This window comes from Bufo bufo, chromosome 6 (genome assembly GCF_905171765.1).
Source record: "Bufo bufo chromosome 6, aBufBuf1.1, whole genome shotgun sequence".
In the NCBI taxonomy this organism is placed as follows: domain Eukaryota; kingdom Metazoa; phylum Chordata; class Amphibia; order Anura; family Bufonidae; genus Bufo; species Bufo bufo.
The window spans coordinates 166,277,865-166,338,812 of NC_053394.1; the positions used below are offsets into that span (position 1 = coordinate 166,277,865).

The 60,948-nt window shown below is 45.6% G+C and overlaps 1 protein-coding gene across 1 annotated transcript; it reads left to right on the forward strand.

Annotated features, from left to right (window-relative positions):
* The first annotated feature begins 43,614 nt into the window (after nt 1–43,614).
* On the forward strand, nt 43,615–60,714 carry LOC121004118 (oocyte zinc finger protein XlCOF7.1-like). The gene is made up of 5 exons (XM_040436246.1): nt 43,615–43,663; nt 48,757–48,881; nt 48,971–49,153; nt 49,232–49,355; nt 58,009–60,714. Exons 2-5 carry the CDS (start codon nt 48,804–48,806, stop codon nt 58,989–58,991), a joined length of 1,368 nt encoding a protein of 455 aa, XP_040292180.1. The 5' UTR covers nt 43,615–43,663; nt 48,757–48,803; the 3' UTR covers nt 58,992–60,714.
* The last annotated feature ends 234 nt before the right edge of the window (nt 60,715–60,948 follow it).

Consider the following 60,948-nt stretch of genomic DNA (forward strand, 5'->3'; position numbering starts at 1 on the left):
GGATTGGAGAAAACTCCGATCCTATGGTATATTAACTCCTGACTTTACTTTGAAAGTCAATGGGGGACGGTTCCGTTTAAAATTGCACCATATTGTGTCAACGTCAAAAGGATCCGTCCCCATTGACCTGCATTGTAATTCAGGACGGATCCGTTTGGCTTAAGGCCTCTTTCACACTTGCGTTGTTGGGATCCGGCATGCACTTCTGTTGAAAAACGCAAGTGTACTGAAAGCATTTGAAGACGGAACCGTCTTCCAAATGCTTTCAGTGTTACTATGGCACCCAGGACGCTATTAAAGTCCTGGTTGCCATAGTAGGAGCGGGGGAGCGGTATGCTTACAGTCCGTGCGGCTCCCGGGGCACTCCAGAATGACGTCAGAGCGCCCCATGCGCATGGATGACGTGATCCATGCGATCACGTGATCCATGCGCTTGGGGCGCCCTGACGTCACTCTGGAGCGCCCGGGGAGCCGCACGGACGGTAAGTATACTGCTCCCCACTGCACTTTACCATGGCTGCCAGGACTTTAGCGTCCCGGCAGCCATGGTAACCATTCAGAAAAAGCTAAATGTCGGCTCCGGTAATGCGCCGAAACGACGTTTAGCTTAAGGCCGGATCCGGATCAATGCCTTCCAATGGGCATTAATTCCGGATCCGGCCTTGCGGCAAGTGTTCCGGATTTTTGGCCGGAGCAAAAAGCGCAGCATGCTGCGGTATTTTCTCCGGCCAACAAACGTTCCGTTCCGGAACTGAAGACATCCTGATGCATCCTGAACGGATTTCTCTCCATTCAGAATGCATTAGGATAATCCTGATCAGGATTCTTCCGGCATAGAGCCCCGACGACGGAACTCTATGCCGGAAGACAATAACGCAGGTGTGAAAGAGCCCTAAGTCGGATCTTTCGATTCTTTTAACTTGTAGACTCATTCGATTCTTAGACTCCCTCCTGTACAGTGTGTGACTCAGAGCTGCTTGCCTGAGCTCTGATTGGTTGCAGCCCGGGGTGGGCGGGGAGGAGCTGGCTTCCACTCTAGGATCAGATTACACTCCTCCCTCCCTGCTGCCAGCGTCTCTGCTCTGCTATCTGACTGAGCGGCTTTACACGGATCAGCTCAGTCAGAGGAATCGACTCCTCCGGTTCGGTGAACTGAATCCATTCAAAAGAACGATTCGTTCATGAACCGGACATCAATTGCCCCCCCCCCCCCTTGCCCCCCTGTAGCGACGCCACTGCCCAACCCTACTGTGAAACAGATATGTGGATGGACATTATTATATACAGGGGAATACAGCACCATACCTGATTTTACGCCCACATAGCACCTAGCGGCTCATTAGCATATTATAAAAGTGCTTATTTTATCAGAACGGCTGCAGGGAGAAATGTAAAAATCATACTGTTATGTAGTGCTGACATTAGCGCATCGCTATGTAATTACTGTATACTGTATATGCCATATGGAAAAACGGAGCAGAAACGGAAACAGAAAACGGAACAACGGATCCGTGAAAAACAGACCGCGAAACACTGAAAAAGCCATACGGTCGTGTGAAAGAGGCCTAAGGTTGAACGCTGGAGTTATTTTTTGTGACACTGGAAAACTCTTTAGAAGAATCTTAGAACTATTATACTTTTCTGACTACATAAGCATGCCTGCATATATTCACTAAAGTTGTCACTGCTCCTTCAGTTCTTATTATGTGTTGGCAATAAAAGAGATTATTATAAGTGATTATTATTATTGTCAGCGCAATTCATGCGCTTCTCATCTTGTTTGTGTGGTGTCAAATCAATTAGAAGTATGTACGTATCATACTGCTTTCATAATGAGACCAGACACTAGGTGGTTTCATGAAAGCATCTTCTCATCCTCTTTGAGCCATGGTAGAAGAGAGCAGGCCAGAGACTTTTATTCACAGTACATTCACTTAAATAGCAGACATGACATCACAAAAGGGGTGTTCCTTAAGAAGAGACTATTGGCTCCTTAACCTGATAGGAGTGGTTTCAGCATCTTCAACTGAGTTCATAGGTATATTTGAAAACTGTAATGTAATTGTATGATTTTCCTAGTCTATGACGTAAAGTCATGATTTTATGAAAGACACGAAGGCGAGTATTGCATAATCTCTCTTTACTGACAACCACAGCAGCTAAGAAAAACATACAGAAAAATTAACATATCACCATGGCAACAGGCCCACCCCTCCTGAGCCCCTATATAGTGTCCATGGGCCAGGAGAACCTCCTTTTTCTTGATGGATGCCACACCAAAAACTGCTTCAATGAGAAAAAAAACACTTGAACCGTATGAACCGGAACCGAACACTGGAACCGAACACTGGAAGTGAACAAGATAACCGCCTGGATCCACTTCAGGTACAGCAGACTAGATATTCATCCTGCGAAAATATAAAGTGCATGAAGAGTGTGTTAACACCCGCTGAGGTAGGTGAGTATGCAGAAAGAAAAATACAATCACAATAATCTGGAATTACTAACATATGCAGAGTAACAGACAACGACAATCCAACTATTCCCAAGAGGGGGAAACAAGAGCGGTGGGCAATACTAGCCTCCGTGTCTTTCATAAAATCATGACTTTACGTCATAGACTAGGAAAATCATAAAATTTTAGTCAAATCTGTTTTTATTGATATATAAAAGTTCAGCATACATATAATCAGTGTAGGTCAAATACAGTCATCATAAATCAAATGACAGATTACAAATGTTCACATTAACATATTCTAGATAATTTTAAGCTTCCAGGTTATCAACCCCACAATACAAGTAGGTGAACCAATGCAATCATGTAGACCATACTTGCTATTCACTAGGTGAAAACCTAGGTGCTTGTAGAACATGTAAATAAGAAAATAAAAGACAACATAAAAAACACATAATAACAATAATAGACCTGTCCTCTGTGACTTTCCCGATTTCACATCTATTCGTCACCTATCTGGTTAAAGAAGGTATACAATGGACTAAGCTAACATAGTATATCTTGTCAAGCATATATTTGCTGATCCCTCAGGATATCCAACTTTTTAATTGCGCCCCCAATATGTTCCAGCTCACTCGACATTTCTGTTTTTATCTAAGTTGACCCTCTCCCTCTCTTTTATATATTTTATCCATGGTTCCCATACTCGCAAGTATCTTTCCCTATTATGGTATGTCCATCCCACTAATTCCTCCATTCTGCATATGTCTGCCATTTTTTCATGCCACATCTTTAGTGACGGTGGCTCTTTATCCCTCCATTTTACCGGGACCAGTAACTTAGCTGCCGCTATCATGTGTGAAAATCATAAATTTTTATTTCAAGACACGGAGGCTCCTATTGCAGGTTCAAAGCTGTGCAATAATAGAGGAAAAAGCGTGTTGTTGAGGACGAAAGTAAAACTCTCTATAAGTAGAAACCCTGGACCAATCAGCAATCTTCATGATATCCTCCAAACGAGCGCCAGCAACAAGCATAGAAGTGGAGGAAGCGCCTCGCGTAGAGTGGGCGGTAAAAACGGAAGTGTCCACTCCCGCCAAGGTCATGATCCATTTGACCCAGCGCGCCAGCGTGGAGGTAGTGACTGGAGCGAAAGGTCAACGATAGGAGAGAAATAACTGCGGGGAGTCGGCGGAATGATGTCGGGAAGTTCTCGCCTCGTATTCTTGAAGACAAGCAACCGGGCAAAGAGCCAGAACAGTTGGGAAACTCGGATACACGACGGAACGGATTTGTGTCTTGGTCCGACGAGTGATATTAAAAACAACACCCTCGGGATAGAAGGATCTGGCGTCATAGTCCAGAGCACAGACGTCCGACACTCTCTTGCAAGATATGAGACAGAATAGGGTGACGAGCTTAGCCGACAACTGACGTAGGGAAAGCTCTGAATTGGTCGGCCAAGAGGAGAAAAGAGACAAAACCAATAAGACGTCCCACGAAGAGGAAAATCGGGGTCTGGGAGGACGGGATAACCTAGAACCCTTCAGCAAACGACATGCCAATGGGTGTTGGCCCGCCGGACGACCCTCGAAACCCTGGTGGAGCGAGGAAATTGCGGATCTGAAGAGGTTGATGGTACGATAGGCTTTACCCTCCTCAAACAAGGACGTCAGGAAATGAAGAATGTCCGTTACAGGGGCTGAAACGGGATCCACACCTCGAGCCAAGCCCCAGCTAGCCCAAGATCTCCAGGCTGCTCTATAGGCTCGTCTCGTGCTGGGGGCCCATGAATTTTCCAGAAGTCTTCTAGTTGCTTCCGAAAACTCCCCGCCGTCTCTGGAACACCCGAGATTCTGCAGGCCAGAAGTCGCAGGGAGCCGTCCACGATGAGTGGATGCTGAAGACCCCCTGGGCCTAGGAGGAGATATGGGGACGACGGAAGAAGTAAGGGAGGAAGGATCAGTAGTTCCAACAGTTGAGGGAACCACGACTGGGAACTCCAAAAGGGAATGATGAGGACCAGATCGGCCAGCTGACAGCGAACTTGATTGAGGACCTGAGGGATCATGGAGAAGGGGGGAAAAGCATAATGTAGAGGACCGGACCAATCCTGAAGGAAAGCGTCCACCGCCTCTGCGTCCGGATCTGGACACCAACTGAAGAAGCGGGGAAGTTGCGTGTTCAGGCGGGAATCAAAGAGGTCGATAGAAAATGGACCACAGAGTGATGAGATGTTGGAGAATACAACGAATCTATAATGCCAAGTTACTGCACTTGACCAATTACTCCCAATAATAAGTGACAAAATGTACTGATCCCCTATGGGACAAAGGGGTAAAACTTAACATTTATTCCTATGTCTAAAAAAGTGAAGCACTAACATAAAACATCGGCCTGAGGGGCCTCTGAACAGACTAACATGAAGACAGCCCAATGGGGCCAGGACAAACAAACACGAATAGGTAACACTGATGGAAAGCAGGCAAAAAAAGAACGTTCTCACCCATCAGATGCTGTAGGCATAGATGGTGGAGTCACTTGAATGCATACGGCCTCCCATACGATGGATTGCATGGATGTGTTAGCAATGGAGATGATTCCAACATAGAAACCTCAGCAAGGCAGGAAACAGGAGCAAAGAATCCCTAATCAACCCTGATAGAGGGGTAGGGGCTAAATCACCCTGCCTACCTATACGAGGTACTTGCCCCGCAAGGAGCGTCCCCGTCCGGATACCTTTCCCTAGTAGCTGGCGGAATCCCTAGTACACCCTATAAAGGTAGACTCCCGACGTGTCACGTTTCATTCAAGACAAACTCATCAGGGGAGATGTACAAATGCAATGCCAGGCTGATGGTAAAGCCTGCATTGAAAAAAACAAAAAGTGGGGAAAAAGGAATGAGCATACGTGGTTAGAGCTGGTATACAGATATTCCAGCAGAGTCCTAACCTATCACATAAAGAGAGACAGGCCCTTAAGGCATTGACTTCCAACAGAGACATCACTATCAAACCAGCCGACAAGGGGGAAGCTGTGGTGATCATGGACACGGAGGGTTATGTTCGAGAGATACATAGACAGCTGAGTGATGGGGAGGTTTACATGAAATTACAACATGATCCTAAATGGGAGATCGCCGGAGAGGTGACGAATATTGTTGACACGGCCCTAGCACGGTGTATTATTGACTCAGATCTGTGTCAGTTCCCCAAGATACCTTTTCCAATCACTCCGCTGATCTATGTTCTCCCTAAAATACATAAACGGCTGGTAGATCCCCCGGACAGACCTATAGTGTCGGGCAGGGGATCTATTTTCAGCAACATTGCCATATTTTTGGATAGACTACTCCGTGTCAATGCGACCTCAGCTCCCTCCTATGTCAGGGATACCGGACATTTTTTAACCAAACTTAGTGTGATCATTTTACCCACCCATTTCTATCTGGTAAGTTTTGACGTGGTGTCTCTGTATACATCTATTATGCATGATTATGGACTAAATGTCGTCGATTTGGTCCTGGTCGGCACGGGACTCACCTGTGATGCGCGCCTCTTTGTCCTCGATCTCCTAGAGTTGGTCCTCAAGAGGAATTATTTTCTCTTCGGCAACACCTTTTACCAACAGTCATGCGGTGTGGCCATGGGGTCCAACATGGCACCTACTTATGCCAACATGTTCATGGCGGAGGTCGAGGACAAACTGGTATACGCGTCTGAATATCACCGGTGGGTCCTGTGCTGGTGGCGCTACATCGACGACATTTTTATGATTTAGAGTGGTTCGATGGACGATTTGAATGAATTTCATCAACATCTCAACAATGGGATACCCGGGCTGCAATTTACTGTGACTTCCTCTTCTGAGGAGTTATAGTTTCTTGATGTCAGGGTATACCTAGAGGGAGGCCAATTGAAAACAGATTTATATAAGAAGCCTACAGATAGGAACAATCTTTTAAGATATGACAGTAATCATCCACGCCATATGCTTGACTCCTTACCTTGGAGTCAGATGCTGTGTGTGAGACGAGGGGTGTCAGACGATGATGTATTTACGAACCGTATTGATGAGATGTGCAATAAATTTGGCAAGAGAAAATATCCAAGCAGGCTGTTAAATAGATCGAGGGCCCGTATCTCCTTGGCTGACAGGGTGTCCACCGTTCAGGCTTCCTCTAGGAATAAGAATATGGGACGAATCCCGTTTGTATCTACCTATGGCCACCACAGTGTAGATATTGCACAGATCCTGAGAAAGGACTGGCATATTTTACACAGTGGTCTTCCTTCAGTATGTGAATTTGATAAACTGCCATTGATGGCATACAAACGTGGGATTAACTTACATGACAAGCCCATTAAGACCGACATAGGTGAAGTTAGTAAAGGAGGTCAGACATATTTGAAACCTAGAAAGACAGGCAATTTCCCTTGTTTGGGTTGTTGCAACTGTGGAAACATGTTGAAAGGGAATACCTTTGTTCACCCATATAGTGGTAAAAAAAAATTATATCAGCGAGTACTACACATGTCGATCTAAGTTTGTCATCTACATGATCGTCTGTCCCTGTAGTTTAATCTATGTGGGGGAGACGACCATGGAGGTTAGAGAACGTATCAACAAACACAAAAGTACTATAAGGAAAAAAATGCTGGACAAGCCAGTGGCTAAACATTTCGCTGACTGTGGACACTCTGTCAGCCAATTGAGATTCCGGGTCATCGACTCGGTGCAGATTCCCAAGAGAGGAGGGGACAGGGAACGTATGCTAAAGAAAAAAGAGCTAAAATGGATTTTTACTTTACAAGCTCTACAACCCCATGGATTGAATATTGAGTTTAATGCAAACAATGTAGACAGGTAGAGTACCTTTTTAGATATTGAGGTCCAATTCAGTATATTATGTTTTTACTGGGTATTTTAAGGTGTATATATATACATATTTGTTTTACACCTCTTTATTCACAAAAATAAATATTTGTAAGCACATCACTTGTATGATCTGCTCCCTAATGTACATGATTACTCATGGTTATATATATACTTTTTCTGGCATCCAAATTATGGTAATACCTGTGGATAATGGCAGCGCTATTTTTTTTCCATACATGGATCTAGTGGCCGATTATATAGACTTTTTGCTTAATAATCTACTTTGTGTATAAACTACAGAAAGACACACATGGGATATATGATGGCTCTTTTTCTTGATGCATTAAACATAATATATTATTGTGGATTACACAGTAGATTTATCATTGTCCTTTCACGGCGCTCCAGGACCTTTTGCGGGTTAGGTGATAGTCACATGACTTATGATGCGCCTGACATGTGACCGTGAATAGCGGTGTCTATTGGTTCACATGCATCGCTTGTATATGGATGGGTGCGGCCTTTTGGCTGATAATGGTGGCGGCGCCCCGCCCATGCATCAACGCGATGACATCACGGACATGCGCAGTGGGCCCATGGAGACGCCGACATGTATGGCCAATATGGGGATGCAGCTGGAGTTTGCTCAATGAGTATCAGGTACATTTGACTTTGGAGCAACATTTTCATTGGTAGCAGTGATCGTTTTAAAGAACACACAGGTGATATTAAGTAGTATGTTTTGCTTATTGGCTATATCATGTCACATGGGGGGCTTAGCAGGGTATTTATATGTTTAATGAATTTTGTACCAGTATACTTGAGAAAGGCTACTGTGTAGCCGAAACGTCGTGTATTTGTGTGTGCACTCTTGGTCCCCAATAAAAGTCACACTGGATATGCTGCTGTGAAATCTTCTGTTATCTGGTCCCCTACGGGGATTCCACCCTGATTTAGATAAAAATTGGGCCATTTTGGGGTCCACTATGGGGGTGTCGCAAACCTTATTGGCCACAAGGGGCCGCGGGCATTCGGCCCGTAATTTGTTGCGCGCCTCCTTGTTTAGAGGGCAGCGAACCCGTGCCTCTAAATATTGAGCCACATGGTCCATTGGGATCCACTCCGCAGACCTGGGGTGGTGTAGGGCGTCAGGGTCGAAAAGCGGCTCACCCGAAGGGTCGGTTAAAGAGAGCGCTGGGGTTGGCGTGGGCACGGGAACCAGAGATTCCCGCGGACGGACCTGACAGAATTGGGGTAGGGAAATTAGAATGCGATCCGGATAGGGACTCATCCGGTGCCTCGAGGTCCTCGAACCAGGCCTCCTCATCAGAGCCGATATCAGAATCGGTCTCAGCCATAGTCTGTGCTCTGGCACATTTCCAGTTCCGCGCCTTTTCTGCCTGGCGGGATAAGGCTGGTTTGCGCGGATTCAGCGCATTCTCATGGGTGGCTAGTGACACACCAATCGCATTGTTTCTGGAGGCATGAGGGACCGTAGAAGGGAGTGAGGTTGGTTCCCTGGGAGGAAGAGCCCTAAGGGCCTCAGAGATAGATTGGGAGAGGGTCTGGGACATGGATCCCATAGCAGCAAATATGGCTTCAGAAACGGATCGCTGCAAGGCGTCCGCACGGGACATTTGAACAGAGGGGGTAACAGAAACCTCCAGGGGATGATGAGGTGGGAGAGCCTCTGTGTCAGAGTCATCAGCCAGAGGGTTGGGGGGCATATGCAGCTGAGACATGGCAATGAGATGTGATCTGACCACTGTAATAGAATGCCAGGCTGGAAGCCGAACTAGGAACACTGCAAACTAGACAGATCTGACAGTAATGAACGGAATTACTGCCTTATAAATAGTAGTGCTGAAGTTGGGGATGTACTGACCAGGGGAGAGGAAGAGGGTAAACTAGGGAGAGTTTCCCAGTAACCCTGACCGAAGCACGCCAGAGGAGCCGCTGTCCGCCGTTAGGGAAAAGGTCCAGAGCGGATGCGAAAGAACAGTGGAGGGGAAGGAGAGAGCCCGGGAAGAAGCCGTAAACATGGCCGTCCGAAATCGAGTAGGCGGCCGAGATCCCGCGAGATCTCGGTAGCGATGAAAGGCGTATGGTGGAGGAAAGTCCGACGGAGGTGAGCAGGAGAGAGCTGACAGACGGGGAAGATGAGAGGAACTGAAGGGCCAGAGAAAAACAGGCAGAGCAGGAGAAGTAAGTGACGGCCGGCGGAAGAAGGGAGGGGGGCACGAGAGCCCGGAAAAAGAGAAGGAGTTATATATATATATATTACAAACCTAAGCCTGAACTGCAGAGGAGAAAAGGAGATGGATATATACATATATAACCGGAGGAACAATAAAGGGGGGACCAAACAATCTCTATAAATATATAAATTAACAATTACTAGACACCATAAAGATAAGAGCTGTACTTATCTGTGGCAGCAGCAAAGAAAGAGGAGGTTCTCCTGGCCCATGGACACTATATAGGGGCTCAGGAGGGGTGGGCCTGTTGCCATGGTGATATGTTAATTTTCTGTATGTTTTTCTTTGCTGCTGTGGTTGTCAGTAAAAAGAGATTATGCAATAGGAGCCTCCGTGTCTTGAAATAAAATCCCCATTTCCCCCCTCCCTTATTGACCTTCTCATACATATGGTTTGCGGCCATCTAGTGGACAAAAATGTGTACTACAGAATGTTCACACCACATTATATAGAGATATAAAGCCCATCTCTCACATTATCATCTGTTAAAAGTGATAGATACCCCTTTTCCCAAAACACACACACCTATGCACAGAGGACACAAGCTTACATTTATTGGCTGGAAAGCATCATGTGATGCCTGTTGGCTATCTTTTCTGCAGAAGGTAATAACCATGAAAAGACAGTAAAACTACAAGTCCCATACTGCAATGCTCCTACCAATTACTTCCTGTGTCACCACTTGCCTGGTAAGTGGAGTCTGAGCTGGGAGGTGATCATGTATATGTAGATTGTATTATAATGTTTATTATTATGTTATGTTGTATGTTTTATGCCATGGTTTATATATAGATTGTATTATAATGTTATGTTAGCTATTATGTCATGACGTGTGTTTAGTACATTATACATTGCAGTGTGTTGTAACAGTGTATTGTATATTATACACTGCGTGCAGAATTATTAGGCAAATGAGTATTTTGACCACATCATCCTCTTTATGCATGTTGTCTTACTCCAAGCTGTATAGGCTCGAAAGCCTACTACCAATTAAGCATATTAGGTGATGTGCATCTCTGTAATGAGAAGGGGTGTGGTCTAATGACATCAACACCCTATATTAGGTGTGCATAATTATTAGGCAACTTCCTTTCCTTTGGCAAAATGGGTCAAAAGAAGGACTTGACAGGCTCAGAAAAGTAAAAAATAGTGAGATATCTTGCAGAGGGATGCAGCACTCTTAAAATTGCAAAGCTTCTGAAGCGTGATCATCGAACAATCAAGCGTTTCATTCAAAATAGTCAACAGGGTCGCAAGAAGCGTGTGGAAAAACCAAGGCGCAAAATAACTGCCCATGAACTGAGAAAAGTCAAGCGTGCAGCTGCCAAGATGCCACTTGCCACCAGTTTGGCCATATTTCAGAGCTGCAACATCACTGGAGTGCCCAAAAGCACAAGGTGTGCAATACTCAGAGACATGGCCAAGGTAAGAAAGGCTGAAAGACGACCACCACTGAACAAGACACACAAGCTGAAACATCAAGACTGGGCCAAGAAATATCTCAAGACTGATTTTTCTAAGGTTTTATGGACTTATGAAATGAGAGTGAGTCTTGATGGGCCAGATGGATGGGCCCGTGGCTGGATTGGTAAAGGGCAGAGAGCTCCAGTCCGACTCAGACGCCAGCAAGGTGGAGGTGGAGTACTGGTTTGGGCTGGTATCATCAAAGATGAGCTTGTGGGGCCTTTTCGGGTTGAGGATGGAGTCAAGCTCAACTCTCAGTCCTACTGCCAGTTTCTGGAAGACACCTTCTTCAAGCAGTGGTACAGGAAAAAGTCTGCATCCTTCAAGAAAAACATGATTTTCATGCAGGACAATGCTCCATCACACGCGTCCAAGTACTCCACAGCGTGGCTGGCAAGAAAGGGTATAAAAGAAGAAAATCATGGCAAATGACATGGCCTCCTTGTTCACCTGATCTGAACCCCGTTGAGAACCTGTGGTCCATCATCAAATGTGAGATTTACAAGGAGGGAAAACAGTACACCTCTCTGAACAGTGTCTGGGAGGCTGTGGTTGCTGCTGCACGCAATGTTGATGGTGAACAGATCAAAACACTGACAGAATCCATGGATGGCAGGCTTTTGAGTGTCCTTGCAAAGAAAGGTGGCTATATTGGTCACTGATTTGTTTTTGTTTTGTTTTTGAATGTCAGAAATGTATATTTGTGAATGTTGAGATGTTATATTGGTTTCACTGGTAAAAATAAATAATTGAAATGGGTATATATTTGTTTTTTGTTAAGTTGCCTAATAATTATGCACAGTAATAGTCACCTGCACACACAGATATCCCCCTAAAATAGCTAAAACTAAAAACAAACTAAAAACTACTTCCAAAAATATTCAGCTTTGATATTAATGAGTTTTTTGGGTTCATTGAGAACATGGTTGTTGTTCAATAATAAAATTAATCCTCAAAAATACAACTTGCCTAATAATTCTGCACTCCCTGTACTAACTGAAGGACCCGGCTTCACTCGGGTATATTTAATCTATTTCATTTAATGTTTATGTGTGTCGTTAAAAGATATCAACACTATCCACTATAACAGTGACATCTACAGCACCCCGCCCCAAAAACAGTGACCCCCCCCCACAGTGCCCCGTCCCTTAAAATTGGACCTCCACAGCAGCCCACCACCTTAACTTTGACCTTTACAGCAGCCTTCCCCTTTAACAGTCACTTTCACAGCATACCACCCCCTTGACAGTGACCTCCACAGGGGCCCACCCCCTTAACAGTGGCCTTTACTGGATTGGGGGCGTGTTTTTTTGAACAGCTCACTCTAAGACAGCAGCACTGTATTGTCTGAATGTGAGCTGCAGGGAGAAAGTCACCCTCCCTCCCACCTCTGCAGCTGACAGAAGTTGATTTTTACCTTCATTTTTTTAATCCCTGTCAGCTGAGAAGTGGAGGGGGCATGGCCTAGCCAGATCAGGGGTGTGGCTTAGCAGGACCTAGAAGTTGATTTTTAACTTCATTTTTTCAATCTCAGTAGCCTGAGTGGGAGGGGGCGTGGCCTAACCGATTCGGGGCTGTGTCCTTTTGAACAGCTCACTCTAAGACAGCAGCACTCTGCTGTCTGAGTAAAGGCTGCAGGGAGAAAGTCACCCTCCCTCCCACCCCTGCAGCTGATAGAAGTTGATTTTTACCTTCATTTTTTCAATCCCCGTTGGCTCAGGAGTGGGAGTGGGCTTGGCCTAACCAGATCATGGGTGTGGCTTAGCGGGACCTGGGGGCGGGGTTTTAAGTTTTTTGAGGGTGGACACATTGTGGCAGGGGGGCATGTCTGGGCTCCTTCCTGCAAGAGTGACGCCCCTCTGGGCACCTTACTGGCTAATTTGCATACCCAATAAACTGGATTTTCAGAGGATAAAAACATCTATTGCTGAAACAAAGGAACATCTGGAAATAAGCTACTAAATGCCATTAGGCCATGGCTTTACTGCAATAGCAATTATCCTTGTGACAGATTTCCAATAGAAGCTTGCAGGTCCTCCAGCCTCCATTTACACAGTTTTACTCCAGGTTTCCATAACAACCCAGCCATTTATCTTCACTGCTGTAGGAGAGCTTTAAAGCTCTCCTACAGCAGTGAAGATAAATGGCTGGGTTGTTATGGAAACCTGGAGTAAAACTGTGTAAATGGAGGCTGGAGGACCTGCAAGCTTCTATTGGCTGATAAGGGTCATGTGACCAAGCTTCTATTGGCTAATGCATTTTTTGGTAATATCTCAGGAATAGTACGTCCTAGAGAGCTGGGATGTACCTGTTTGCCAAATTTCGTGATTGTAAATGCGACGGTGCGGATTCCTTTAGCGGACATACACACACACACACACACACACACACACACACACATACACTCAGCTTTATATATTAGATTGTATTACATTTCGATATGTTTCATGTCATGTTAGGGTACTTTTACACTTGCGGCAGAGGATTCCGGCAGGCAGTTCTGTCGCCGGAACTGCCTGCCAGATCCGGCAATCCGGACGCAAACTGATGGGATGTGGATCCGGCTGACAAATGCATTGAAACACCGGATCCGTCTCTCCAGTGTCATCTGAAAAAACGGATCCGGTATTAATTTTTTTTGCATTTTTTTGTGCTAATCTTTTTAAATTTTATTCATACACTGTATTATTATATCTCCTTCTACCTATGTTGTTTCAATGTATTGTTCTCTGCTGCCCGGAATTCGTATGCTGTACGCCTTGTTCTTGTTATTTAAGTTTTTCTCTGCTGGGCGTGGTTTAGGCAGCCTTGGTCCTTGTCACTTCCTGCAGCCATTTTCAGTGCTGCATTCCTGTGTGACTGGAGATACACACCTTGGCTTGTGAAGGCATCCGTTTTTGACCAGCAGTTAGCCTCAGGAAAGACATCTACGCGACAGCATCTACTCTACTACTGCATTACAGTATTGCATCATCTTATCTCGCTGCTTTGGATCAAATAAACCCACGTTTGATTGCATCCTCGTGTCTATGTTTTGGGTCCATCTAACCTGAGCATCTGCCGGTCTGGTCTGCTCCACTGCTTGGATACGAAGGTAGGAGAGTCACACAGTCATTATCAGTTATACCTTCATTCGCTTTCATGTGGGGACAGAACATTTTTAAAAGGTCTGCCCACCGGAAAGCCGGTTCCGTTTTGCCAGAACACTTAATGCCGGCATGAATACACTTCAATGTAAATTAATGCCAGATCCGGCATTCCGGCAAGTGTTCAGTATTTTTATCCGGAGAGAAAACTGCAGCATGCTGCGGTATTTTCTCAGTCAAAAAAACGTAAGAGGGACTGAACTGATGCATCCTGAACGGAATGCTCTCCATTCAGAATGCATTAGGATAAAACTGATCAGTTTTTTATTGAGCTCCTGTGACGGAACTCAATACCGAAAAACAAAACACTAGTGTGAAAGTACCCTATGCAGTATATTGTTCATATGGTAATATTATCATATTCCACGATTACTCATAGTCCTTAGAAATTATAATAGTATAATTGTAATAGTCATATAATCTCTGGATATATTATGATTATATGGGAGACAGTGGAGTGCCTAGGGGGGGGGGGGGGCAGTCCGCCAAGGGTGTCAGGCTGTCAGCTATACAGGGGGGTGCTGCCTGAGCAGCAGCGCCCGGCCCAATGCAAGGAAGGAAAGCTGTGATTCTCTTAGGGGAAAGGACCTTTGATGACATCATCACCATGTGACCAGTAACATATCGATATTACTGGTCACATGGCTATGAGGTAATCAAAGGTCCTTTCTCTCTATCAGGAGTGTTGGTGCAGGAGACGTTCGTCATAATTGTGGAGCTTTTTTTGTGAAGATTACCGTATTTTTCGCTTTATAAGACACACTTTTTCCCCCCCAAAAGTGGGGGGAAAATGGCCGTGCGTCTTATAAAGCGAATACTTCGCTGGCCACTATGCTGCACAGCGCGGCCAGCGAAGTATCAGTGTGAAGGGAGGAGGCGGGGACACTCATGGCGGGGCCCGTGCAGTGACTCTACTCTAATACACTGGGCCCCGCAACTGTTAAACATTCAATCTGATCTATATAATTTTATACGCGCTGTACGGTACTTACTGTAGTACCGGAAGTATAGCATTAAGATGGCGCAGCACCTGCCGCAGCTCCCTCCTCATGCGCCGCCTGCCCCAGCTCCCTCTGTCATGCGCCGCCTGCCCCAGCTCCCTCTGTCATGCGCCCCCTACCTGTTCATTCATAAGGTGAGATAAGCAGGCAGGCGGCGCATGAGGAGGGAGCTGGGGCAGGCGGCGCATGACCGAGGGAGCTGGGGCAGGCGGCACATGAGGAGGGAGCTGCGGCAGACGGCGCATGACCGAGGGAGATGCCGGTCTGAGCCGTCTTAATGTTATACTTCCGGTACTACAGTAAGTACCGTACAGCACGCATACAATTAGATATAGATCAGATTGAATGTTTAACAGTTGTGGGGCCCGGTGTATTAGAGTAGAGTCACTGCACCGGGCCCCGCCATGAGTGTCCACGCCTCCTCCCTCCACACTGATGCATCTGATGGGAGATCTGTAGATGACACTTATGGGGATCTGTGGATGACATAAGTGTCATCCACAGAGCCCCATAAGTGTCATCCACAGATCCCCCATCAGTGTCATGCACAGATCCCCCCTCAGTGTCATCCACAGATCCCCCCTCAGTGTCATCCACAGAGCCCCCCTCAGTGTCATCCACAGAGCCCCCCTCAGTGTCATCCACAGAGCCCCCCTCAGTGTCATCCACAGAGCCCCCCTCAGTGTCATCCACAGAGCCCCCCTCAGTGTCATCCACAGAGCCCCCCTCAGTGTCATCCACAGAGCCCCCCTCAGTGTCATCCACAGAGCCCCCCTCAGTGTCATCCACAGAGCCCCCCTCAGTGTCATCCACAGAGCCCCCCTCAGTGTCATCCACAGAGCCCCCCTCAGTGTCATCCACAGAGCCCCCCTCAGTGTCATCCACAGAGCCCCCCTCAGTTTCATCCACAGAGCCCCCCTCAGTGTCATCCACAGAGCCCCCCTCAGTGTCATCCACAGAGCCCCCCTCAGTGTCATCCACAGAGCCCCCCTCAGTGTCATCCACAGAGCCCCCCTCAGTGTCATCCACAGAGCCCCCCTCAGTGTCATCCACAGAGCCCCCCTCAGTGTCATCCACAGAGCCCCCCTCAGTGTCATCCACAGAGCCCCCCTCAGTGTCATCCACAGAGCCCCCCTCAGTGTCATCCACAGAGCCCCCCTCAGTGTCATCCACAGAGCCCCCCTCAGTGACATTCACAGATCCCCCCCCATCAGTGTCATCCACAGATCCCCCCCATAACAGTGCGTCATCCACAGATCCCCATAACAGTGCGTCATCCACAGACCACCATTAGTTCAAAACCTACCAAAAGCACACCTTTTGGTTCAAAATATTTTTTTCTTATTTTCCTCCTCAAAAAACTAGGTGTGTCTTATCATCAGGTGCGTCTTATAAAAAATACGGTACATCAGGAAAAGGTGACGGGCTGTTATGCTAATATACTGTAAGCTACTGTATAGTACAGGCCGGAATTAGGGCTACAGGCTTGGATGGAGGCCTCGCATGACAGAGGCTTGGAGGGAGTGGAGTCCAGGATTTAAGGGGTTAAGACGAAGCAATAGTGAGGGGAGGGTGCTAGGGGAGGGGTTAAAAGGGGTAGCAGGGGCGGGAAAGGGGCCATTTTGTAGGGACAGCAGTGTGGCAGCAGCCCTTGCCTGAGCTGCTGCAGTACCTCTTGTTAGCTGTAGTGTCCCTCGATGTCCGAGGTAAAGCAATCCTAGTGCAGCTCCGTGCGGTGGCGGAGAGCAGAGGATGGGGATTGCTGCCAGGGTCCGGGGATGCAGCTCCATCAGCTCCCACCAACAGCCAGCCGCGGAGGTCTAGGCCTCCGGCGCACCTTAGCCCCGAAATGACGCAGAGGGTCCGGCGCCGAGTAAGGAACCCCTCTGTGGACCCTCCGGCACGTGCCGCAGTGAGTATCAGGACGGCTGGCCGGTCGCGTACTGGGAGGAATCCTGTGGTCAGACGGGACCCTAGGAGGGGGCTGCAGGATGCCCCCTCCTCAGATGCAGGCGGCAGGGAATCCGGACCGGGATCGGTGGGGGGATTAGGCCATGCTCCCCCTGCCCAGCGAGGGAGAGAAGCGCGGGTCGCAGTGGAAGGACGGCGGGGTCAAGAAGGCGGCCCTGAGCTGAGTCACTTACCCGGGCAGCGCGGTGCTGGCTCTGTGTCGGCGCAAGTTGGAAGACCGGCGACATCTGGTGGCGAGGCTGCGGATCTGCAGGCCTTGGCGTTGCGGGTGTGGCGGGACGCAAGGAGGTGAGGTGTTCACCTTCTTGTGTCGTGGGCGGTGGTGGGTCCTTGGAGTTGTTGGTTATGGTGGCTCTGGTGTGGTTCGGAGGAAGACAAAGGGGGCTCTGGACTCCCCAAGTATTGGTTTTGTGGTGGGATTTGGCGGGTAGCGGCCCACTTTTGCTACCGTTTTTTCTGCCTCTGAGCTGGCGTTTATCGGCTAGAGGTAAGTTAACTAAGGGCGGGGCAGTTACACGTAATTTTACGGGGCTCCAAGGACCCTCCCCGTGCTGTTGTTTTCCTAGGTTCTTGTTAACATTCTTGGGGCGGGGCCTCTTCGTGTGGGAAGGCCTTGGGTTAGTTATTATTTATGGTATTTATTGTATTTATGTTATTACCAAAAAGGCTGCTGTGGCCAATAAATCCACTTGCTGAGTCTGTCATTATTGGGTTTTGAATGGGGAGGTAAAGGGGGAACAACTCGACAATACGCCAGTCAAGTGGGGTGCTGTACTGCTCTGCTGTATACTGTGGGGTGCTGTATACTGTGGGGTGCTGTATACTGTGAGGTGCTATACTGCTCTACTGCATACTGTGGGGTGCTATACTGTAAAGGGGGAACAACTCGACAATACGCCAGTCAAGTGGGGTGCTGTACTGCTCTGCTGTATACTGTGGAGTACTGTATACTGCAGGGTGCTGTATACTGTGGGGTACTATACTGCTCTACTGTATACTGTGGGGTGCTATACTGTATGCTATACTGCATACTGTGGGGCAGAGGTCACAATAACGCCTGTACAAGCGTCATTGACGCCTGTTCAGGCCATTTTACTCCCTGGAAAAAGTCTAAGGTGTACCAATACGCCTTAGACTTTTCCCTTACATTCAGCACTGTGAATGGCACAGGCAGCGCAGCGATGCTGCCTGTGCGTGCAGTAACCAATAGCAAAGCTCCTTACAGCTTGGAGCTTTGCTATTGGTTAGTTTGAGCGGGCGCCGGAGCAATACAGACCTCTTGCAGCAGGGGAATCTGGCGGGAGATGAAAGGAGGAGGGGCCTGCTCCCGAGGATGGCTGTACCAACGAGAGCAGGGCGTGCTGCTCCAGGAACACAGCATACATGTCCGAGACATCAAGAAGACTATGACTATGTCCGGACATCAAGATGGAGGCACAGAACAAGGTGACAGCAGCAGCCTGTGATGTATGTAGTGCAGTGTGTGTAATGTATGTGGTGCAGTTTGTGATGTATGTAGTGGAGTGTGTGATCATCACACCCTGCCCCACATGCATCACACCCTGCACTCCATACAACTCACACTGATGTATGTGGTGCAGTGTGTGTGATGTATGTAGTGAATGCAGGCAGGCTATTTGTCATTGAAACCCTCATCCGTGTGATCTTAAGGATAAGGAAGCTGCTAGGCCTGGACAACAGAATTAGGGAGCAGTTCACCTCCTAAAGCGTCCCTAACTCTGACCCTGACTCCTAACTGTATGAGCCAACCCAGATGGTAGGAGGGCTCATACTCAGGAACCTCGAGTCCCTACTAGCCCTCAAGAGATCCCTGGACTAGGAGCAGGGTAAGATGACCTGTTCCTCCTAGACACGGAGGAACAGGAGTCTCACTGGCCAAGCTGCAAGGAAAGGGGAACATCAACAGCATATGGATATGGCAGACAAGTGAAACTACTTCCACACCTACCTGCCACAGACACACTGACTGGAACCCGTGCTCAATAGCTGTTATCCACACCAAACACAAAAGGACACAGCACACAACATAAACTCACACAGGAAACCAGATCCATAACTGTAATAAGGTGAGACCCCACACAAAACATAAGCAGAACATCAATACATTAGTTTTATGACCACAAGGGTGGCCCTCATTGAATAGATGGCATCAGGATACCAGGAGGATGACTCCAGCATAACATGCCTGGAGTACCCCTCAGCTACAGGCTTCCAGCAGAGGCTAAATAGCCCAAGTAGCCACACCCACACAGACATACTAGGAAAGGAATTAACCCTTCCAACACCAGAGAAGGTAAGTGTCACTAAAAGGGGAAATGCACACATAACTTAAATCCCGTGCACACCAAACATACAAAGTGCACACCTACAAAGAGAGGTCGCCAGGTGCAACCGCATGCACTTGACAGCAAGCTGCCTAGCAACCAACTCAGGCTGCTATACTGCCAAATAACATCATGTTGCCAGCGGCAACCACACATGAAGCATAATACTAACAGGCCTCATCTGTGATTGACAACAAGACCAGACCGCGGGACACTGCATGCGGCTCAAGGAGTGACGACCATAACCATGGTCGTGACACTATTGTAGCCAACTGATAACGTACAGGGAAGATCCAGTATATTGGACTGTACTTTATCCCATAGCTATAACTGCCTGCTGTTATTTAGATTAGTAATGGTTCCCCTACATAAACACCCACCTCTTAGACCACGTTCACACCACCACTATATATTTCTGTTGTTCTGCTCCGTTAGATGAGCAAAACAATAAATATAATGGAAGTGCTGGATCGGGCATGTAAGGCTGGGTTTTTGTCATAGGTTCAACATACACAAAAAACTTATATGTTAACAGACGCCTCAGACAGATGCCATACTTTCACATCTGTCACCATAGAGTTCCATTGTAAAAATAAAAAAGTATGTATTTTTTATTTTTTTTGCAGGACTCTGCAGGAGGGGAAAGTGTAGTGTACTATGTTTTTCCATCTTGTAAAGTCCAGCAAAAAAAATGTATAGGCTAGCATATACTTTTTTTTTTTTTTTTACAATGGCATTCTATAGTGACAGATGCCACAGTATGGCGGCGTCTGTTAACATATATACGTTTTTTGTGTGTATATTAAATGTATGACAAAAACTTGAGGTGAACCCAGCCTAACTTACAGGGAAGAGGCTGAACAGACCCCCATCCCAACTATGATGGAGTCTGTTCAGTTTCCGTTTGGGATCTGTCTTTTTACCAGACAAAAAAGTGCTGCATATAAGGCTTTTTTCTCTGGTCTTTTTGACAGAATCTGCAACAGAGGTTCCAAACGCAGCCTCCAACACAGATGTGAACAAGTGTAGGCTTATATATTATGTATTTGAATTATTGCAAATTTCATACTCCTCTTCAGGTAAAAATACTCCTCAAAAATGGTAAGAGGAGTATTTTTACTCTTCCGGAAAAAATGTAGTGCGACCTCTGCTGTGGGGTGTTATACTATGTATTGCATACTGTGGGGTACTATATACTGTGGGGCATGGTATACTGTGGGGTTCTGAATACTGTGGGGTGCTATACTATATATTGCATACTGTGGTGTACTGTATACTATAGGGTGCTATACTGCATACTGTGGGGTGCTATACTATATATTGCATACTGTGGGGTACTGTATACTATAGGGTGCTATACTGCATACTGTGGGGTACTGTATACTATAGGGTGCTTTACTGCATATTGTGGGGTGCTGTATACTATAAGGTGCTATACTGCATAATGTGGGGTGCTGTATACTATGTATAGCATACTATGGGGTACTGTATACTGGGCGATGTTATATACTGTATACTGTGGGATATTACACTGTATACTGCAGAGTGTTGTACGCTATACACTATGAGGGGCTGGGGGTGTTATACAATAGACATCAATTCAACAAATCTGACCTAGATAAATGAAGGGTATTGGGTTCTCCTAAATAAAAACTCCCCCCCCCCCCCTACGGTTGATAATCCCCAATTTACATTTATCCTATAATCTGTAATAATAATGTATTATTCTGCGTTCACTCCTGCACTCATCCCTCTATTTCTTCCTTTTCATTGATTAATCGCATTGATTATATGGTTTAGGGTCAGCAGTGACGATAGTCATCTTAAAATCGCTTCATACACTGCCCCCAAAATGTTTGCCAGATCCCTGGGATTCTCAGGGGTAATGGGCAACGACACAATAAACGTGGCATAGCTTTCTTTAATATTTGCCAGAAAAAAATAAACATGGGGCAAAACGCGAAAGGGGGGGACGGCCGGGGCAAATGGACAGAGGAGGACCAAGATGGGTAAACAGCCCCCGGCCTATGATATACCTAATCCCCCCTGCGTGCGCGCTCTCACGCCTATCTCACTTGTATGCTCGCCGCCACTCACCTTCCAGGCGGGAAAACCTCCCATCTTCCTTGTAGCCGCTTGCTCCAGTGCTCCTGAGCAAGAAAACGGCTGTGCTGTGCGGCCTGTGCCTTCTAGTGAAGTGACCACCTCACCAGTGTTGTGTGTGTCAGTGTCTGCAGATACACTGCCGCCGAGCTGAGCCTGCAAAACCACTGTGGTGTGTGGCAGTTAGGAGTGGTGCAGACAGTGGCACTGTGGCAGAACAGTGTGCAGGCAAGAGGCAGCTGACTAGACAGACTAGAGAGCTTTTTTTTCGGTTAAGGGCCTTGCTGCCTTGAATTTTCAATGTGGGGGAGGGGTGTTGAGGAGTCACAAGGCTGCTGCCAGCCAGTGCCAGGGCAGAAATTTACAAGGGGCCCAGATATGGATGGGAAAGGACCAGGCTTATTAACCTGGCTGGCGCTGCAGGACGTGACTTGAGTCCCAGCACTGTACAGGTATGGCGGGCTAATTGGGCAGGTGCAGGAGCTGTGCCCGTCCGATCAGCGGCACGGGTCTGGCTGGCACTGTCAGCTGAGCCCCTGCTATCAGGGCAGGGTGCACCGGCATCAGTGAAAACTCCAGCCCGCTCTATAAAAATATAACATGATCCGTCCTGTCAGGTGAACCTGTAAAAAATATATAAAAGCTGTGCAAAAAGAGCCATTTTTCTTCACCTTCCTTCACAAAATGTGCAATACCAAGCTTACATTGCATTTTCATGGTGACAGATTCCCTTTAAATTTTTATTTACCAGCAGTTTACTAGCGATAAAATTTTTAAAACAAAATAAATATTTCTGTATATTTAAATGTAAAAATAACGTTTGTTATGGTTTTGGCGGGGGGAAGGGGGGTGCCAGAGAAAGTACCCGCCCCGGGTGCCAAATACCCTAGGCACGCCACTGATGGGAGAGGGGCATAAAATTGTCCCTAAAACTGGAGAATGTAATTTTGTCATTCATTAGGATCAGCAGATACTTTTCTCATAAAATTCGCTGGATTTATATTTTAGGAATTTCTGTGAACATCTCAGAACCATTGTCTTATTGTGATGGAGACAGATAAGGACAAGATGAGTGAGAAGATATTAAATCTCACCCTGGAGATCATCTGTCTACTCACTGGAGAGATGAGGGAATCTGGCAATTAATATAGTGATGTTCATTAGTATCTGTTGATGCACAGGATTACACAGTAGTGAAGAGGACATCTGGTAATGTGATCCCCAGCAACTGTTCCTCAGGAGAATGGGGTGGGATTCAGAGACCTATCTTGAAGGCTACACCTCATTCATTGATACATGAGAAAAGAAATAAGCAGAAGGTCCTAGAACTCACCAGTAAGATCATTGAGCTGCTGACTGGAGAGGTGAGCGCTGCTGGGAATGCTGGGGCACTATATAGCAATACCAAGTGATAACATGTCTGGATGATGACTGTATCATTGTGTTAGGTTACTGTAAGGTGTCAGGATGTCACTGTTCACTTTTCCATGGAGGAGTGGGAGTATTTAGAAGGACACAAAGATCTATACAAAGACATCATGATGGAGGACCACCAGAACTCTACTTCAATTTTATGTAGCACCTATTTAGGTTTCTAACCTCCATTTTTTTGTTTTGAACAGTTGGAGTTGGAAGCAAAGATGACAATGAAGAACTGGACACATGTGGACCATCACAGAGCTATCTAAAAGATGAAGATGGAGAGATTAATGGGAATGTACAAGGAATTTCTGAAGAGTCAAATTTATATAGTGTGGAAGAAGTTACAATTAACACGATAATGGGATATCCATCAATCAATATTGAGGAGATACCATCATGTGATGAAAGAAACCTTTCAATGTCCAATGATCCTGTAGATCGTACAATGCGTGGATCTCCTCATTTCATAGACAAACCATGCTCATGTAATGAAGGAAACTTTGCAAACCGAACTATTTATACACTCATGGATCAAACATCACAATACACATCTACTCATATTAAGGAGGAGCCAACCTCCTGTGCTGGAGTAAACCTCACGGACCCCAACATTTATACACCTAATTACAGATCACGGGCAGTACATATTTACTCATACAAAGAAGGAACCAGTCTTAAATGAAAGTGAAACCCTCACAGATCTCAACATTTATACACCCACAGAACATATACAATATCAATCTTCTCATACTAAGGAGGAACCAGACTTCTGTCATGGAGAAAACCTCATAGAACCCAACAGTTTTACATCCACAGATCATACACAACACTATCCAAATACTCATATTAAGGAGGAACAAGCTTTATGTGAGGAAGATCTCACAGACAATAACAGTTCTACAACCACAACTGATACCAAGTATATTTTTCCTCGTATTAAGAAGGAGCCAGTGTCAAGTAACGACGTAAACCTCACAGATTTGACCATTCATGCAACCGCAGATATTATGCAGCAATATGAGTATACTCATGTTACGAATAAACCAGACTTCTATGATGGAGAAAACCTCACAAACCCTGACAGTACTACAGCCACAGAAAAAACACAACAATATCCAACTAAGGAGGAACCTGTGTTAGAAAAAGTGTCAGCATTACAAAAACTGAATTTGTTTTCACCTGGGAAACCACTAGAGAATAAAAAAGAACCAGAACAGAACCACAATGACATTTCAGTAAGCAGCAAGAAATATTTTTGCACAATTCAACAGACATCACACTCTTTGGAGATACTCTATAACTGCCCCGAATGTCCAGAATATTTCACCAGCAACTTGGACCTTGCCAAGCACCAGATCATTCACACGGGGGACAGTCCTTTTATATGTTCCGTATGTGGTCGATGTTTTGGAAGAAAATCAGATCTTATTATACACCAGGTAACGCATGGGGAACATAATGATTTTGGATGCCCACACTGTGACCTTTCTTTTGCCACCATGTTATCTCTTTCTATTCATGAAAAAACACATGTGCAGAAGAAACTATTGCCCTGTCCGGAATGTGGTAAGACATTTCCAACTAAAGAAAGGCTTACTGGGCATCGGCAGGTCCACACTGATGAAAGACCATTTAAATGTCCCAAATGTGGTGATACATTTAAGAGAAAAGGACATCTTCAGAAACATCAGACAATTCATGAGAAAGCAAAGCAACAGCCAACTTGTCATGAGTGTGGACAGCTTTTCAGAAATGAGGTTGAATTAAGTGAACATAAGACAGTCCATATTAACAAGAAAGTCTTTAAATGTTCTGATTGGGGAGTGTGTCTGACTGATAGAGTTGAGCTACTTAAGCATCAGGTAAAACACTCAATGTCAAAACCCTTTTAGTGTTCAGTATATAAGAGATTTTATAATTCCGGCCATCACAGGCTCCATACTTTGCAGTGTCCTGAGTGTCCCAAGTCTTTTAACTCTAAGACTTCGCTTCAAATGCACCAAAGAATTCATGCATCAGGGCAATCTATGGCAGCTCCATATTTGAAACCAGACTTGTCAAAAGACTCTTCTTCTTCTTCCCTTCCGGAAAGTTCCACAGTAGACCAGGGGCAACCACTGTAAGGAAACAGAGAGGAAAAAGCAGTCTTCCCACAAAGGTCTGAAATTGCTTTCATGTCCTGTGTGTGGGAAATGCTTCTCTAGTAAATATAAACTAAAAAGTCATTACAGCATCCACAACCAGGAGAAATCACCGCGATCTAGCTTGACTAATGTCTTAAATTCCCTTGGACCATGAATAGTTTCACATGATGGAAAAACATGATTAGAGGGGTTGTTTGGAATCAAGACAAAGCAGACAACAGTGGAAAATTGTACAAACTAATAACAGATTTTTGGCCCCTTTAGGTGGCCCTACTCCGGCAGTTGTGGCATAACTCTACTGCTAAGAGTAGCTAGGGTGAGTTAGGTTAGGTACTTTCTGATAGACGATCCGAGCACAAGTGTTAAGCAAATTCATTTGCTGGATTTGTGGGAGGGGAGGCTGATTGACGGCCCTATTTATACTCACCTGCGTCTTCAGGCTGACGTCGGCTCGGCGATGTTTCACCCACCCACACCATCTTATAATCATTCATATTAGGGTTGCCCCCTTTAGGCAGTTGTGGCATAACTCTACTGCTAAGAGTAGCTAGGGTGAGTAAGGTTAGGTACTTTCTGATAGACGATCCGAGCACAAGTTCTATTATTGTCCACATTACGGACAAGGATAGTACTGTTCTATTAGGGGCCAGCTTTTCCGTTCTGCAAATTGCGGAATACACACAGAGGTCATCCGTATTTTTTTCCGGATCTCTTTTTTTTACATGTGGAAAAACCGCAGCGTACAGTACCAGCAAAGTGAACCAAATTTGCCAACGTGTGGAAATTAACCTGCCATGCAGATTTTAAAATCCGCAGCATATCAATTGTTTGTGCGATTCCACACTTTATATGTAGTGGTTTTCCCCATAGCCTTCAGTGAGTTTGCTAACATAAAAAGAAAATCCACAACCGAAACCGCGTAAAAGCCACACATAAAATACACCAAAACAGCTGTAAATAGAGTGGATTTTTGTGCATTTTTATTTTTGGTGTGAATTTTTTGCATAAAAATCTCCACTGTGTGCAGGTGGTCTGACAAGGGAGATCATTCATTATCCACAGTAAATCCATTTAGTGGCGGAGAGCGTCTCTGCCTCTGATGGGTCCAGCCAGACCATGCATTACATGGTCAGCTATTGTTTTGTATGGTTGCCATGTTATGCTACGTTGCTCCTGCTGCAGTCATTACATGGGAAATGTGTTGCCATCCGCAGGGTGCACAAGCCTATGTTTAAAGGGGTTGTGTCACTTCAGCATGACATTTATCATGTAGATAAAGTTAATACAAGGCACTTACTAATGTATTGTGATTGTCCATATTGCCTTTTTCCTGGCTGGATTAATTTTTCCATAATATTATACACTGCTCGTTTCCATGGTTATGACCACCCTGCAATCCATCAGCGGTGGCCGTGCTTGTACACTATAAGAAAAAGTACTGGCATCTCTGGTGGCTGGGACCGTGGGAGCGCACATAGGTTGGTGCTTTTTCCTATGGTGTGCAAGCACCGCCACTGCTGCTGGATTACAGGGTGGTTGTAACCATGGAAACGAGCCATGTATAATGTGATGGAAAAAGGAATCCAGTCAGCAAAGGAAGCAATATGGAAAATAATACATTAGTAAGTGCCTTGTATTAACTTTCTCTACATAATAAATGCCATTTGCTGAAGTGAGACAACCCTTTAAGCAGAGGTCCGGAATCCAAGGTGCTTATGTTTGCACATCAAAATGTAAGAAATGTATAACTATTATATTTTCTGGCTATATAAAGAAGTTGTCTGGAAATATTCACTAGGGCTGTCACTGCTTCTTTCTTTCTTCTAAGTAATTCAGTGACCTCTTCCCATTCCCCACACGAGACACAAGATTACATTCATTGTCTGAAAAACAGCATGCTCTGCAGCAGCCAATCACAGTGAACAGACAGCAAAACTACAAGTCCCAGACTGCAATGCTCCTACCAATTACTTCCTGTGTCACCAGTAGCCTGAGAAGTGGAAAGGAAGTCTGTGCTGGGAGGTAATCATGTATGTGTAGATTGTACTATAATGTGATGTTGTGCGTGTTGCAATTTTTTTCCCCACGTTTTTTTTATGTGCTTGTGGTTTTTGGTGGGGATCTGCATCAGAAACCACAGAGAATGTGTACTGAGTGTTTTTTGGCTCTTCCCTTTCATTTATTCATTTCAATGGGATATTCAGTGCGGATTCCGCCCTAAGACAAGACATTCTGCTTTGAAATGGATGGGAGGCTACTTCGGGGTGTTCTTTAGAGTGTGGGAACTGGCCAGCAGCAGCTGCATGTGGTACGGTACCTTCACCAGCTTAGACGTACCGCCTGTTCATGGAGTAGACATCATGCGCTGGAAACGTGTCCGCTGCATCTCCCGGACTAGCGGCGGTTCCTCTGACCTGAACCCGCTGCATTATAGTAGTGAAATAGGGAGTACAGTACAATAGACCAGTGGTCAGAGAGGAACTCCCTGCTGCATGAATCACTATGGTGCTGAGGGCAATGTACTCAGCTATGTATAGTCTGGATGTGACGTCACCACCACCATCCTGATCTGCTGCTCTTAATGGGAGTAACACCTGTCCACCCAGGGTTGCCATCAGGAATTTCAAGGCTCCATACAGGCAAACTTTGTGGGGCCCAGGCTCCACCCCTCGACCTGTGGGAGGGTCACCTCAGGGATTTGGGGGGCAATGCATGTTGTGGAGGTGGTCACCTCATGGATGTAGGGGGCACTGCATGTTGTGGGGGTCACCTCAGCGATGTGGTCGCTGTCTCCCCCTTTCTCTAGTAAACCCATCAGCAGGTCCCAAGTGACAGGAAGCTCTCCTTCCGGCCTCTACTGGCTAGTACTACTACTACATCCCACGCAGTCTCGGCCTAGCCGCCTCACATATCTGTCATTTCCCACCTTCCTCATGACACTCCCACTGACGTCACAGCTCGTCCATTCAGAGCTGCAGCTACTGTTACCATGGAGATAGGGATGCCAATAGCTGTGTGTTGTCCAGCTCCCTCTCCTGGAGACGTGTGGCAGTGCAGCGTCTCATGTATGTGGGGCCCTTCATTTAGTAACATTGATCCGACACCTCCTTCATGCCCCCCTAAAACATCCTGCCCGCTGGGCCCCTGACAGCAGTACCAGCAGTACTGCCCTGATGGCGGCCCTGCCATCACCACTATTCCAAGCTGCTTTCAATGGAAGTAACAGTGGTTTTCATAAGGTATATTACAAAAATGAGTTTATATTGCATTTTATTTTGTGCCATAAAATTTTTTGTAATTACTTAAACAATTATAAAAAAAAAATCCAAAAACATACAGTGTACTGGCATATAGAGATATATCTGTAAATACCAGTACATTATACTTGTGAAAAATACTATTGGAGGTTTTTAGTCAAAGAAAATCTTTCCATTGACAACAGTTGAGCCTGTGGCACTAGAGAGTCTGCCTCTCATACAGCGGGTTTTAGGTTTGAGACCCGAGAATACAATCAAAAGACAAGAGAGAAAAAAGGTTAAGGAGGTTCTATCCTTTGGATAATTCATCAGCATCTGATCGGTAGGGGTCCGACACCCTGGATCCCCACTGATCAGTTGAGACGGTACTCAAAGTATTGCCGCGGCTTTCTCGCTGTTTTATGCAGGTTTAGTGACGTCACGACTATTATCACTGGCCTGGCCGTGGCTCAGCCCCGTTCACTTCAATGAATAGATCCTCAGTAATCAAAAGGTGTAGAGCCCCTTTAAATATACAGGGGCATCCACAAGCACTGTCAGTCTGTGGACAGGCACCTCGCCCCAGGGCATCCCCTTTGTTTTCAGAGTGCCCAGAAATCCATAGAGCAAAGCAAGGACTCCTTACAGCACAGCAGAGAGCAGGTAACCAAACAGAAATAACTGACATGGGCAAGGTTTGACTAAGTGTCCACACATAGTAGTATTATCATATTGATGCATATTATAATATTACATGTATTCCTCGCAATCCTGGTATTTGATAGTAGGAGGCTCATAATTGGTAGTGACAATGTGCTTGTTACAGGGATCTCAAGTCTCCCGGACCTTCAGTCAAGTCTCCCTGACACCCGCATGTGAGACAATATATCCCGGAAAGGTTCACTGATAGCAGAGCAGAGAGATAAGAGAAGTGACAGGACAGAGTTTACATTACAGGTCCAATTAACCCTTTAGGGTCAAATTGGCTTCTCAAGGAGATATATATGTTAAAGGCATCCCTTCTTCTGTCTCATTCAGTAGCTATATAACTATTGAGAGAGATGTATTTTTTTTTTTAAATACATTTACACATTTAACCCTCCATTTTAATTATATTATTTACCCTAGTGTTAAATTCACCCCCCCCCCCCCCCCCGCATTGCGCAACCTAAGCTTCGGTTCACTTGCTTCTTGTCAGCTCAGCGAATTAACCGATTCATGTGAAAGATCCGAACTCCCCATCTCTAGTTTACTCGCAGTAAACCTTTCCGGCAACCTGTAGCAGTGTCCCCTTCTCGGCGCGTGCGCACAGTGCAAGAAGAAGCCGATGCCAGCAGTCCGCAACGGCGCATCAGGCTGAGCCTGTGCGCACGCGCAGGATCTCAAAGCGGGAGGAGGGGGAGGGGGAGGCGGCACTGAGGAGTAGAAGGCGGCGCTGGGCACGAACGGCGATGCGTGCGGCCGGGCACCATGCATCCACAGACCTCCCCTGCTTGGGCACCTTAATTCAGTGATTGACAGGTTAGTAAAACCTGTTTTTCCGCAGAATAAAGCCACAAATAGCTTTTATAAGGCCACCTTAGAAATCAGAATGCTGCCTGGACATGAGCATATGTTTAGCTCACAGGGCTTATAGGTGGTGACAGAATCCCTTTAATCATATACATAAATATAATAATTTGGGGCAGGGTAATGAGCCCAGTCCTCCACACCATAGAGCAAAGTGTGCAGGTACTGCATATGTTTGGAAAATGTAATAAAAATTTAGTGAAAGAAAACCTCCCTGAAATTAGTTTTTGCAAGTTGGGATGTCTGTTGTTAACAGTGATTTGGTTGGGTTCTACAATGAGGGTAAAGGTGCATTTAGACGCACCAATAATCGTCCAGATTATCAGAAATGACAGTTCCTGCGAACGGTCATTCCCGATCATCTGGCCGTCTAAATGTGTCACCCATCACCCAATAAACGAGTGAAGCGCTTGTTTATCAGGTTATCCTGTCGCTTGTGCAGGCATCACCGATCATGGCTTCTGAGCAGCAGATCGTTCTGTCTAAACAGCGATCTGCTGCTCAGAAACCATGATTCTGTATGAGGATGAGCAATCGCAATCGCAATCCCTCGTCCTCATACAGTGAAGGAGATCTCCTTCTCTGAACAAGCAGCCAACTGTTGGGAAGGAACACTTCCTTACCAACAATCGGCTGCTCAGTCGGCCCGTCTAAATCCATCTTAAAGGTAACCTGTCACCTCAAAAATGCATCTACAACCGCCAGCAGTACCTCGTAGTAGTCCGCAGCCTGTTAATAATCATATATTTCATCCTGTTGTCCGATGCTGCGTAAGGTCAAAAAATGCAGTTTTATTCTCCATCAGCGCTATAGTGCCGGCCAGCTTGAAGTCAAGGGGGCAGCGGCCTCCTGAACCACGCCCCCTAACCACACTCTGTAGTAATTAGCTGTCCCATCTCCCGCTGCCGCAGTTAGCCGGGTTTCAGCGGCACAATGCACATGTGTGAGACTTGGGGAATCGCGTCCGCACTGCAGGCTGTCACTCTCAGGCAAGAGGGGACGGTTAGGGTGCGTGGTTACCTTGACTTGAAGCAAGAAGGCCGCTGCCCCCTTGACTTCAAGCTGGCCGGCACTATAGCGCTGATGGAGAATAAAACTGTGTTTTTTGAACTTACGCAGCATCGGACAACAGGATGAAACATATGATTATTACCAGGCTGCGGGCTACTACGAGGTACTGATGGCAGGTGTAGATGCATTTTTGAGGTGACGGGTTCCCTTTAAGTAACCTGCATGTAATAGTCAAATAACAGAGATCTCTGGATATACACTGCTCAAAAAAATAAAGGGAACACTTAAACAACACAATGTAACTCCAAGTCAATCACACTTCTGTGAAATCAAACTGTCCACTTAGGAAGCAACACTGAGTGACAATCAATTTCACATGCTGTTGTGCAAATGGGATAGACAACAGGTGGAAATTATAGGCAATTAGCAAGACACCCCCAATAAAGGAGTGGTTCTGCAGGTGGTAACCACAGACGACTTCTCAGTTCCTATGCTTCCTGGCTGATGTTTTGGTCACTTTTGAATGCTGGCGGTGCTTTCACTCTAGTGGTAGAATGAGACGGAGTCTACAACCCACACAAGTGGCTCGGGTAGTGCAGCTTATCCAGGATGGCACATCAATGCGAGCTGTGGCAAGAAGGTTTGCTGTGTCTGTCAGCGTAGTGTCCAGAGCATGGAGGCGCTACCAGGAGACAGGCCAGTACATCAGGAGACGTGGAGGAGGCCGTAGGAGGGCAACAACCCAACAGCAGGACCGCTACCTCCGCCTTTGTGCAAGGAGGAACAGGAGGAGCACTGCCAGAGCCCTGCAAAATGACCTCCAGCAGGCCACAATTGTGCATGTGTCTGCTCAAACGGTCAGAAACAGACTCCATGAGGGTGATATGAGGGCCCGACGTTCACAGGTGGGGGTTGTGCTTACAGCCCAACACCGTGCAGGATGTTTGGCATTTGCCAGAGAACACCAAGATTGGCAAATTCGCCATCGGCGCCCTGTGCTCTTCACAGATGAAAGCAGGTTCACATTGAGCACATGTGACAGACGTGACAGAGTCTGGAGACGCCGTGGAGAATGTTCTGCTGCCTGCAACATCCTTCAGCATGACCGGTTTGGTATTGGGTCAGTAATGGTGTGGGGTGGCATTTCTTTGGAGGGCCGCATAGCCCTCCATGTGCTCGCCAGAGGTAGTCTGACTGCCATTAGGTACCGAGATGAGATCCTCAGACCCCTTGTGAGACCATATGCTGGTGCGGTTGGCCCTGGGTTCCTCCTAATGCAAGACAATGCTAGACCTCATGTGGCTGGAGTGTGTCAGCAGTTCCTGCAAGACGAAGGCATTGATGCTATGGACTGGCCCGCCCGTTCCCCAGACCTTAATCCAATTGAGCACATCTGGGACATCATGTCTCGCTCTATCCACCAACGTCACGTTGCACCACAGACTGTCCAGGAGTTGGCAGATGCTTTAGTCCAGGTCTGGGAGGAGATCCCTCAGGAGACCGTCCGCCACCTCATCAGGAGCATGCACAGGCGTTGTAGGGAAGTCATACAGGCACGTGGAGGCCACACACACTACTGAGCCTCATTTTGACTTGTTTTAAGGACATTACATCAAAGTTGGATCAGCTTGTAGTGTGTTTTTCCACTTTAATTTTGAGTGTGACTCCAAATCCAGACCTCCATGGGTTGAAAAATTTGATTTCCATTTTTAAATTTTTGTGTGATTTTGTTGTTGGCACATTCAACTATGTAAAGAACAAAGTATTTCAGAAGAATATTTAATTAACTCAGATCTAGGATGTGTTATTTTTGTGTTCCCTTTATTTTTTTGAGCAGTGTATTTTGATTACCTTGGGAGGGGGAGGGGAGGGGGGAGAGACATAAAATTGTCCCTAAAACTGGAGAATGTAATCTTATTATTCACTGAGGTCAGAGGATACTTTTCTCATAAGGTTCACTGTTCTAAAATGCTGGCTTTATATTTTAGGATTGTTGGAATTCTTGTCAACATCCCGGCACCATTGTTTTGTCATGATGGAGACAGATAAGGACAAGATGAATGAGAAGATATCAGAGTTGCAAAAGGGGATGATTATTGGCTTTCGGGCCAAGGGTGGCAGTATTTCAGAAACTGCAGAGTTTGTGAACTGTTCTCGTGCTGCCGTGGTGAAAGTGTGTCGTGAATGGACAAATGGCACCACTGCGAATAGGCAACCTGGAAATAGTGATAAATTGGTGTAACATAGGCCATAGGTTATTGTACAATTATTTTTTTTTTACATGAATGAAATAGATTTCTATCCATCAAAGCAAATTATTCAACTTGAGCCCTGGTTAGTAGTCATGTTGCCCAAAATGACATGTTTATTTTATGAAACTTAAAGTCAGAAATGTCATGTCGGCTCTGTACTACTTATTATGTAACGCTCCTGATGAAACTACTCTGTTGAAACGGACAATCAAAAGCACAGCCATTTTCAGGCATCTCCAGAAATATTCGATTGGGTTCAAGTCAGGGTTCTGGCTGGCCTACTGAAAGACATTTACAGAGAGTCGTCCCTAAGACACTCCTGCTTAGGGTCATTGTCTTGTTGGAAGGTCAACCTGAGGCCCAGAGCACTCCAGATCAGGTTTTCATTAAGAATATATCTGTATTTTGCTCCATTCAACTTTCCTTCAACATTCCTTTCCTCTGTCCCAGCTGCTGAAAAACACCCCAAGGCATGATGCTGCCACCATGCTTCAATGTAGGGGTCTTATCGGGCAGTGTCTGGGTTCCTCCAGACATGACACTTATAATTGAGGCCAAAAAGTTGAATTTGTAACTGTTGAATCTTGTTTCTCAGTCTAAGAGTCCTTTAGGTGCTCTTTGCATATTTCTGGAAGGCTTTCATGTGTCTTTTACTGAGGATAGACTTCTTTCTGGCAACTCTGCCATAAAACCCAGATTGGTGGAGTGCTGCAGTGATGGTTGACCTTCTGGAAGTTCCTCACGTCTGTGCACGGGATCTTTGGTGCTCAGCCAGAGTGATCATTGATTTCCTGGTCACCTCTCTAACAAGGCCCTTCTACACCAATTACTTAGTTTGATGGGGCGGCCATCACTAGGAAGAGTCCTGGTTGTTCCAGACTTCTTCCATTTAAGAATTATGGAGGCCACTGTGCTCTTAGGAACTTTCAGTGCAGCAGAAATGTTTCTGTACCCTTCAGAAGGTCTGTGCCTCCAAACAATCCTGACACTGAGCTCTACGAGCAGTTCTTTCCTCCTCAAGGCTTGGTTTTTGCTCTGATAAGCATTGACAACTGTGAGACCTTATATAAAAAAAAAAGGTGCATCTTTCCAAATCATGTCTAATCAATTGAATGTACCGCAGGTGGACTCCAGTCAAGGTACAGAAACATCTCAAAGATGATCAACAGAAATAGGAGGCACACAGAGCAAAATTTCAAGCGTCATAGCAAAGAGTCTGAATACTTACAGTACAGACCAAAAGTTTGGACACACCTTCTCATTCAAAGAGTTTTCTTTTTTTTCATGACTATATGAAAATTGTAGATTCACACTAAAGGCATCAAAACTATGAATTAACACATGTGGAATTATATACATAACAAACAAGTGTGAAACAACTGAAAATATGTAATATTCTAGGTTCTTCAAAGTAGCCACCTTTTGCTTTGATTACTGCTTTGCACACTCTTGGCATTCTCTTGATGAGCTTCAAGAGGTAGTCCCCTGAAATGGTTTTCACTTCACAGATGTGCCCTGTCAGATTTAATAAGTGGGATTTCTTGCCTTATAAATGGGGTTAGGACCATCAGTTGCGTTGAGGAGAAGTCAGGTGGATACACAGCTGATAGTCCTACTGAATAGACTGTTAGAATTTGTATTATGGCAAGAAAAAAGCAGCTAAGTAAAGAAAAACGAGTGGCCATCATTACTTTAAGAAATGAAGGTCAGTCAGTCAGCCGAAAAATTGGGAAAACTTTGAATGTAAAAGCTATTTGACCATGAAGGAGAGTGATGGGGTGCTGCGCCAGATGACCTGGCCTCCACAGTCACCGGACCTGAACCCAATTGAGATGGTTTGGGGTGAGCTGGACCGCAGAGTGAAGGCAAAAGGGCCAACAAGTGCTAAGCATCTCTGGGAACTCCTTCAAGACTGTTGGAAGACCATTTCAGGGGACTAGCTCTTGAAGCTCATCAAGAGAATGCCAAGAGTGTGCAAAGCAGTAATCAAAGCAAAAGGTGGCTACTTTGAAGAACCTAGAATATGACATATTTTCAGTTGTTTCACACTTGTTTGTTATGTATATAATTCCACATGTGTTAATTCATAGTTTTGATGCCTTCATAGTCATGAAAATAAAGAAAACTCTTTGAATTAGAAGGTGTGTCCAAACTTTTGGTCTGTACTGTATGTCCATGCAAACTTTTAGTTTTTCTTTTTTAATAAATTTGCCCAAATGTTTAAAATTCTGTTTTCACTCTCTCATTATGGGATATTGAGTGCAGAATGATGGAGGAACATTTGATGTTTTTTTTATTTTAGCACAAGGCCGCAACATAGCAAAATGAGAAAAAGATGAAAGGTGCTCAAGACTTTCTGATTGCACTGTTCTACTCCCACAGAACATACACAGCAATATCCTTCAAAGATGAAACTAATATAAAAAAAAAAAAAGTGTCAGCATTACAAAAACAGGAATTTCCTTCAGCTAGAAAACCAGAAGCGAAAAGCAGTAGGAAAACAAACAAAAACAGAACAGAAGTACAATGATATATCAGTAAATGGCAAGAAATATTTCTGCACTATTAAACAGACATCACACTCTTTGGAGATACTCTATAACTGCCCTGACTATCTAGAATGTTTCACTAGCAACTTGAACTTTGCCAAGCACCAGATCCGGATCATACACACAGGGAAAATAGTTTTTATATGTTCTGTATATGGTCAACATTTTGGGAATAAATCAGATCTTGTTATACAAGATTGTTGCTTTTTTATTTTGTGGAAGGAATACTTATTTTAGTGCCTTCCCAAAACCGTAGTCAGAAACAGACAGGCCATGGTCAGGACAGAGAGTTTGCGTGATCTGATAAACAGTCTGAGGTCAGCGCGGTCAGCTCAATGTCAAAACAAAGATCAGGCAGAGGCAAGGTGAGGCAGCGAAGGGTCAAATCTATAAAACAGGCAGAAGTTAGTACATGGGCAGATAAATGTAATCACCACACCCTACAGAAATTAGTAAACTGGAAACTATTGCTCAGGCACATTGCTACAGGGAAAGGGGCCCTAAGTACCCTTGTTTGACCAGCCATTGGCTGGGGAAGATTAGTGTGCATGCTGGCCCTCTAAGAGCTGGAGGGAGCATGCACACTCGCCCTATAAGGAGTGAGGAGCAATGCTAGCAGTTAGTAGGCTGCATGAAAAGGGCAGCAAGCTACTCCGTTGCTGGAGCTTGTGTTTATAATTTGGGGGAAGGGTCACAGATTTAGGCTGGTGCCTGTGAATTATACCCTGTCGATACATCCACAAATTTATGCGGTTCTAACTGTATAATTGTTGATTATTTTATTTCCCATTGGTTATTTCTTAACTTTTTATTTTTATTTAAATTAATAAACCACTATATTTAGTATACCTTGAGTGCTAACTAGCACTTCTTTCTAGTTATTGCCTCTCAAGTTCTGTCAGGTTGGATGGGGACAGTCGGTGGGCAGCCATTTTCAGGTCTCCAGAGATGTTCAATTGGGTTCAAGTCAGGGCTCTGGCTTGGCTACTCAAGGACATTCACAGAGTTGTCTTTAAACCACTCCTGTGTTGTCTTGTCTGTAGGCTTAGAGTCTTATTAGAAGGTAAACCTTCTGCCTAGTCTAAGGTCCAAAGCAACCTGAATCAGGTTTTTATTAAGACTATGGGGAGATTTATCAAAACTGGTGTAAAGGAGAACTGGATTCGTTGACCCTAGCAACAATTAGATCTGCCTTTTATTTTCAAAAGGAGATCTGAAAAATGAAAGGTGGAATGTGATTGGTTGCTATGGGCAACTAAGCCAGTTTTCCTTTACACCAATTTTGATAAATCTCCCCCTTATGTCTTTACTTTGCCCAATTCAGCTATCCCTCAATTCTGACCAGTCTCTAAACTAAATAACCTTAATTTTGATCATCTTTCTGGGTACTGTAGTCCACCCATTCCAGTTATTACTTTAGTTGCCCTCCTCCTAACCCTCACAGAAGCCCAGAGGTGTACACAATAATCCATGTTCTCATCACGGGCATCTATGCTTCTTTTGATGCAACTCATATTCTTATTGGTCTGACACTGGTTTCTACAGTTAAGTTCACTGTCAACTAAAAGTCCTTTTCCATGTCCGTGTTACCCAGTGTTTTACCATTTAGTATGTACGGGTGACTTGCATTATTCCTTCCCATGTGCATAACCTTACATTTGTCAGTGTTAAACCTCATCTGCCATCTCTCTGCCCAAGCCTCCAATCTATCCAGATCTATCTGTAGTAGAAGACTGCCCTCTTTCGTGTTAATTACTTTACACAGTTTAGGACGGGTTCGCATTGGAGTTATGGAATTCTGGCGTTATGGAATAACTGTTCCGTTTGGTTCCATTATACATGACGGAAAATGCCTCTTTTTGTTCTAGAATTCAGTTATATTCCATTATAACTCTGTTATAATGGAATCTATAATGGGATTCCATAACGCTAATGCGAACTCGCCCTTAGTGTGTTCAGCAAAAATTAATATTTTACTGTTCTTCCCCTCTACAAGATCATTAATAAATATATCTTCAGACAAACACAGCGTATTGAAACCAATTACCGGCATCCTCATTGGCTGTACTTGATCACGGCATCTAAAGGTTTTAATGACCGTGATTATTGCTGGTCACGGTCATTAGCCACGGGTCTCTGCTGTTTGAAACAGCGGAGACCCGCCAGTCATGATGCCCACTGCATGCGTGAGTGGGCGCCATGTTTGCACTTCGCTCCAGCGCCATACATGTAGCGAACGGGTTAAGGACCCTCCACATACCTCTAGCTTTTTTATTGGTACCAATGTGGACCATGGCACTGAGTCCTCACCAGCCCTTCACAGTAATCAACCCGATCCACAATATGTTAAACTCAAGCACAATGAAGACAATCCCAGTCTTTGTGACAGATCTCCCTACCTGTATCCTTTAATATTCTTACTACCAGCACCTGTCTGGCATGTCCTTCACTCTTAGGCCGAGTTCACACGAACGTGTGTGACCCGTGCCCGTGCTGCGGCCCGCAAATTGCGGGCCGAAATGCACGATCGCCGGCCGTAGGTCAGCCGCATCGGATCGCGGACCCATTCACTTTAATGGGTCCGCGATCCGCCCGTTCCGCAAAAAGATAGGACATGTTCTATCTTTTTGCAGAACGGAAGTACGGGACGCAACCCCACGGAAGCACTCCGTAGTGCTTCCGAGGGGTCCCGTTCCGTGCGGCCGTTCTGCTATTCCGGATTTGCGGACCCATTGAAGTGAATGGGTCCGCATCCGTGATGCGGAATACACACGGAACTGTGGCCGTGTATTGCGGCCCGCAATACGGCCACGGATCACACGCGTTCGTGTGAACTAGGCCTTAGTCCCCTCTTTGCTGGAGCTGACATTCCCCCTGACTTGTTTAAGTGTCAGATCAAGACTAGCCTCCCTTGCACTCTTCCCTCTACCTCGCTAACCCAGCTAACTACCTCACTTTCTTGCTCTCCATACTACCACCCTCCCTCTCATCTACCCCATTAAGTGTCTGCGCAATGAACAGAAAAATCCTTTCCATATTGTCGTGTTGCACACACATAAGTGCAATTTGTTCACATGCAATTTGTTCACTATGCAATTTGTTCACTATGCAAACAGCTGTTCCACGACTGCATACATTGCACAAGATGCACACTGGACTGCATTGTCAGTTATGGACCACATACTTTGCTAATGGGGATTACACAAAAAAAAAGAAAAAAAAGAAATTATACAATGCAATACAAATGATAAACCAATGAATAAATGCAGTTCCCTCCTAAAGTGTCTGACTCTAAAGTGACTTAAAGGGTTTGTCCGAGTTCAGAACTGAACCTGGACATACCCTTATTTTCTCCCAGGCAGCACCCCTGATGTTGGCATTGGAGCATCTCCTGCTCCGATGCGCTGCCTAGCCCTGCGCTAGATCGTGCAGGGCACGGGCTCTTTTCTTTACAATAACACACTGCTGGGCGGAAGCTTCCACCTGGCAGTGTGTTCAGTGACGTCACCGGCTCAGATGAGCGTGCTTTAGCGCTGCCCGCACCTCTGAGGTTTTGTAGTTTGTATGGGAGTAGTGGCTGACTCCTATTTGGTCGTGCACTCCTGTGGCCTGTGTTGCGTCATGGGCTGATTTTAATTAGCATGAGTACATAGTTTGCTCAGCATGCATGCTGGTATTTGTAGTCCCTGGATTCATTGGAGGCCATTTTGGCACCATAGAGATATAAACCAAAAGGGGCCCTGCATGCATGTGGGACCTACACTTCCTGAATTTCATGGTCGCTATTATGGCACCCAACAGGTGAGGTTTAGTGTTAGGACCCGTCTTATAGAGATCGCCTTGGCGTGCGGCAGACGGGCTCAAATAATTTTGTACAAAATGTATTTGCTAAGCATCTCTAATTTATTAGCATAGCATTGGCAATACAATATACCTTTGTACTTTATTTGGTTTGTAGAGTGCTGTTGCACTATGTGTTTGATAAGCACCTCTGAGTAAGAGGGGCAGAATCAATAGCAAATACAGGAATGTATTTTTTTTTATGTACTTGGTGATAACCTGTGCATGCGGACAAACTGAGCATGAATCAGGTTCACCCCGACCCCGCTGTCGATAAATACTTCAATTCCCACATTTTTTTACTCTAGCGCCACCTCGGCAGTCAGGAGAAATCGGGTACTACCAGCAAAGGACAAATGCACATTCTCTGACTCCCCACTCACACCTCCGATAGTCAGATGGGATTTAAATGCCCCTTTTGTTTCTCTTTTTCCCGCTGAATGCTTGGACATATATTGACAAAATGTCCCCTTTGACCGCAGAAAAAACATACTCCCTGCTCGTGGCTTCTACTTTTGCAAGCAGATCCAGGAGTCCCTCCCCCTAATTGCATGGGTTCATCTCCAGGTATAAGCTCAGGAGTCTCTTCATCCAAAGAGTCAAAGGAATACGGTATGTTATGTAATAGAACGTCCTGAGAGAGCAGGCCCTTAGATCTCTCTCTCAGGCGTCTATCAATACGTACAGCCAAAGACATAGCAGCTTCTAAAGACTCAGGATTCTCATGAAAGGCCAAAGTGTCCTTCAGCCTGTCAGATAATCCCTGACAAAACTGGCTACGCAGAGCTGGATCGTTCCACTCCGTAGCCCACCTCCTAAATTCGGAACAATAGATCTCCGCCGAACGCTCTCCCTGACGCAGGCGATGTAATTTAGTCTCGGCCAGGGAGGTTTGGTCCGGGTCATTATAGATGAGACCTAAAGCTCCGAAAAATGCATCTACTGATCGGAGAGACTGTGATCCGGTCGGTAGAGAAAAAGCGCAAGACTAGGCGTCCCCTTTAAGCAACAAAATAATCACACCCACTCTCTGGCTCTCGTCCCCAGATGAGTGTGGATGCAGCTTAAAGGGAACCTGTCACCGGGATTTTATGTATAGAGCTGAGGACATGGGTTGCTAGATGGCCGCTAGAACATCCGCAATACCCAGTCCCCATAGCTCTGTGTGCTTTTATTGTGTAAAAAAACTGATTTGTTACATATGCAAATGAACCTGAGATGAGTCCTGTCTCTGACTTATCTCACGTACAGGACTCATCTCAGGTTAATTTGCATATGTATCAAATCAGATTTTTTACACAATAAAAGCACACAGAGCTATGGGGACTGGGTATTGCGGATGTGCTAGCGGCCATCTAGCAACCCATGTCCTCAGCTCTATACACAAAATCCCAGTGACAAGTTCCCTTTAAAGTACCATTTGCACGCTTCCCTTAACCGAATAAAATTATCACTCCCCCCGAGAATCTATCCAGGAGAGCAACTTTAGGTTCAGGACAGGACAGGTCAGGTAACCACTACTAGGATCAGCCAACAGTGGTCTCTGCATCTGTGAGACGGTCGTGCAGAGGACATCCACCTCCAGAGACAGCCCCTGTAGCTGTCCAGTCAGTGTAGCGATAACATCAATGGCTGAACTGATACAGACAACAAAATGAAGTTTTTTCGGCGGTTTATAATGTCACAATCAGTATGGGGGGAAAACTCCACACTGAACACAGGAGGGAAGGGGAACAGTAACTGGGCCTGGAAACTAGGGAAGGTACAGGTCATCTCCTAAACAACCCTAATCCGGGCCCTAACTACCTATCAATATGAATAGATCTTGAAGCTAGGAATATTCATAAGCTGTATACCTAGGCCCTTATATCCCTATAAGGCCCTGGAATGATGTTAGGACCAGAGACAACCCATTCCTCCCCAGATGGACGAATGGAAGTCTCTGTCTCAAGCCCAGATACAAACAACTGGGAATATAACAAACACAATACAATAAGAAAAGACAAGACTTAGCTGAAAGTAGAAAACTGGCAACTCCAGAAACACCACAGAGTAAAACCGACCAGCTAGTTAGAAGACAGGAGGAAAATCTATAAACCGCACCTCCAAGAGTGAGAAGCGGCTACTTATGGGAAAGGTAAATTACCAACAAGCAACACCTGAAGCAAGGGGTGTGGCATTCACCAAAACACAGACAAAATAAGATCCACAGGGAACTTGTAATTTTAACCCCTGCCAACTCATGCCAGTCTCTCCGAGCTCCTGGTACCTGCCACAGGAACGTCCGTGACACCTGCTAGCAGATGATCCATGCCCATCTGAACATGACTACGCGATAAGTTGCATGTACCACCGTGATGTTGACGCCTCATTGTCTGGCTAATGACCCGTTGACCTTTACTATTCCTTCATGCTCCATCAGTAACCGCAGATTAAGGACAGAGCCTGCTTAGCTCCCATGCCTTGGATATCACCAGGTAAGCCAGATGCCACCTCAGACAAATCTGTTGCCTGCCTCTCACCTGAACATTGTGCAGATGTGCTTGCAGGTACCTCTCCCTGGACGCAAGTGGGCGAGGGTCAAAGCATGGCTGCCCAGCTGCACCCCACTGCAGGATAGTACTGGAAGCTTCTAGAACAAAATCACACTCCCTCACTACCTGCCCGCATCCATGTCCAAGCCCCTGGGGCCGGACCCAAGGATAGCTTGATCCTATGGGCTCCCATCATTTGCCCCTTGCTGTCCACCCATGAGGGCAAACGTGCTGGGAAATCAGAGTGCGAAAAAAAAGGCTGCACATTCCCGTCCTGACAGAGTGTTAAAGGGGTTCCGTGAGCTGGCCCACGCCTCCCTCCAGATGAACGAGCATGTAGGACGGAGTGGAAAACTCAGCGATTAAGGGCCGAGAGCTCATTACTCTGGACAGCCTACCTCCAATGGGGCCTCCAGGACAAGCAGTGTACCTTGCCAGCTTCCAGGCACCAACCAGCGGAGAGACACCACTTACGCAAAAATTTTGCGCAAGTGGTGTTGAAAAAGTCGCAAACATTCAGTTTATGACTTTTTCACGCGAATAAACCTGGTGTATCATTATGATAAATCTGCCTGTGTCTGAGCAGTCTCAGTACTGGCCCTGACTCGTTGTTAATTGCATTGACCACACTCATGTTGTCTGACCAAAACACAATCCATTTGCCCTTTCGCTCTGTAGCCCAGAGCTCTATTGCTACCACAACTGGAAATATCTCAAGTAACGCATTTATAAAGACTGGTGATTTAAACGCCGGTCTTCTTCCCCTCTGCACTGGCCTCTACATAGCTTAGGCGAACTTTACACTTGTCTAAATCTACTGAAGCTCCTTTGCTGTCATAGATTTAGACCATTTTCTACACCTAAAACAGGTGTAGAAAATGATAAATGAGACGGGCCTGCCAGCCCTCCCTTTTTTCAGAGAAGAGGAAAAAATCGCAAATTGCGGTGCAAATAACCTTTGTGCCACAATCTGCAACAGATATATGCCAAAAAGTGGCGTATATCTGTTCATAAATGACCTCACCAGAGCAAGGCTTTTCCTGGCTAATGGCCGCTCCCGCTTGCACCATCCACCATCCCAATATGCACCAAAACCTGCAGTCCCTGCTGTGCCTGTGAACAGTCTCATCTTCTGATTTGACTCTGGTTCCTCCAGCCACAGTGCAGAATGCTTACGTCTGCACACATCAAAATGTAAGAAACTATTATATTTTCTGGCTATATAAAGAAGTTGTCTGGAGATATTCAGTAGGGTTGTCACTGCTTCTTTAGTTCTTACTCCTCTTATTATGAGTGACCTCTTCCCATTCCCCACACGAGACACAAGATTACATTCATTGTCTGAAAAACAGCATGCTCTGCAGCAGCCAATCACAGTGAAAAGACAGCAAAACTACAAGTCCCAGACTGCAATGCTCCTACCAATTACTTCCTGTGTCACCAGTAGCCTGAGAAGTGGAAATGATCAGAGTCTGTGCTGGGAGGTAATCATGTATGTGTAGATTGTATTATAATGTTATGATGTTTATTATTATGTTATTTTGTGTGTTTTATGCTATGTTACAATGCATTATAACAGTGTTATGTGCATTATATTGTATTACATTATAATGTTATGTTGTTGTAGTATCCATATAGCACATATAGCTGGACGATTATAACCTAAATCAAAATCACAATTAATTGAACATTTTATTATGATTAATGAATGATTATTTTGTTAGCGATATGCAGGGCAGACGTCGGTTGGCTCCCCTCTTCTGTTTCCATCCAGGCTAGCATGGTTTCTCTGGCATGAACGGCTACTCACAGATGGAGAGCAATATAGATAACTGCATTATATCCTTTAGGAAACGGCAACTGGATGAGGTAGGAGTACCTCCGCCAGCTTGAGCTACTTTTGAATGGGAGTACCACTGTTTATGGAGGAGACAACAGTGTAAGAGCTGATGCACGTGACCATATGCCGCCCAGGAAATATGGCCCTTGTCGGCTGCATCTCCTGGACTGAACTCTCTGCATTATAATAGTGAAATAGTCATTTATGATGCAGCAGTGGCGGATCCAGAGCCTGGTCTCGGGAGGGGCACTTCCAGATTATTTTCTGTCCGCCGCCACAAAACAATGGTGCTTATAGAAAAGACTCCACAGTGTAGCGGTATACTGTATATTGTGTGGCACAGTGTATCCTATATGTGTATAATAAACATTTCACATGAAAAACTTACAGTTACTTGGCTTGGCCCTTGGGGATCTCGGACACCACTTCCACACTTCGCTGGGGGGCTCGGCGGAGCTGATGTTGTGTTTTATCCTAAGGATTTGGAGAAGGGACAGAGGGATAGCAGAGCAGGGAGAGGCTGGTGCTGCTACTAGGGGGTCATACCATGGGGGAGTAATAAAGCCCACCATAATGCCCCTCCCCCCCCCAGTAGAAATAATTCTCTTTATAATATGACAGTGCAAAAAATACCCGCTTGTAATGCCCCCAGTTGAGCTAATGTCCCCATAGTGCCCCATAATGTGCCAGTATAAAATACCCCAATATAATGCCCCCAGTAAATGCCTCTATAGTGCTACTATCTCCCCTTCCTCCTAGTGCCCCCCATAATGTACCAGTATAAAATGCCCCAGTAGATGCCCTCAGTGTTCCCCATAATTTGCAAGTATAAAATACCCCTTCTTAGTGCCCCCCGTAGATGACCCCATAGTACTCCTCTCCCCCTTCCCCATAGTACCCACCATAATGTGTCTCATTATAAAATTCTAGCTCCCCGTATAAAATACCCCTTCTTTGTGGCCTCAGTAGATGCCCCTATAGTGCCCCCAATCATGTGCCAGTAATAACAGCCTCTCCAAACATGTGCCAGTAATAACAACCCCCCCATTATGTGCCAGTAATAACAGCCCCCCATTATGTGCCAGTAATAACAGCCCCCCATTATTTGCCAGTAATAACAGCCCCCCATTATTTGCCAGTAATAACAGCCCCCCATTATGTGCCAGTAATAACAGCCCCCCATTATGTGCCAGTAATAACAGCCCCCCCATTATGTGCCAGTAATAACAGCCCCCCCATTATGTGCCAGTAATAACAGCCCCCCCATTATGTGCCAGTAATAGCCCCCCCATTATGTGCCAGTAATAGCCCCCCCATTATGTGCCAGTAATAGCCCCCCCATTATGTGCCGGTAATAACAGCCCCCCCATTATGTGCCGGTAATAACAGCCCCCCCATTATGTGCCGGTAATAACAGCCCCCCCATTATGTGCCGGTAATAGCCCCCCCATTATGTGCCGGTAATAACAGCCCCCCATTATGTGCCAATAATAACAGCCCCCCATTATGTGCCAGTAATAACAGCCCCCCACTATGTGCCAGTAATAACAGCCCCCCCATTATGTGCCAGTAATAACAGCCCCCCCATTATGTGCCAGTAATAGCCCCCCCATTATGTGCCAGTAATAACAGCCCCCCATTATGTGCCAGTAATAACAGCCCCCCCATTATGTGCCAGTTATTACAGCCCCCCATTATGTGCCAGTAATAACAGCCCCCCATTATGTGCCAGTAATAACAGGCCCCCCCATTATGTGCCAGTAATAACAGCCCCCCATTATGTGCCAGTAATAACAGCCCCCCATTATGTGCCAGTAATAACAGCCCCCCCCCCCCCCCAATGTGCCAGTAAAAGTATTGTGTATATATAAAAAAAAAAAAAAAAACACTTATACTTACCTCCTTGGCAGCGATGCGATGCAGGCCTCTTCCGGCCTGTGTCCCGCGCTGTACGGCTTATTGCGACGCCTGCGCCGGCCTCTGATAGGGTGCCGGCAGCCTATCAGAGGAACAGGGAAGGGACACACTTCTCCCCTGCTCCTCCGCACAGCCTTCTGTATCACTCTCCTGAGGACAGCGATACAGATGACTATGGAGATGAGCGCTTCCACAATGGAAGCGCTCATCTCCCTGTGCTCCCCTGAGGCCGCCCCCACCTCTGAGCAGCTCGGAGGGGGGGGGCAATTGCCCCGTTGCCCCCCCTCTGGATCCGCCACTGTGATGCAGTGAGTTCTTATATGATTGCGGGTCTATTGTACTGTACTCGCATCATGTGACTACAGAACTATAGACTCGTGGTCAGACAGGAACTCCGTGGTACATAAATCACTATGGTGCTGTGGGTTCATGTGCATGAGGCCTAAGAGAGCTGGAGGGCAATGTACTCAGCTATGAATAGTCTACTATACAGGAGATGCGGTGTCTACAGCTGGATGTGACGTTATTACCACCACCACCATCCTGATTTGCTGCTCTTAATGGGAGTAACACCTGTCCTTAATACATAAACCTATTTCAATGGCAGCTAGGACTACCACTCTTCTATTTATGGTAATACACTCAGCTATGTACAATGCACTATATAGGAAATGTTCAGCGGGATATTACAGAACTACCGCCACCATCCTGAGCTGCTTTCAATGTGGGTACCAGTGGTTTTGTGACATTAATCTATTAAAGTGTATTACAAAATGTGTTTATTATAATTTACTTTGTGCCATTATTTTATTAATTACAAAAATACAGTGTACTAGCATATAGCAATATACACAGTCGAGTCACGTTATTATTACCACCAGCTAATATCCAGAGTAACCGCTATGTGTAGCACAGACATAAGCTAGAAGGCCTGGAAATAACTCAATAAGGTATTGGTAGGTTGTCACAGGTATCTGGAGCCATGCTGAATGCAGTGTATCCCACAGCTGCTGGACGGTGCATGAGGGAGGATACATAAACCCAACACGACGATCGAGGTGATCCCACAGATGCTCAGTTGGGTTCAAGTCTGGGGAATTAGGCGACCAGGCTAGTACTTGGAAGTCTTGGTCATGCTCTTCCAATTAATTTTGGACATTTCTAGCCCTGTGACATGTCGCATTGTTTTTCTGGGAGATGTCATCCACCCCAGGGAAGATAATCAGCATTTATAGGTGTACATGATCTGCAAGGCTGGATTCATACTCAAATCGGTTGAGAGTGCCTTCAGTATAGATGAGTCAGCCCACAGAATGCCACAAAAACATTCCCCAGACCATAACGCTGCCACCACCAGCTTGTCTTCTTCCAGCAATAGATTCAGGGTGTTTGTTCTGCCAACATCCAACCACTCGATGAAGAAGAAAACGTGACTCATCAGAGAAGGCGACCCTTTTCCAATCAGTGGAGGTCCAATTCTGATACTGCCGCAAGAATTGAAGCCTTTTCTGCCGATGCAGCTTCGTTAGCAGAGGCGCAGTGACCTTCGGCTCATATGCAGTAGGCTTCACTGGACTGTTGTATTAGACACATGTCTGGTGCCCCCTGGTTCATTTTGTAGGTGGGCTGCTCCACTGTAGCGTGTTGGTTCACCTTTGTGCACCGTTATAGCTTTGATCCTCCCCTGTTTCCACGTCAATTATTCACAATGGTGTCATTTGTCCACTCATGATACACTTTCACCACAGCAGCATGCGATCAGTTCACAAACTACTCAGTTTTTAGTCAGAGAAAATCTTTCCATTGACAACTGCTGAGCCTGTGGATCACTGCTAGAGATTCAGCCTCCCATACAGCAGGTTTTAGGACAATCTAAAATCACACACTGGCAGTTTGCTCCCCCAGGGCATCTCCTTTGTTTTCAGAGTGCCCAGAACTCCATCGAGAAGAGTAAGAACTCCTTACAGCACAACAGACAGCAGGTCCCCAAACAGAAATAACTGACATGGGCAAGATTTGGGTGGGTTTTACTAATTGTACATATAGTAATATTATCTTATTGAAACATATTCTAGTATAAGGCTACTTTCACACTTGTGCTTTCCCTTTCTGCTATTGAGATCCGTCATAGGATCTTAATAGCAGGGGGAAAACGCTTCCGTTTTGTCCAGATCCATTGTAAATGGGGACAAAACTGAACTGAATGAAACAAAGTGCACCAGAATGCATTCTGTTCCGTTTGGTTGCGCCCCCATCGCGGACAGAATAATACTGCAAGCAGCGTTTTTCTGTCCGCGATGTGGTGTGGAGAAAGACTTCCTGACACACAATATAAGGCAATGGTGGCGGATCCGTTTTCTCTGATACAATAGAAAATGGATCCATCCCCCATTGACTTTCAATGGTTTTCATGACAGATCCGTCTTGGCTATTTTAGAGATAATACAACTGGATCTGTTCAGAACGGATGCAGACGGTTGTATTATCAGTAACGGAAGCGTTTTTGCTGATCCATGACGGATCCAGCAAAAATGCTGGTGTGAAAGTAGCCTAACACATGTCCCTCGCAATCCTGATATTATATTTGATAGTAGGGTGCTAATTATTGGTAGTGACAATGTGCTTGTTTCAGTGACCTGGTTGGGTTCTGTAATATGTTATGTAATAGTCATATAACAGACATCTGTGGATATATTATGATTACCTGGGGGGAATAAAATTGTCTCTAAAACTGGAGAATGTGATTTTGTTATTTATTGAGGTCAGAAGATACCTTTCTCATAAGGTTCACTGTTCTAAAATGCTGGCTTTATATTTTAGGATTGTAGGAATTCCTATGAACCTCTCGGGACCATTGTCTTATTGTGATGGAGACAGATGAGGACAAGATGAGTGAGAAGATATTAAATCTCACCCTGGAGATCATCTGTCTACTCACTGGAGAGGTGAGGGAATTATAACACATCCTGACTGGAGAGATGAGGGAATCTGGCAATTAATATAGTGATGTTCATTAGTATCTGTTGATGCACAGGATTACACAGTAGTGAAGAGGACATCTGGTAATGTGATCCCCAGCAACTGTTCCTCAGGAGAATGGGGTGGGATTCAGAGACCTATCTTGAAGGCTACACCTCATTCATTGATACATGAGAAAAGAAATAAGCAGAAGGTCCTAGAACTCACCAGCAAGATCATTGAGCTGCTGACTGGAGAGGTGAGCGCTGCTGGGAATGCTGGGGCACTATATAGCAATACCAAGTGATAACATGTCTGGATGATGACTGTATCACAGGTTCCTGTAAGGTGTCAGGATGTCACTGTTCACTTTTCCATGGAGGAGTGGGAGTATTTAGAAGGACACAAAGATCTATACAAAGACATCATGATGGAGGACCAGCAGAACCTCATATCTCCGGGTAAGAGAAGACTTATTATGAAATATCTTTGCTAATTGTATCAGAAGTGAGCAATAACATATATGTTGTAGATATGTATAACATGAGTCATAGTACAATTATTTTTTTCCATGAATGAAACAGATTTCTATGCATCAAAGCCAATTACATTCTTTTAATAATAGATCCAGGGATTTTCAACTTGAGCTCTGGTTAGTAGACATATTGGCCAAAATTAGGGATCGACCGATTATCGGTTTTACCGATATTATCGGACGATATTCAGGATTTTGACAGTTATCGGTATCTGCATCTATTTTGCCGATATTCCGATAATATATGGGGAACACAGATCGGGAGTAGGAAGCAGTGTCTCCCTCCCCCTGTGATGCTGCTGCCGCCAATGAAGAGACAGATGGGAATAGAAGGGGAGGGGCTGTGGCCACTGCGCCACCAATGATGTTAACTTACTCATTCATTCAAATTGAACAGGAGGCGGGAGCTGGCTGCAGAATCACATAGCCGGCTCCCGACCTCTATGAGCGGTAGCTGCGATCCGTGGTAGTTAACCCCTCAGGTGCCGCGGATCGCAGCTACCGCTCATAGAGGTCGGGAGTCGGCTATGTGATTCTGCAGCCATCTCCCGCCTCCTGTATATGAATAAATGAGAGATTTATGTTTATTGATGGCGCAGTGTGCCCCCCAGTATTAATCATTGGTGGCGCAGTGCGCCCCCCACCCCTGTATTAAAAACATTGGTGGCGCAGTGCGCCCCCCACCCCAGTATTAAAAACATTGGTGGCGCAGTGCGCCCCCCCACCCAAGCTACCCCAGTTTTAATCATTGGTGGCAGTGGCCACAGGGTCCCCTCTCCCCTCCTCCTCCGATCGGAGCCCCAGGAGTGTAAGTCTGGGGCTCCGATCGGTTACCATGGCAGCCAGGACGCTGCTGAAGCCCTGGCTGCCATGGTAAGCTCCATGCTGCTGTGTGCACAAAGCACAGAGCAGCAGGGACAGTGTGAGGTCCTATTCACCCTGATAGAGATCTATCAGGGTGAATAGGACAAGGGTTCTAGTCCCTAAGGGGGCTAAAAGTTAGTAAAAAAAACCACCAAAATATTAAGTATAAATAAAAAAGAAAGATTTACAAAAAAGTAAATACACATTAACAATAAAAATATTCATTTTCAGCAGATTTGTGTAGGATTTAAAAAAAAAATAATGAAATTTCACAGAATATCGGTATAAATTATCGGCTATCGGCCTGAAAGTTCACAAATTATCGGTATCGGTCGATCCCTAGCCAAAATGACATGTTTATTTTATGAAAATTAAAGTCAGAAATGTATCCATAAAAAAAGATATCTATTCTAAGTGTCATTTCAGCCAACCTGTGGAGAGAATACACTTTCAGCAGTACATGCCCTTCCATCACTCTGCCAATATCGCAGTCCCAGCTGGGATCACTTGACCGCCCTGACTACCTACGGGCTTTTCCTGACATCTTTACCAGATGTGCTCCTCTTTTTTTCCTGTTCAGCTGCATCTATGTTATGGAGCTGAAGAGGCAGAAAGAGGAGCACATCCTGTCAGGCGTTCAAATGATCCCAGCCGTTATCACGAAATTAGCAGAGCGACGGAAGGGTAAGTACTGCTGAGTGTATTCTCTCCACAGCTTAGATGAAAGAGCCATTTCAGGTACCAGCCCAGACAACCCCTCCTGACACAGCAATTTTCTGTTTTTGCATTTTTCATTTTTTTGCTCCCTGCCTTCCCAGAGCCATAACTTTTTTATTTTTTCCATTCACATAACCGTATGAGGACTTTTTGTGGAACAAATTGTACTTTCTAATGGCACCATTTAATACTGCATAAAATGTAGTGGGAAGCTGGAAAAAAAATTCTAAATGGGGTGGAATTGGAAAAAATGTATATTCTGCCACAGGTTGATGGGTTTTGTTTTTATAGCATTCTCTATGATATGTGCTCTTCATTCACCCAGTCAGTATGATTATGGCGATACTACATATGTATCGTTTTTTTGCGTTTATACTTTTTTTTAGGTCCCCAACTGGACCCCAACTTGCAGTCATTAGATTGCAATTTGTATAGAGTAATGGAATTTTCTCCACTACTTGTAATGACCGACGACACGCACAGGGAGGAAAACAGGGAAAGCCCTGCCCAAGGGAGAGGGAAAGGTGGTGACCCCTAACTCACCTTGCGGCTGGCACCTGACTGCCCTGACGTCCCTAGACGGGTTCCTCACCCGTGCGGCGATCGCGTGCCTAAACCCTGGCTTTCCCTAATATGAGCCCTGGATAGTGAACAGGCCGGTGGGATCGCTAGTCCACACCACTATCACTAAGAGGGAAACACCAGGGAGAGGACAGACAAAACATACAAACACATACACCCAGGTGGGCGACCACAATAAACCAAAAAGGTCCAACAGGGATCTGGAGGGTAGCGTACTGGACCAACTACCAGCGAACGCAGCAACACATTTCCAGAAGGTCAGAATAGATGTCCAGGCAGGAAGCTCTATCTCTGGCAACCAGAGAAGTGTGAGAGAGAAATATAAGGAGGTCTGGGAGTGCTGGACAAGGAACAGCTGAGGAGAAGGAGCTACGGATCCCTGAGTGAGCCAAAAGGGTTTGCTAAGCAAACCCAGAAAGCTACCATAAGGAAAACAGCCCTATCTTAAATAGAGCGTGCAGCCAACCGCTGCGACTTCCTGACCCCGGGTATAACGGAGTCAGGCGTGGTCCTCGACACCCTCGTGACAGTACCCCCCTCTCTACGAGGGGCCTCCGGACACTCAGGACCAGGTCTCCCAGGTTGAGAGGCATGAAAAACCCGAACTAACCTGTCGGCGTTCACCTCAGACGCAGGAACCCACATTCTTTCCTCGGGACCGTAACCTCTCCAATGCACCAGATATTGAAGAGAGCGGCGGACCGGACCCGACGAGAATTAACAATTTTGGATATCTGAAATTCTAGGTTACCATCCACGACAACAGGAGGGGGTGGCAGCAGTGATGGTTCTAGAGGTGGAACATATTTTTTGAGTAACGACTTATGAAAAACATTATGAATTTTAAAAGTCTGAGGTAACTCCAGGCGAAAAGCCACGGGGTTGATGATGGCTACAATTTTGTAAGGGCCAATAAACCTAGGACCCAGTTTCCAAGAGGGAACCTTCAATTTAATATTCCTAGTAGACAACCACACATAGTCATTCACTCCTAGGTCCGGACCTGGCGACCGTCTCTTATCAGCCATGCATTTGTATTTACCTCCCATATTTTTCAAGTTAGCTTGCACCTTCTGCCATACCGATGAAAGAGATGACGAAAACCGTTCCTCTTCGGGAACCCCAGAAGACCCCCCCTCTTTGAAAGTACAGAATTGGGGATGAAAACCATATGCACCAAGAAATGGTGACTTGCCAGTGGATTCCTGACGACGATTATTTATGGCAAACTCAGCTAACGGTAAATATGTTGACCACAACTCTTGGTTTTCAGACACAAAACATCTTAGATATGTCTCAAGGTTTTGGTTGGTACGCTCAGTCTGTCCATTCGACTGAGGATGGAAAGCAGAGGAAAAGGACAAGTGTACCCCCAAACGAGAACAAAAAGCTTTCCAAAATTTAGAAATAAATTGGGTACCCCGATCCGAAACAACATCGGAGGGGACCCCGTGAAGCTTCACGATTTCACTGACGAATACCTGAGCAAGAGTCTTAGCATTAGGTAGTGCGGGTAACGCAATGAAGTGTACCATTTTGCTAAACCTGTCCACTACTACCAAAATAACTGTTTTACCCGCAGACAAAGGTAAGTCAGTGATAAAATCCATTGACAGATGTGTCCACGGTCTATTGGGAATGACGAGTGGTAATAGAGACCCTGCAGGACGTGTATGTGAAACTTTTGCGCGCGCACAGGTAGAACAAGAAGACACAAAATCCAATACATCCTGACGCAACCTTGGCCACCAAAAACGACGAGACAATAGTTCCAAGGTTGTTTTACTACCCGGGTGCCCAGCAAGTGCCGAATTATGATGTTCCTTTAATAATTCGAAACGTAAGTTCAACGGTACAAACAATTTCTCTGAGGGGCAAGAGACCGGGGCGTCCCCCTGGGCCTCTAACACCTTCCCCTCCAAAACAGAGTGTACCGCAGAAACAACCACTCCTCTTTGAAGAATGGGTACCGGATCACTCACATTACCCCCTCCAGGGAAACAACGAGATAGTGCATCAGCCTTGGTGTTCTTTGCCCCAGGACGATAGGTAATCACAAAGTTAAACCTGGTAAAAAATAGCGACCACCTAGCCTGTCTAGGGGTGAGACGCTTAGCTGATTCGAGGTACAGAAGATTTTTGTGGTCCGTAATTACAGTGACGGGGTGGACTGCCCCCTCTAAGAAATGACGCCACTCCTCAAACGCAAGTTTAATAGCTAATAGTTCCCTATTGCCAATATCGTAGTTCTTTTCTGCTGCAGATAGTTTTTTTAGAAAAGAAAGCACAAGGACGCCATTTGCCAGGAGACGGACCCTGAGACAGCACCGCCCCCACTCCCACCTCTGACGCATCGACTTCAACAATAAAAGGCTGAGAGACATCAGGTTGGACCAGTACAGGTGCTGAGGTAAACCTCTCTTTTAGAGAGGAAAAAGCAACTTTAGCGGCGTCAGACCATTTAGAAAAATCAGTCCTCTTCCTAGTCATGTCAGTAAGTGGTTTTACAATAAGTGAATAATTTTTAATGAATTTCCTATAGAAATTCGCGAAGCCCAAGAACCGTTGTAGTGCTTTGAGGTTCTCAGGAAGATCCCAATCTAAAATTGCCTGGACCTTCCTAGGATCCATACGGAAACCTGACGCAGATAAAAAATAACCCAGGAATTGTATCTCCTGAACGGCGAAGACACATTTTTCAATTTTAGCATATAATTCATTCGTCCGTAGGACCTGCAGTACTTGTCTGACATGCACCTCATGTGTTTTCAGATCGGACGAATAAATTAAAATATCATCTAGGTATATTACCACAAACCTGCCGATTAGATGACTAAAAATGTCATTAACGAAATGTTGAAAGACGGCAGGAGCATTGGTCAGACCGAAAGGCATAACTAGATTTTCATAATGCCCCTCAGGGGTGTTAAACGCTGTCTTCCACTCATCCCCCTCCTTAATACGAATCAGATTGTAGGCACCCCTAAGATCAAGTTTGGAGAACCACCTAGCACCCGCAATCTGATTAAACAGGTCAGGAATGAGAGGAAGAGGGTATGGGTCTCGGATGGTTATCTGATTTAATTCGCGAAAATCTAAGCAAGGACGCAGGCCCCCATCTTTCTTTTTAACGAAGAAAAACCCTGCAGCCACGGGTGAAGAAGAGGGTCTGATGTGTCCCTTAGCCAAGCTCTCGGAGATATAATCTTTCATGGCTTGTCTCTCTGGACCCGAAAGATTCTATAACCTGGTCTTGGGTAATTTTGCGCCGGGAATAAGGTTAACCGGGCAATCATAAGGACGATGAGGTGGTAACTTCTGACAACCCTTTTCAGAAAAAACATCCTCAAAGTCCGAAATAAATGTAGGTAGGGTAGTTATGGAGGCGACTAAGCAATTGCTATTTAAGCAATTTTCTCTGCACTGCTCACTCCACTCCAATATCTCCCTGGCCTGCCAATCCACCACTGGATTGTGCGCTACCAACCAGGGAAGACCCAGCACTACCGGAGTGGGAAGCCCCTCCAGAACATAACCTGAAAGCATCTCGTTATGGTGGTCCCCTACCCGAAGGTGTAAATTATGAACCATGTGCGTGAGGTTTCTCTGAGACAGGGGAGCAGAATCAATAGCGAATATGGGAATGGGTCTCTGTAAAGTACAGAGAGACAAACCCAAAGTGCGGGCAAAATGGGCATCTATCAAATTTACCCCTGCTCCACTGTCTAGAAAGAAAGAAATAGTCTCCGTCTTATCACCAAAAATAATAACCGCTGGCAACACAAATTGCGATGTACGTATGGAGGAAACGTATACCCCCCGGCTGACATCCTCCACACAGCCTGGGGTTAGTAGTTTTTCCGACGGTCTTTTGTTTCTGAGGAAAGAAGGACAGACATTAATGAAATTACCCCTCTCCCCACAAAAAAAACAAACCCCACGCCTACGGCGAGCCTCAGGAGGACGGACCTGACGAGTAGTTCCTCCTAGCTGCATAGGCTCGTCTAAGTCCGTACAGACTAACTGCTGCTTGGGAGGGGTTACCAATTGCTCCGGTTTTTTCAACCTGACCCTAAGGCGTCTATCTATTCGGATAGAAAGGGACATAACCGCATCAAGGGAAAAGGGGGTCTCATATAATGCAAGCGCATCCTTAACCCTTTCGGATAACCCAGAGCAGAACTGACTCCTGAGAGCCGGGTCGTTCCATTGGGTATCCGTAGCCCACCTACGGAATTCAGAGCAATACTCCTCTACCGGCCGCTCTCCTTGTAAGAGTCTCCGTAATCTTGATTCAGCCAGGGCGACTCGGTCAGGGTCATCATATATGAGACCCAAGGCCCCAAAAAACTCATCCACTGACCGAAGAGCCTGGGAATCAGTAGGTAAAGAGAACGCCCAGGACTGCGGATCCCCCTGCAGCAGGGAAATAACAACCCCCACCCGCTGATCTTCATTACCAGAGGAGTAAGGGCGCAGTTTAAAATATAACTTACAGGCCTCACGGAATGTCAAAAACTTGTCCCTTCCCCCAGAAAATCTGTCAGGGAGAGGGACCTTGGGTTCCGCAACAACCTGGTTACCAGTAGCAACCGCTGGGCTTGCAGTTAGTTGTAATTGCTGCTGTTGCTGGAGGACCGACGCCTTCAATCCTACCACCTCCAAAGACAGGCCATGAAATTGTTTGGACAGAGCAGCAATTTGATCCATACTGGATTCTAAGTAGGTAAAAAATATATATATTTTTTTTTTACCTACACAAAATAATGGCCAGAGATAATGTAATGACCGACGACACGCACAGGGAGGAAAACAGGGAAAGCCCTGCCCAAGGGAGAGGGAAAGGTGGTGACCCCTAACTCACCTTGCGGCTGGCACCTGACTGCCCTGACGTCCCTAGACGGGTTCCTCACCCGTGCGGCGATCGCGTGCCTAAACCCTGGCTTTCCCTAATATGAGCCCTGGATAGTGAACAGGCCGGTGGGATCGCTAGTCCACACCACTATCACTAAGAGGGAAACACCAGGGAGAGGACAGACAAAACATACAAACACATACACCCAGGTGGGCGACCACAATAAACCAAAAAGGTCCAACAGGGATCTGGAGGGTAGCGTACTGGACCAACTACCAGCGAACGCAGCAACACAGCTCCAGAAGGTCAGAATAGATGTCCAGGCAGGAAGCTCTATCTCTGGCAACCAGAGAAGTGTGAGAGAGAAATATAAGGAGGTCTGGGAGTGCTGGACAAGGAACAGCTGAGGAGAAGGAGCTACGGATCCCTGAGTGAGCCAAAAGGGTTTGCTAAGCAAACCCAGAAAGCTACCATAAGGAAAACAGCCCTATCTTAAATAGAGCGTGCAGCCAACCGCTGCGACTTCCTGACCCCGGGTATAACGGAGTCAGGCGTGGTCCTCGACACCCTCGTGACACTACTCCATCAATAGATTGTTATGTTACAATTCAGTGCTGCTACCTGCTAGCCTGAATTGTAATATACAAGTAATGAGCCTAGAAGCCTAGTACAGACTCATTACTGACATCTAACGCCTTCCTCAATCTCCGCCAGGGGGAGGCATTCCTGCCCGCGAATGGCGCTTATGGGTTTTCACTTTTCAGCCTCTCATGTGCCTTCATTACATTTGGCCACAGTATCTGAGGGATTAAATGCCCACAATTGGCATTACCACCGATCGGAGACATTAGCCACAGGTGTCTACTGTGTGAAACAGCAAGCACCCTTTAGCTATGGTGCTCACTCCACATCCGAGCGGATGCCATCTTTAAAGAACTAACATCCGCCGTACATGTATGGCAGATGTCGAGAGGCGAGTAAGTAAAAAGGAATTGTAGTATAATGATACCTTTTATATCGGCTGACTGAGTATGAATACAGAAGGATGCTTTTAAAGGGCACCTGTTAGCAGATTTGTACCTATAAAGCTGGTTAACCTGTTACAGGTACACTTGGCTGCTGAAGACATCTGTGTTGGTCACATGTTCATATGTGCCCACATTGCTGAGAAAAATGATGTTTTAATATATGCAAATGAGCCTCTAGGAGCAACAGGGGCGTTGCTGTTACACCTAGAGGCTGTGCTCTCTCTGTAACTTCAGCACTCTCTCCATTATGACTGGCCATGTCAATGAAAGTGCAGAGGGCCCAGAAGTTGGAGAGATAGCAGTTGGTCTTAGAGGCTCATTTACATATATTAAAACAACATTTTTCTCAGCAGTATGGGCACATACAACCTTCAGCTGCCATGCGCACATGTAACAGGTCAGCCAGTTTCATAGGTACACATCTGCTGACAGATGCCCAGAAGCTTAGGTCTCTACAGATGGATAACATGGGCACAACATTTTAAGTATCATCTTTTTATATTTCTAACTTTCACTTCTGTTGTTTTGAACAGTTGGATTTGGAAGCAAAGATCAGATTCAAGAAGTGGACACATCTGCACTAACACTGAGCTACCTAAAAGATGAGGATGGCGAGATTAATGGGAATGTACAAGGAATTGCTAAGGATTCAAACTCATATAGTGTGGAAGAAGTTGAAATTACCACAATAACACAATATCCATCAGTTAATATTGAAGAGAAAACCCCATGTGATGGAAGAAATCTTCTAAAGTCCAACAACCCCGTAGAATGTACAATGTGTAGATCTCCACATTTCTTAGAGGAACAAGGTTCACGTAATGAAGAAAAATTTGCAAACCGAAATACTTATACCCTCATGGATCAAACACCACAATATACATCTACTGATATTAAGGTGGAAGAAGCCACACTTGATGAAGATCTTACAGACCCCAATAGTTATACAGTTACTGATCATGGCCAGTATATATTGACACATATTAAGAATGAGCCAGTCTCAAGTAGTGAAGTAAACTTGGACTTGGGCATTCATGCAACCATGGATGGTACGCAGCAAAATGGATATACTCAGAATAAAGTAGACATTTATGATGGAGAAAAACTCACAAACCCTGATTGTACTACATCCGCAGAACATACAAAACAATATCCAACTAAGGAGGAATCTGTGTTAAAAACAGTGTTGCCATTACAAAAACAGGAGTTTTCTTCATCTAGAAAACCAGTAGAGAAAAGGAATAAAAAAACTGAACAGAACTACAATGATATATCAGTAAATAACAAGAAATATTTCTGCACTATCAAACAGACATCACACTCTTTGGAGATACTCTATAACTGCCCTGAATGTCCAGAATGTTTCACCAGTAACTTGGACCTTGCCAAGCACCAGATCATTCACACGGGGGGAATGGTTTTTATATGTTCTGTATGTGGTCGATGTTTTAAGAAAAAATCTGATCTTGTTATACACCAGGTAACGCACGGGGAAAGCTGGGATTTCTACCGTTAATCTGTTTTCCCTTAATCCTAACAGCAGCACAATATGGGATATTCCTGCCGCTGTGAACTGGTAGGACAGATGGAATTTTAAATAAACCTAATTGAACAGCTAATTAGCCACCTCCATAAAGGCTAGCCACTCCCTATGTGGTGAATATCAACTTGTTTTTTTTTAGGGGTGCTTTGTTACTGTTTTATTTTGTGGAAGGAATCCTTATTATGGTCACTGCCTTCTGTGCCTTCCCCAAACCGTTGTCAGAGATAGGCCGAGGTAAGGACAGACAAGGACAGTTTTTGCAATTCAATAAACAGTCTAGGTCAGGGCGGTCAGCTCATGGTCAGTGCGGAGATCAGGAAGAGGCCAGGTCAGGCAGTGAAGGGTCAAATCTGCAAAACAGGCAGAAGCTGGTGCATCGGCAGACAAACGTAATCAGAACACCTTTGCAAGAACTACCAAGCTGGAAACTTGCTCAGGCACTTTTCTACAAGGAAAGATGCCCTAAGTACCACTGGATGACCAGCCAGCAGAGAGCAGGTAGGAGGCAGCAAGCTATTCTGGTGGCTGGGCCTGATGGAAAGGAGGAGGGGAAGACTAGTGGGTCCAAGCTGCTGGAATACAGAAACAGAGACAACCATAACACAAGGCAACAGCTGACCCACCACAAGTGGGGAGACCTTTGTTTCAGAAGAGAGGTTGGATTAAGTCAACATGAGACAGTCCATGTAAACAACAAAGGGGGAAGATTTATCAAACTAGTGTAAAGGTAAACTGGCTTAGTTGCCCATTGAAACCAATCATAATCCACCTTTCATTTGCTAAAGGAGCTCTGAAAAAAATGAAAGAAATTAATAAATCTTTCCCAAAGACTTTAAAAGGGTTGTGTCATCTCAAACATTAGTGGCATATCACTAGGATATGCCACAAATGTCTGAGATCTGCAGATCCCACCCCTGGGAGCCTTTAAAGTTTTTGTGGCTGTCCTCCATTCATTTCTATGGGAGTGCCAAAAATAGCCGAGCGCCGTCAGCCCCATAGAAGTGAATGGAGCAGTGGCTGCACTTGTGTGGTGTGCTTCCCAATAATCTCTATGGGACTTCCAAAAATAGCCGCACGTGCCACTCGGCTATTTTTAGCACCCCAATAGAAATGAATGGCATTCGGCCGCTCTCCTTCACTTTGCAGGCTCCGTTTTAGAGACGGCTGCAGATCTCGGTGGTGGAACTCACACCTATCAGACATTAGTGGTATATGCTAGCAATATGCCCCCAATGTTTGAGATGACACTACCTCTTTAAATGTTCTAATTGTGGAGTGTACCTGATAGAGCTGAGCTACTTAAAGGGGTTGTCCAGTTTCTGATATTGATGACCTATCCTCAGTATAGGTCATCAGATCTGCGGGGATCCTGTGAGCGCTGCTTTCCCTCGACATTGCAGTCATGAGCAGTGTAATTACAACGCCTCCGTCCTATTTACTTGAATGGGAAGGACCAGTTACACTCCACACCATTCAACTGAATGGGACGGCTGTAATTACACCTGCTCACCACCACAATATCGCAGGCAAACAATGCAGTACTCATAGCCGGGCATCCTACTCCGAACCTCACCGATCTGCTGTTTAAAGATAAAGCGGCACTACTATGAGCGCTGCACTGTTTGCCTGATTTCTGTCAACATTGCAGCGGCGAGCAGGTGTAATTACTGCTCTGATATTAAAGGGGTTGTTCAGGTTTAGAAAAAGATGGCTACTTTATTCCAAAAACAGCTCCATGGGTCATGCCTGGTATGGCAGCTCGGCTCCACTGAAGTCAATGGGGATGAGCTGTAATATCAAAATGAACCTGCAGACTGGTGTGGTGCTGTTTTTGGAAGAAAGCAGCTATCTTTCTCTAATCTTGGACAACCCCTTTAATGACCTATCCTGACAATAGGTCATTAATATCAGAAACCAGACAACCCCTTTA

Excerpts from the sequence above, each read along its gene's own strand:
- LOC121004118 (XM_040436246.1), top strand. The coding sequence starts at position 48,804 with ATGGAGACAGATGAGGACAAGATGAGTGAGAAGATATTAAATCTCACC. Across the intron at positions 49,154-49,231 it reads TTGAGCTGCTGACTGGAGAG|GTTCCTGTAAGGTGTCAGGA; the intron begins GTGAGCGCTGCT and ends ACTGTATCACAG. Across the intron at positions 49,356-58,008 it reads GCAGAACCTCATATCTCCGG|TTGGATTTGGAAGCAAAGAT; the intron begins GTAAGAGAAGAC and ends TGTTTTGAACAG.